At 37.0% G+C, this 60,948-nt stretch overlaps 4 protein-coding genes across 4 annotated transcripts; all 4 read left to right on the forward strand.

Moving 5' to 3' along the window:
- Nucleotides 1–22,296: 22,296 nt before the first annotated feature.
- Nucleotides 22,297–26,346, forward strand: LOC129235914 (uncharacterized protein K02A2.6-like). The gene has a single exon (XM_054869991.1). The coding sequence runs from the start codon at nucleotides 22,297–22,299 to the stop codon at nucleotides 26,344–26,346; it is 4,050 nt and encodes a 1,349-aa protein (XP_054725966.1).
- A 2,676-nt stretch (nucleotides 26,347–29,022) lies between these two features.
- LOC129251172 (uncharacterized) lies at nucleotides 29,023–47,677 on the forward strand. Its single transcript, XM_054890536.1, has 6 exons — nucleotides 29,023–29,712; nucleotides 29,858–30,019; nucleotides 33,357–33,656; nucleotides 33,746–34,099; nucleotides 42,764–42,916; nucleotides 47,095–47,677. The coding sequence occupies exons 1-6, from the start codon at nucleotides 29,310–29,312 to the stop codon at nucleotides 47,469–47,471; spliced, it is 1,749 nt and encodes a 582-aa protein (XP_054746511.1). The 5' UTR covers nucleotides 29,023–29,309; the 3' UTR covers nucleotides 47,472–47,677.
- Nucleotides 47,678–48,173: 496 nt separating this feature from the next.
- LOC129251180 (actin maturation protease) lies at nucleotides 48,174–51,693 on the forward strand. Its single transcript, XM_054890543.1, has 3 exons — nucleotides 48,174–49,039; nucleotides 51,182–51,278; nucleotides 51,339–51,693. The coding sequence occupies exons 1-3, from the start codon at nucleotides 48,471–48,473 to the stop codon at nucleotides 51,567–51,569; spliced, it is 897 nt and encodes a 298-aa protein (XP_054746518.1). The 5' UTR covers nucleotides 48,174–48,470; the 3' UTR covers nucleotides 51,570–51,693.
- Nucleotides 49,079–51,094, forward strand: LOC129251188 (U6 snRNA-associated Sm-like protein LSm3). Its single transcript, XM_054890548.1, has 3 exons — nucleotides 49,079–49,471; nucleotides 49,534–49,641; nucleotides 50,816–51,094. Exons 1-3 carry the CDS (start codon nucleotides 49,451–49,453, stop codon nucleotides 50,990–50,992), a joined length of 306 nt encoding a protein of 101 aa, XP_054746523.1. The 5' UTR covers nucleotides 49,079–49,450; the 3' UTR covers nucleotides 50,993–51,094.
- Nucleotides 51,694–60,948: the final 9,255 nt, after the last annotated feature.

Below are 60,948 nucleotides of genomic sequence, written 5' to 3' on the forward strand. Positions count from 1 at the left end.
TCAGAAAATAAAGTAATCATTTAGACTATTTCTTTCATCCTAATGCATATTTATATATAATTGTATGTAAACGAAGATACATAATAAATTCATTGAAAAGACACATCATAAATGAGCCGAATTTTCATTTGGAAAGCTAATTGCGCGCTCTGCCGTGTAGAGTCTACACAACCACAATGTGGTGAATTTAGTTCAACACACATACAGGTGGTAGCGGGCATGCCAGCAGTAACGGTAACATTAACTACATAGTTATATGACAAATCTTCCGTGTTATACTGTTGAAGCGTAGATGACTGATAGCCAAGTGTGGCTGGCATACCCGAATTTCCAATGGCAGATTTGATGCAGAGAAATCAAATATGGCAATATGCCTTTTTTGTTGCGCGTGCATATATTAGTGTATTTAGTGAGTATGAGTACATATGAATATGGATTTGTGTTGCAAGCAACATCATGATAAATTGTCACATGGGTACTAATTAAATCAACAACAACAACTTTGTGGCGGATGCAGTGAACACATCAAGCCGAATAGTAACCGACTTTAATACAATATTTTGATTTTATTTTTGCTGGTGTGTGTAGCATACTGAAAACGCAATTTTCCATCCCCATTCAGCGTTCATAAGCAGGTGAAAGTGAGCTGTTCTACTCACAAGCTGCAGTAATTTTGGCCTTTTTGTACTACATTACCGCAACGCGGTATGAGCATACATGTACGAGGTGCGGCTGTTTTAAAACGAGACTGACTTATCCAGCGTCAATTTAACATTTAATTTCTTAAAAATTTGCTTTAACACAAAAGGCTCCACAAACCTTTCGAGCTTTTAAATCTCTGTAAGTTATACCAACCCGGCGTCTTTGGCAGCCACTGTAGCCAAATGGGTTGGCTCGTGACTACCATTCGGAATTCAAAGATATGTAGGTTCGAATCTCGGGGAAAACCCAAAATCAAGAAAAATGTACTCCAATAGCAGTCAGCTCTCGGCAGGCAATGGCAAGCGTCCGAGTGTATTTCTGTCATGAAAAAGCTCCTCATAATCAACGGATTCGGCTTAAAAGTGTAGGTCCCTCCATTTGTTGGAAAAACATCAAGGCACACACCACAATTAGGAGAAGGAGCTCAGCTAAACACCCAAATAGGGTGTAAGCACCAATTATACATATATATATTATAAAATTATGAAACGCTCTTCCAGCAGTGTAGAGCGTTTTCTGAAGGAATGAGGTCAAACTGATAGGTCTATATTCCTTTGAGAGTATGGGGTTGTTTTTACCTGTTTCTCTTCAGAATATAGGTACATAGTTAAACCTCAGGCTTCCTGTGATATCGCTTTTAGCTGTGGTACCAACCCATTGCCCATCCTATGGAGCATGAAAAAATTCCGTCTAAACCTGGTGATTTAAATAGTCGTCTATACATCCTTTAAAATGCATACTGACTAGATCTTGTAGTGATTCTTCTCAACTATCAGTCCAGTCTCCGTTGGATTTACGTATTAAGTGTTTTGTTAACTGTTTCCTGAGTCTAGCCGCTTCGTTTTTTCTTTCTATACTGCAACAGAAGTCTTTCCATAACTATGTTCGTCGTAGATCATTATATTCTTCCCAGCAGGATTCGTTATCGGCTACTCGAGCCAGCTTATAGACTTCTATTACGCTGCATCTTTTTTACCCCAGCTCTTTGTTCCACCAAGGTGATAGCCAGCGCGATTTGTAAAGTGACTACGGCCCTTTTCAACTTCCTTTTTAGCCCATGAAAATTGTTTCGCTTCAGCTTGTGTCAGATGGTCAAATGGTCCACCACGACAGCGCCCCATGCCGTGGCAAGGCCACGGTCTGATAAACGCTCTGGTAATGGGATGCCGGGGGTTTAGGAATAACAATAGATATTCGTCGGTATGGTAATCTTCGCATGGGGACTGGATCGCCACCAATTTCGCCGTAAAGCGGACGGATGGCTAGCCAATCCGCATATGGAGCTTCTCGCTTTGTTCGTGTTGAGTTGGCCCCCAAGATATGGGGGTCAAACCATCACTTAAGCGCAAGGAGACCAACATGATAGATATCATCTCCATTGTTACTTGTCAATTGCAGTCATCTGTGAGACCACATGTCAGAACTAGTGATACAAAAAATCAACGTCCATACTTATAGACTAAAAAATCACCTCTGCTTTAGTCATACAAAATTAGATGCGGATATTCCATTCCATGCAAGAGGGGTAACGCTTTCTCTTTAACAGCTTCAACTGTTTAAGTATTGTTCCTTGTTTACAGATTTCTCCTTAGGAAACACATAAAATAGGAGTAAACCAGTCTAAGATGCATTGAATAAAGCTGCGATTAGTAGTGCCGTACCTTAGCGATAACTGTGACCAGCAATCTGCTATTCAGATCAATCATATGGGTACCACTGTAAACAATTATATGTGTCGTGAATCTTAGTTTTTCCGCTGTGAAATACTTTACATTTGGTTTGATATTTGCGATAAAAATTTGAATATTAATAGATGGCGTAACTTGATTATTATTCCATCGATCCACATTTCCAAACATTCATTGGAGAGCTACTGTCGTAAGGCACAAACGTCAGTATAAGTTTTTTATTTGAAGCGTAAACAACAATATTTTTACCACACTTGAAAATGTCGAATTTCGTGCCAAATAATGTGTTTTTGCGGGGAATTTTTTAATATGAAGAAAAAAGCAGCCGAAAGTCATCGTATCTTGGTGGAAGTTTATGGTGAGCATGCTCTAGCTGAGCGAACGTGCCAGAAGTGGTTTGCACGCTTTTAAAGTGGTGATTTTGGCCGCGCCGCCAAAGTTCATGGATACCGAATTGGAGGAATTGCTCGATCAAGATCCGGCTCAAACGCAAGAAGAGGTTGCAAAAACTTTGGGAGTTGATCAATCAACCATTTCCAAACGTTTAAAAGCCATGGGAATGATCCGAAATTCAAATTTCGAAAAAAAACCGCACGAACTTATTCATAGACCTATTATAATATAAGTAAACGACGAAAAATTAATTGTTTTTATCACAAAATGTAAATGTTGTTATTAATTCTATTTCAATATCAGCTGTTTATGGTTACGGCAATACTAATCGACAAGTGCTGTAATATTGTGGCTATCGTTATGGTTACGGCTATGGCGCTATGGCTACAACATCACTAATTGCAGCTTAAAACGGATGGTATAACACTCGGATTTTCAGCTTGGTTAGGAACTGCTTCGCAAAGAGTGGGCATATTGTCTTGGCGAAGAGCTCATGGCTATTAATTTGGACCACCATTACTGCATTTGAAGAAGAAAATTTGACGCTAAACAGCTGGCGGTCACTGACATTTGCTGCATGCTTGCTTCCTATTAATTAGCGTTGGTCTCATTCTGCAATGGCCCCACCTCGTGCCCATAACCATGCTTATATATACAAGGTGGTACAAAATTAATCACCCTATGAGAAGATTTCTAATTTTTGCAAATATCAATCATATTTGACACTTGTGAAGAAGACAGCTCAGTATAAGAAGAGACAAGCAATGGAGTGCGTAAAGATCACTTGACATCATTTTTTTCGTTTTTGGAATTAGTAAAAAAGTTACTCAAAAACCAATATGTTCGATTAATTTTGCGCCACCTTGTATCTACTTACACACATACATACTTGGCTTTATATGCTTCAATTCTACTATGTCTGTTTACTTGTATTTGATGCTGTCGCCTGCATCAGCATCGTAATAAAATGCATGTCATTTGATTTTTGTTTTACGCCCACAATCTGTGATGTATTGTCGGTGTGTCTGCTGTCTATCTGTTTACATATGCGCGGATATACTTACATGAGTAAGCGTTTTGGGGTTTGTGAGCATCCGAGCAATGGCATACCTTTATTGATGCACAACTTAATTAAAGCACATTAATATGTTGCATAATATGAGGCAATTTTGTATTGCATGTTGCAGGCGTAGTAATTACCAGGCTGCTACTTCAAATAATGTAACTCATTAGCTGGCCGCGAAAATTGTATTTTCCAATTTGGTTTATAACCTTAAATGGTTTTCTGTAACTTAAATTTCAGAAGCTCAGTTAAAGGGCAAAAAAGAATGCAAGCGATATTCTCTTGTATAAGTTAGACTGAATACACACATGCATGAAGTTTCATATATCTGCGTTTGAATATATATGTATACACAAATTCATTGAATTCATTAAATGCAAAAGATATTTCATCGAAATTGGAATAATAATATAAATTGCCGTCCAAAAGGATGAGAATCCCAGAGGCTCAAGTTTACAAAATTTCGACGATACAATTACACAGGCACACAAAAAAAAAAGTGTCATGTCCAAGACATTAAACTAGTGTATTCCGATGTATTTTTTCCCGCTAAATCCGAATCCGAAGCCAGAATACTCAAATTGGCTCCCGTTTTTGAGATAATCTCAAAAAACTGAAAAAAAATTAAAAAACTGAAAAAAGAAATAAAATTTTTTTTCAGATCCTACGGTAGTGTATTTCGATGTATTTTTTCCCGCTGAATCCGAATCCGAAGCCAGAATACTCAAATTGGCTCCCGTTTTTTGAGATAATCTCAAAAAACTGAAAAAAAAAATAAATAACTGAAAAAAGAAATAAACATTTTTTTCAGATCCTACGGTAGTGTATTTCGATGTATTTTTCCCCGCTGAGTCCGAACCTGATGCAAAAATTTGCATATTGGCTAAAATTTTTGAGACAATCTCGAAGAACTGCTCAAAAAATCGAAAAAAGAGCAAAACCAAACGTAACAATTTTCTCAATATGGTAATTTATTTTCAAATGTTTTTTCTATGGTATCGAACTCTCTTACATTCAAATGATCGATGCAGAGTTTGTCTTTTGCGTTTCTGCCCTCTTACAGCAATATCCCTCTTTAGCGACCAGCAGTAGTCTGCCGTCATATTTTTATTCCACGTTCCTTGATATCTACGTTCCATTTCCTTAATATCTTGGTGGAATCTTTCTCCTTGCTCCTCGCTGTAATTCCCAAGATTTTCTGGGAAGTAATCTACGTGAGAATCTAAGAAATGTAACTTTAAGTTCATCAAGCAACCTAAGTTTTTGAAGTTCTTGACCAAATTTGCAACAATTTCTTTGTAATTTAAACTCCTATGGTTTCCTAAAAAGTTTTCAACTACATTTTTAAAACTAAGCCACGCATCTCTTTCTTTCTTATTCATTTTTGTTACTAAAATGTTATCCCTTAACATCTTCCTAATTTGTGGTCCATCTAATATTCCTTCCTTTAACTTTGCATCCGAAACTTTAGGAAAGATTTCTTCAATATACTGGAAACATCTTCCTTCTTTATTTAATGCCTTAATAAATTGCTTAACAAGTCCTAACTTTATATGCAGTGGAGGAAGAAGGATTTTAGAAGCATCGACCAAGGGTTTTTGTATAACATTCTTTGTTCCTGGCTTAAGTTTCTTTCTCTTAGGCCACTCTTTTTTTATGTAATGATTTGCCCGATCTCTACTGTCCCACCCGCATAAGAAACACGGCATTTTTGTAAGTCCAGATTGCTGTCCTAGTATAATGGTTATGATTTTTAAGTCCCCACAGATTTGCCACTTATGATCTGAATACTTAATTTTATTTAGTATTATATTTAACTTTCCATATTCTTCTTTAGTAACTCTTGAATATGCTACAGGTACCGAAGCAAATTTGTTTGTGTTATGCAGTAACACGGCCTTTAAACTTTTTGTTGAGGAATCAATAAATAACCTCCAATTCTCGCTTTTAGAACATCCAGGTTTCAGTTCATTCATTAATCCATTTATATCTTGGCAATATACTAAAGAAATGTCTTTTTGAAAGATAAAATATTTTCGAAATTCTTTCTCCCTATTTCGATAGAAAGATGATTTTACTTTATTAGAAGTAAAGTTTTTGCTTTTCAACCATGAAGTTAGCAACTCAGAACCATCTTTGGGTAGACCTAAATCTCTGACCAAATCATTAACCTCTTCTTGATTAGCTGGAAGTAGTTCTTTTTTGATTGGAATATCATACGGCGTATAATCATCATCATCGGTGCTTTCATTTTCGCTTCCTTCTTCAGTATCATCTTCGATTTCTTTCTCATCTGTATCGATTTTGGTACTGTTATTACCTTCAAATCCCGTAATCACATGTTCATCATTAGAACAGCACAGATCCATATTTTCATTACTCTCCTGATCAGATAAGAAAATTGGTTTCGTGACGCTTGAAACTTCTGCATACAAATAATTCGATTTTTTAGAATTGTTGATACCTTTTAAATCCGTCATACAAACATAACAATTTTCTTTATTAAGGGGTTTTCTCCAAATGCAAGGAACCTTAATCGTTTGCTTTGCTTTACCGTTTAACATTCTTTCGCAAAGATTACATATTTTTTTAGGAACCCAGTTAGTATCTTGATTTGTAATGTCTAAATTAAAACAAGTTTTATAAAGTTCCATAACATTTTTATTTACATTTCGCCGACTCTTTGGAATCTCATACTTGCTGCAAATATAACAAAAACTGTTTACGTCCTTATTACAACTGTGATTCAAATCTGATCGCTCAACAGATTCACCTGCTGATTCATGACTTGTCGCATTATTCCCTACAGTAGCTAAGTTTCCCACTACTGTAGAGCTGCAGTCGCTGGATGACGACGCCTGCGGGCCTGCATTTCCACCCTGACCAGCCGCCGATACTGGGCTTCCGAGACCCTGCATCGTAAAACACTTTTCACTTGTGCCTGCCATGACGGCGTCAGCCGTTTACCCAGGGACTCTGCCAGTATGGTTCCGTTGCCCACCGTCACCACGTGCAGGTGCCCTGGTTACAGATACAAGTAAAGAGAGTTTTTATCCCAGAGGCACGAACTTGGCGCTTTTGGATACCTCGAGACAGGGTCGAAAGTCATTCATTTGTTCGACCATATGAAAATGGCGTCGTTGTTTTCCCAAGGAATTTGAGCCAATATGCAAATTTTTGCATCAGGTTCGGACTCAGCGGGAAAAAATACATCGAAATACACTACCGTAGGATCTGAAAAAAAAGTTTATTTCTTTTTTCAGTTTTTTAATTTTTTTTTCAGTTTTTTGAGATTATCTCAAAAACGGGAGCCAATTTGAGTATTCTGGCTTCGGATTCGGATTTAGCGGGAAAAAATACATCGAAATACACTAGTCTAATGTCTTGGACATGACACTTTTTTTTTTTTGTGTGCCTGTGTTATCAATTATCGAATACAATACATACAATTATCAGTACGAATACAAATATTCTGTAATGTTGTTATTTGGTACGCCTTTGAAAACAATTATATCACCGTACGACAAAAAACAACTTTTTTATTAGGTGCGCAACTAAGTTCTCGCTGTTTTTTTTTTTGATGAAAATAAAACTTTATTGGAAATTGGATGGATAGGACGGATGCATTCGATAGGATATAGGTGGGGTAGGATTTCCCGTTTCAGTGTTTCCAGGTAGATTTTAACGGGTTTGGCAACGTAGCAAGGTCGAGCGTTGTCATGCTGTAGAATCACTTTTTCATGCCTCTCCGCGTATTGTGGCCGCTTCTCGCGCAGTGCTCGGCTCAATCCTCAATCAATTGAAGTCGATACCGATCGCAGTGATGGCTTCGCTTGGTTTCAACAGTTCATAGTAAATAACACCAACTTGGTCCCAACAATTACATAACATAACCTTCGCTGCGTGAATATTCGGAAGCATGACCGGCAGTCCCCATGATTTTCTTTTCTATTGATTGCTGTAATGAATCCATTTTTCATCACCCATCACGATACGATGAAGAAAACTCTTCCTTTTTGCCGCTGGAGCAGTTGTTCACAGGCGAATAAACGACTTTCAACATAACTTATAAGGAACCGAAGTCCCTGTTTCTGAATCATTCCCAAAGCATGCAATCGCTTGGAAGTAGATAAGCGGGTAGCTCCTAATACTGAAAAAAGCTCTTCGTGCGCTTGACATGATCCATGAGCAATGCTTCCAATCCAGCGTCTTCGAAGGTTTTTGGCCTCTCTTCACGCGGACGGTCGTCAACATTAAGATCACCGTATTTGAAGCGACGGAAGCAATCTCGGCACGTGGTTTCATTTAAAGCAATATCTCCATAAACTTTTCGTAGTTCTAGATGCGCTCCACCCGCCGTTTTTTTTCGAATGAAAGAGGGAAATCAACACTTCCCGCAAATGACGACTATTCGGCACAAAATCAGACATTTTCACAAAACCAAAACTAAACTAAACTTTGTTTACCATATGCCTAAGCTTGGTTTGTGACGTTTATGTTAGAATCGACTAGCACACACTGCTGGCGGCATTTATTGACAAACAGCGAGAACTTAGTTGCGCACCTAATATTATACACCAAAAATGTCATTTGCACTTAAACCTACAGATTTTATATATTAATGCTGCGTACTCAGTTATTTAGTTTCTCAATACTTAAATTGTTTAAAGAACCTTAATTTTTCAAAGGAGAAACGTAAGCAGAGATATCCAATGCTTTACTTTAGCACTAATAAGGAAGTTGAGGTATGAGTTATTGAATATCCGTAGCATATTAAGCATATATATATTATTATTTTTTAAATGATTGATCGGGAATTTTAAGGATATTTAAGTATAAATTTTTTAAAGTGCATTATTTAAATATATTCGTCCTAGCGAGAAGAAATTAACAATTTTTTTAACAGCTGGATATATTTTCTTTTGTCTGATAACAATACTAATATCATGAAACGTACTTACCTCTTAAAAATTTATTTGAAAATTAGGTCCTTTGAAACTTGAAATCTTTTAAATAATTAAATTAGTGCAAATGTGAAAAACTAAACTAAACATAAACATGGAACACTACACAGCATTACCAAATAAAAATTATAGTTTCACGTGCATATACCTTTTACTGTCGCAGGATCTATAACGTTTTCTCTTAGACCTATATAATTGAGAAAATGCTATCAAGTGCACAAAATTTAAATATAAAATTTCAAAATTAATCAATCTCCACAGTTATTTCATAAAATTCGCTTACCCCAGATATTTAGGATTTTACAAATAGAGGTGTTATTTGGATATTCAAAGAAAAATGATATTTTTTAACATAAATGATCGGATGTTTATTTCATTATGAAGAGGAAGGTATTCCGTTGATAGTGGAAAATAACATCAGGCAAATGACCAACACGACCACATTTACAGGACAATATACTTTTCATGAAATTTTCCATAACCGAATTGCAAAGTGGCTACCCTATGTCCTCGATAGCCTCACAAATTCCATCTTTGAGGTCTTGAATCGACCCTGGACTATTAGAGTAGACCTTCTCTTTCACGTGGACCCAAAGAAAAAAGTCACAAGGTGTTAAATCACAAGATCTCGGTAGCCAATTGTGATCACCTCTTCGAGAGATAACACGGTCCGGAGACTTTTCCCGTAAAAGATCAATGGTTTCGTTGCTTGTGTGCCACGTAGCGCCGTCCTGTTGAAAATGAACGCTGTCCAGATCAATACCAATCAATTCCGGCCATAAAAAATCGTTAATCATCTCTCGATAGCGCAATCCATTCACCTGTAACACCTGTTATTGGAAACCCCTTTAGTATCTTTACACACAAGGTAATTAACAGATCAATTCCATTTTATGCAAGCTGTCGAACATTTTTATTTAAAAACATAATAATCTTCGGATTTCATTTATCTTGTCTACTGACTTTGCTGGCGTGAAAAAAAGTACGCATTGGGCATTTACAATGATTTTAAATCGTTTGCTAAAACTTACGCTTACTACCAAAGCAAAATAATAAGATATCTTCACGAGAATACGAACATTTCTTAGACTATTTTATCGACGTGGCGTCATAAAGTACAATTAAGCTAGCTGCTCTGTAGCTGATCATCAGGAATAACGCCATTCTACCTCTAACTATCAGACTCTTGCTTCTGCTTTACATTTGTTGCACTGTTAACTTCAATCGTAACGTTGAGAAGCATATACGAAACGGCCTTGGCTTCATCTTTTTCAGTCCACAGACTTTTCTTATTCTCACATTCCTGACTTAGTTTTCACCTGAACTAGCGGTTGTGACAATCTGCTACCTGAAACATTCAACAGAAGCGTTTTTCAGGATATTTTCGAAAGCGTATCCTTACCATTAAAACCTTGGACACCCTAGAAATACGCTCCCATAGCATTACCATTAAATTTGTGGTGTAGGTGCAGTTAGAAGGGCTCTTGTTTCTAAGACTGTAGAACGTCTTGCAAAAAAAATCTGTGGTAACAGGTGTGTGGAGCCTATAATTTTTATCACTTTTCTCAATTCCATATTTGCTACTTCAATTCTCAACAATTCTAGATGTTTCAAGAGTGGCTGGCTTCGCATTAGTTGACTCATATGACGAAATGCTTCGACGTACCGGAGTATATGGAGGTTAAAATATGCTCTTGCTAAATGCATAGTTCAAACGGCAGGATATTCAAAACTCAAAAATGATCTGGTAATGACGAGTCACTTATTTCGTTACTGTTTTTTCCTACATTTGTACATATGTTCTTGGCATATTAAGTGTGTGACTGACTTTCGCCCCACCGAATTTCTCATCCAATTTTAAGCGTGCGTCTTAATATTATTCTACAGTCTTATGCCGCCCACGAACTGAAGATAGCTTTTCTGAGAAGCCTTTCAAAGGCAGAAACACTCTTGGACTTTTGCCTACCTAGGGGTGACCACTATTAATCTTTTACTTCAGTGAGTATCGTTCTCGACACTAATGGAATGGCAATGACATGCGCACGACCAGTTCCTCCTCTTCTTGATAGCCGCGATAATCGCTTAAGCGGTTTAGGCCGTGTATAATAAAGCGCGCCAGTCGTATCTTTGTTATGTTAACCGGCGCCAGTTGGCCAAATGAAGCCAGTTAAGCCACCTGATCTTTCCAACGTAGAGGAAGGCTCTCTCTTCCTCTGCTACCACCTGCTGGTGCAGAGTCGAATATTTTCAGAGCCGGAGCGTTTGTGTCCATTCGGACGACATGACTCAGTCAATGATGCCGCTGGATCATTATTCGCTGTGCTCAGTCCATGCCATCGTAAAGCTCATACAGCTCATTGTTCCAACGTCTGCAATACTCGCCGTCACTAACGTGTAAGCGGCAAATAATCTTTATCTCAAATACTCCAAGGGACGCCTCATCGGACGTACGAGCAGCTCGCAAAAATGTATGTATTTTCAAACTTTTCCTCATCCACCAAAGTCCTTAAAGTTCTACATATTTTTTGAAGATCCGCCATCAAAATTCGAAATAGCAAATATATAGCCGTGGTAAGTAATTTCATTTTACACTACATTAGTAAAAATCGGCAAAGAATACAAAAAAGCTATATTAATTCAATAAAAGCTGCGAAATGACATTTTGATAGATTTTTTTTCTCAATAACTGCAAAGAGTTTTCGATGAAAATTAAGTGCAACAGCCATCGACTGAAAAACTATCTAGCTACCGTTATGCAAAAAAATGTATTTTATGAGACACATCACTTACATACAAACCCGAACTGTCCAACGCAAACTTTTCGTCAACTCCGCTTTTCCACGCCAACAGAGGCAACGTTAATGGTGCAAAACGGCAAACTCGTCTTAATTAGATTATTTAACCCTGCACCACCTACGTTGCACTTTGCGTTTCGCAACTCGCTAGATTCGCATGCCCAGCTAGCATCTTTTTGTTGTTAACGCAGCAGTATACCCTTTTCAGCTGTTGCACACACGCACTTCTTTTGCATTGCATTCAGTTACAGCAGAAATCTCCCAACTCATTCCATGACCAACGACAGAACAGTGGCACTTGCAGTTTGACAAAATTTATGAGTTATCTTTGAGCGAAGTGAAATGATAATAAAATAAAATGAAAATGACATTGGCTAACTTTTTTCCAGCCCAGCGTCCTGTCTACTCAGATTTTTTGTACAAAGTCGAAGTTAAAGTTTTTACAGAGTGGAGGAGTCGAAACAAAAACGAAGATGGCGGAAATGTGACAGTAGAAAGTTTGAAGCAGTTTCAACAGCAGCAGTAAAAGAGCATTCATGTAACGGCGGAAATAGTTTGCTATATTCAACATTTTGTTTCGAGCTTAAGTGAATGTCATCAACAAAGTGAGCAATAGCTCAGAGCTAACGAAAAATACAACAGAGCATAGAGCAACATAAAAGCAGCAACAGCAACGCTGAAATTATTATTAAATGACCAACGTCATTATTTTGCGCATTCATATCAACAACAATGTCCGCAGCAATAAGAGCAAAGAAGAAGTTACAGCAAATGCAAAAGTTGGACATATTTGTTTCCTAATGAAATTTTTCACAGCAGCCGATGCAGAAGAAGTAAGCAGAGGACACAATGAGTGCTTGTGAAAGTTACTTCATGGCGAAAATATTATTATATTATATTGCTGAGAATTTAAAAATATTTCATAAAATAAAAAAGGAATTTTAAAATAGTAGCAATGCAACAATGTAGCGAATGCGAGAGTTGTACCGTCAAAACAAATTGTAAAGTGATGGATATAAGAATTTCTTGCCGGTTATATTCGAAAACACTTTCTGGACGTGTGCTAAAACTAACTACATCTCTTTTACTTCCAAAGAAAATCAACTCCACAGGTTAGTATATAAGTAAAGAGTCGGCCGCCGTAGCCGAATGGGTTGGTGCGTGACTACCATTCGGAATTCACAAAGAACGTAGGTTCGAATCTCGGTGAAACACCAAAAAAAATTTTTCTAATAGCGGTCGCCCCTCGGCAAGCAATGGCAAACCTCCGAGTGTATTTCTCCCATGAAAAAATTCCTCATAAAAAACAACCTGCCGTTCGCATTCGGCTTGAATTTCTAGGGCCCTACATTTGTGAAACAATATCAAGACGCACAAGTAGGGTGTACACGCCAATTATATAAAGTCATTTGTTCAGTAAGAGCCGTCAAATGACTAGATCTTCTGTATACGATGGTGACAAGGAGCAGTGCTGCTTACTTTGTCTAAAAGGTTTGATTCCTTATTTTGGTTATGAGCAACTTCCAGAGTGAAGCAAGTTGAGCCGTAAATTAGAGGATGTAGGCGGAAGAGGAAACTCTTGGGGCCCTATTTACTTTTCACCAGGAAGTAGTATGTGCCCGTAAAGACGGCATGTGCAATACAGGCGCTAAAATTGTGTTTGAATATTTGTAGCAATTGAAGAAATGTACTTGGAGAATTTTCGGTTTCAACAGGATGGCACACCCTGACATATAGCTTATGCCATCGGTTCGGAGCAGCGATTTGAAGCCGTTAAATTTTTGTATGGGGTACCGTGAAGGACCGATATTATGTTCATGATCCACATATGCTAGCCAACGAAACAAGACGAGGCTGCCACATAAATAATCCAATATCATATCGAAAGAAAAGTAAATTTTTGTGCATTTTCTTAAATTTTAATTTAATTTCTTAGAAAAAAAACACTGGTACAACCCCTAAATTCCGACTGCCTTCATCCAGCTATAGAAAAAAGAAGTATATCGGTTTTCAGACTCCTACAAATAAAAACTCAAAGGAGATATAGATATAGTGCTCGTTGCTTATAATTTCCTTGTCGTCGCGCAAGCTGTGTCACAAGTTGTTTGTCAGCGCACCCATCATGCTGGAATACCTTAATAAGCAGTGGCCAGTCATATGGCAAAGGAGAGGGCAGATAAATGATAGAGCAGAACTTAGCTTCCCATTAAATTTGTCTTATTGTCCGACAAATGTATCCTGTCGACCTTTTTTTTGCGGGACTATTGGAGGAATTCGTTTTAAGTCAGAGTTTATAAAAAACTTTGATGGAATTTCTTTTTTCGCCAAACCATCTGATACACAATTACCCAATATATGAGTATGGCCACCCTTTGTGAATTACGAGGGGTGCTTTTTATATGTCGGGATTTGGCAACCCTGGTGTTGCAATCTGGCAACTGACAGCTGTATCGCAAAGTTTGACATTTTTTGGCTTTTACGTACTCAGAACGTTTTGAAATACCAGCGCTATTTGTGTTGTTTACAGTAACTTAAAAGATTCATCTCGGTCCAACTTTCGACGTGGATTAACTCAGCAACATTGCATGGATGAATTTAATTCATTTTTTGGCGATGAAGCTCCATCAAGGACCAGTGTTTATCGATGGTATGGTGTATTCAATCGTGGTCGTAGTTCACTCCAACACGAATTTCGTGAAGGTCGTCTAAAATCAGTTGTTGTTCCGAAAATTATTGATGCTGTGCGCGAACTGATATTGCAAGATCGTCATGTGACCTATCGTGAGATTGAGACAATCTTAGGCATTAGTGGGACCAGCATACATTCAATATTGCATAAACATTTGACTGTCAAAAAAATTTGTTCGCGTTGGATCCCACACAATTTGTCAAAAAATACGATCGCGGGGCTTCGAAACACGTCTACGACATCGTGACAGGTGATGAATCATGGATTTAAGCGTATGAGCCCGAAAGTAAACAGCAGTCGACTGTATGGGTGTTTCAAGATGAGCCAAATTCAACAAAAGTGGTTCGCACACGAAGCACTTCCAAGCAAATGGTCGCCTGTTTTTTCGGAAAAACTGGACTTGTCGCAACCGTACCACTAGAACAACGCAGAACAGTGAATTCTGAGTGGTACACAACCATTTGTTTGCCAGTTGTCTTCCAAGAAATTAGGAAAACCAATCGCCAAAGACGCATCACTCTTCACCAGTCAATATGAGCTTTCACACATCGGCTCAAACAACTGCATTTTTGAGCACCCAAAACATCGAATTAATAGATCATCCGCCGTATAGTCCTGACATGGCACCGAGTGACTTCTTTTTATTCCCGTACGTAAAAAACAAACTGAGAGGTCAACGTTTTTCGACACCTGAAGAAGCGGTTGCGGCATTCAGAATGCATGTTTTGGAGGTACCTCATTCAGAGTGGCAAAAGTGCTTCGACGATTGGTTCAAACGCATGCAAAAGTGTATAGATCTTCATGGAGAATATTTTGAAAAACAATAAAGTGATTTTCGATGATTAAAATTTGTTTTTGTTCTCTAATCCCGACATATAAAAGGCACCCCTCGTACTAGGCTGTTTTTATGAAGCTTTGCGACAGTGAAGTCGTCTTACAGCCACCTGACTGTGAAGTAAATAAGCACAGATCGCTGCTGAAAACAGGGAGAATGTACCCCATGAGAATGTATCCGACCTACTAAGTTTTAGTCAAATTTTTGTACTGCCAGTATAAATTAGAGTATAGTCTAACACTTAATCATATTCGTATTTGGTAAGTTAGAAACGGGGCAGTGTGGCCTTTGTCTTTACAACTTGTGGAATACTCGTCTACACTCAACCTATGTACTTCCTATAAGTTAACTACAGGGCGATTAAGCAGTCTCTAAATGCTAAAAGTAAGGTTTTGCAATAAGAGGTATTATTTTGATATTCAAAGAAAAATGAGATTTTTTAATATAAATGATCGGATGTTTATTTCATTATAAAGAGGAAGGTATGCCGTTAATAGTGGAAAATAACATCAGGCAAATGACCACCGCGACCACATTTGCAGGACAATATACTTTTCATGAAATTTTCCACAACCGAATTGCAAAGTGGCTGGTCTACGTCCTCTATAGCCTCACGAATTCCATATTTGAGGTATTGATCCACCCTGGGCTATTGGCGTAAGCCTTCTCTTTCATGTGGATCCAAAGAAATAAGTCACAAGGTGTTAAATCACAAGATCTCGGTGGCCAATTGTGATCACGTCTTCGAGAGATAACACGGTCCGGAAACTTTTCCCGTAAAAGATCAATGGTTTCGTTGCTTGTGTCACACGTAGCGCCGTCTTGTTGGAAAATAACGTTGTCTAGATCATTACTATCCAATCCCGGCCATAAAAATCGTTAATCATCTCTCGATAGCGCAATCCATTCACCTGTAACACCTGTTATTGGAATAGCCTTAGAATGAAAGTTAATTGTTTTCATTTTACTGTCAAGACCTCAATTTAGGCAAGACTTTAAGTGGGATTGTAATAGAGATATGTATGTACATATCCAAAAATATGCAATCCATTTTTCTAAAAAACTGGTTGAAAAAATAGTTGTAGCTAGTGCATGTACTGTGTTGGAGTTGAATAAAATGAGTCTAACAAAAAAAAAACAACGTGCTCCAGTGAAAATGACGTCAAAATTGGTAAAATTGTGGATTGCAGGAAGTTCTTCAGTAAATTTGCTGAAATAGTAAGTAGAACTTATTCTACAGTCCAAGCAAAAATTAAAAATTATGAATCGGTTGGGTTCACTGTTCCGAAGCTGAGCTCGGGACGTCCGTCTAACCATACTGGCAAAGAAAATCGTCCAGGAAAAAAATATTCAAAATAGGCTCCATTCGAAGCATTACGCATATGCCAACGATTAGTCCAGTCATCAAAGCATCTTTTAAACGCGTTTGAAGAGATCTTCTTCAGCTCCTTCAGCGAATTGTCCTTAATGGCCTCTATCGACTCAAAGCGGTGTCCGCGGAGTGGCAATTTAAATTTTCGGAAAAGGAAAAAGTCACAGGGGGATAAATCCGGTGAATACGGTGGTTGTTCGATCATACATATTAGTAAAAGTTTTGGTCAAGAAAGTGTTTACAATATGAGCCTTGTGAGAAATTGAAATTTGAAAAGGCCGAGCCAAGGAGCACCAGGAGATTTGGTGGCTCCTGAAACACTCACGCTAAAAAGCCCATTGTATTTAAAGCTCTGGAAAGGGGTAGATAGTCAAGGAGGAAAGGAGAAAAGTATCAGAGAAAGAGATAGGCAAGAATAGAGACAGAGGTAGAGATAGTTAGCCTTGTGAGAATTTTCCAGATTCTTTGGCAAATCTGTAAATATCCTCCAGCTTCGGAGAATGAATATTACTCATTCTTATGACATCGGAACCCAAAACTCCTAGCCGTTCACTAGCAAAGGCAGGACACTCACAGAGAAAGTGATCAGTGCTATCCGCCTACTCCAAGCATGACAGGCACACTGTGTCCTCAATGATTCCAATAGAGGTCATATGCTGACCCCATGGGTTGTGTCCTGTAATGATACCGACCATCAACCGAACATCTTTCCTTCCAAGTTTTAGTACAGCCTTGTGAGACGGTGCGTTATCATGCTGCAAGTTCCATGAGTTTTCTTTCCACAAATTTGGGCGTTTCCTACGCACATTCTCTCTCAAACGTCGCATAGCTTCAAAATAATATTCTTTATTTACCGTAGAACCATTTGGAACGAAATTCTAAGATTCTGAGTGCACAACAACATGAGTAGCATGACTTTCACTTTTGACCGACTTTGAGTGGTTTTTGGGTTTCGACTCATGTGGATAGCGCCATTCAGTCATATCAGACGTCTATTGACTGGTTTGTATGTCAGACTCATAACCCTACATTTCATCACCTGTTATGATGCGCTGGATAAACGTTGGGTCTGAATTCACTTTATGAAGCATGTCTTCTGCCACTTTCTTCTTTTTGAAAGGAATTCAACTCTCTTGGAACAAGTCGAGCAGCCACGCGTCTCAAGCCCACTGGATGTTGCGAATTGATTCGTGAGACACGCTAAGGTCACGAACTCCCCCGCTCAAACTTGAAGGATGGTTTTCCAGCACCATTTCCTTGATTTTGTCGACGTTTTCATCCGTTGAAGACGTTGATGGGCGACCACACCAGGGCAAATCTTCCACGACTTTTCGGTTCTCTGCAAAAGCCCTATACCACTCGTAGATCCGTGTTTTTGATAAAGCACACTCTCCATAAACTTTCTCTAACATTTAAAACGATTCTGCATACGAAATCCCGTTCAAAACACAAAATTTAAGACAAATTCCTTGTTCGATATTTTTATCCATGTGAAAATCGCAGAACACACCTGCAGTTGACTGCGACACTATAGAGGACAGTTGTATCAACATTTCAGCAAAACAAATGCAGACATATGTGTAACGCGCGCTTTTTAAATGAACAATTCCCGATATTTTTTTGACAAAATATAGTAGTGTGTAGTAGTCTGCAGTTTGCTTAGGGTTAATAACTTATTCGAATAAATAGTTTTTACACTCTTTATGTTTGACCGAGCTCCTCCTCCTATTTGTGGTGTGCGTCTTGATGTTATCCCACTCTTAGTAGGGTCAACAATTTTAAGCCGACTCCGAATGGCAGATTATTTTTATGAGGAGCTTTTTCATGGCAAAAACACACTCGAAGAGCTGCCATTGACTGTCGAGGGGTTGCCGGTGTTAAAAAAACTGTTTCTATCATTGGGTGTTTCGTGTCCGGAGTTTCGAACCTGGACACTACCGACTCTTAGTCACCCATCTATCGATTTGGTTACGGCAGCCGCCGAGATAAATTCATAGTTGTTTTTTTATTTAAATACTCAAGTCTTAGCTGCAAAAGAAGTAATAATCTTCGTTAAAAAATATAAATTTATACACATCTTTTTTTCATCGGTCCATAAAGGAATGCAGTGTATGTTAAGTTTTTTTGACTAGCAAACCTGTGCAAGAAAATCAATTCCTGGTTTACGACTGATTCATTCTTCAGTTCATATGGTACCTTTTTAACCATATTTTAAGAGGACATATTTGGTTTTTTATTTAGTGTGTACTTTTACTTTCTTTGTATAAATATTTCGTCTGATAATATCTCTAGTAAAATTGTGCGAGAAATATTTTTGGGAGGTCACATATCATTTTATTCGGACTTTCCAAGAGAGGGGTCTAAGCAACCCTTTCGCGAGAGAGCTAATAGGTTAAAACGTCCTACAAATGTATTTCCAAAATACACATTCACTACGATATGAATTTTAATTATTTTTTCCACTTATTCCAAAAGCGCTCATGCAAAAAATTGCAAGCTTAATGCAACCATACAAAAATTTAACTGAGATTGCAAAACGATTTAAAGGTTTTACTACATATAATATATGCGTCTAGGTCCTTCATACTGAGTCAAATTCATTCCACCCACAGACAAGTACTCTGAAATTACACTGTGCGACAGTGACCTAGTTCAACTTGTAGGTATAGTAAAACTAAGAAAAATGGTATAGGAGAAATTTCCAATACACCCCCAAAATCTCATTTTAAGGCCATAAAACCGTTTTTCAGTAGGTTGATGTGAAGAATAACTCCTAACTTCGCCAATTTGCATCCGATTTCAAATTTGCTTTTTTAGTTCGAAAGAACAAAAACAAGCCTTTTTGACAGTGTGTTGACATTTTTTCTGAAATGACAACTGACGAGACTGTAGATGGAAGTATTTGGATTTTTTTTATTTTTTCTCTATTTTTTCAACTTTGACATAATTTTTACGATATTATCCGATATTTAGGATTTTTTTTAGTACCCTACTGTTATACTAAATTAAATTTTGCGTCAAATGAGCTACACTTGACTGTAATTGAATTAAAATTAATAGAGTTGTGTGAGTTTTAAGATTTTATTTTTTTTTTTACTAATTTGGTATGTAGGTATATCTTACGCTAGATGGGAATAAGGACTTGTTTTGATGCGTTATTATAGATACGTAATATTTATTGGAGTATATATGTACTGTACTGCATACAACAGAACTGGTTAAAACTTATGAAAATATCTGACATATTATCACACTTTTGTTTTTTTTTCAATAGAAATATGAAAAAGCTCCCAAGTGTACCAAAGTTCACACTGTACATTGATTAACAAAAGCAGTTTGTTATTATAATTTAACCGTATTAAAACGTCAAAGTTTTATTGTTTGTTTCATTGAAATTCAAGAGATATAAATCAAAACGTTGGCAGAAAAGTCGAATTGCTCAATATTCTCCGATGATGTGGCATCATCGGCCTTATCATAAACCAGATGACTGTTATTTTTATAAAACGGACGTAAACGGTCATCATTATAAAGCTCGAAAGCACATAAAGTATACTGATGTTGCAACTGTTAAGAACCCCGTAGTCTTGGACGATATGATTGACTCAACTGCAGGAACTGAAGGAAGTTCAACTCATTGCTGATGATGATCAAACTGATAACAATAAACTTGATGATGAAGAGTACTTTCCGTCTGGTTCTAAGTCTTCAGAACGACACATTGTATCAAATTCAGATTTTCAGGATCTTTCTCGTGATTTACTTCTATCGGGAAGACAATCTGAAACGCTCGCTTCTCGATTTAAACAATGGAATTTAGTCGATGACGACTTCAGATGAATGATGATGATCGAATTTCTTACAGAGAAGTACTCAAAACTGATGAAGAGAATGACAAATGTACCGTACCATACTAAACTCCAAAGGGCCGTTTCCAATGCATTTTTAAGTTTGGAACCAGTTCCGTTGTGTACTGAACCGTACCGCACCGTACCATACCGTACAGTGCTGCACTGCACAATACTCCAATAAATATTATGTGTTTATAATGACACTTGTTATCATTTTCATGCTTCGAAACGCATACCAAATCTCCTAGTAAAAAAAAGAAAAAATCTTAAAACCCACACAATTCTATTAATTTTAATTCAATTACAGTCAAATATAGCTCATTCGACGCAAAATTAAATTTAGTATAACAGTAGGGTACTAAAAAAAATCCTCAATATCGGATAATATCGTAAAAATTATGTCAAAGTTGAAAAAATAGAGAAAAAATAAAAAAAATTCCAAATACTTCCATCTACAGTCTAGTCAGTTGTCATTTCAGAAAAAATGTCAACACACTGTCAAAAAGGCTTGTTTTTGTTCTTTCGAACTAGAAAAGCAAATTCGATATCGGATGGAAATTTGCGAAGTTAGGAGTTATTCTTCACATCAACCTACTGAAAAACGGTTTTATGGCCATAAAATGAGATTTTGGGGGTGTATTGGAAGTTTTTCCTATACCATTTTTCTTAGTTTTTGCTAGGTTGTGCTAGGTCTCCATAAAAGTATATTTAATTTTTTTTTTTGTCACACAGTGTTATTGCACAGTGTAATTAGGGTCATTTCCACTTTAACTCTGTAATGAAAAGGCTCACATGGGTCATATACTTTTTAAAAATTGTTAGAAAGGACTTTGTACATCAAATTGGGTTATATCTTGATCGAAATAAAGGAAAAGTATACTATAATATATGAATTGCAAAAATCTTATCTGATTTGCTTCAAGTAGCATAGTTCATCAACTACCCTGTATATAAAAGTCCCACATATTACAAATTTCATTCACACATGTCTCAGCAAATCAATGCATACGAATCTACAAGTATTTCAGGAAAAATCATATTTTTCTCACAAAACTCAAACTCATTCTTATACAGTTTCACCCTCAACTAGAAAGACTTTGAACTAGCAAGAAATTCGACCAACTTCTGTCCTTAAGCATTGACCAATATCCCAGCTCTGCTCATGCAGTAAAAAAACCATCGGTGACATTGCAATTGAAATAAAATTTTTTACTATAACGAAGTAAAAGTGGCGAACTTCGAGTGTCTAAGCAAAGTGCAAAACTTTCTTTTGGTCCAATACTTGCAACGCCGCTACATATAAATGCATAGTATTGCACATGTATGTATATGTAGAGAAGTGAACGTGATTTATACTCGCTTATTTGTATTTTTGTTTCGTGGAAAATTTTATCTTTTATAAATTATTATTGTTTAAAACAATGGAAAGTTTACGATTGCTTGCTAAAATGTGCTCTCGTGTGTCAACGTGAGCGTGCTGAGCATAAGAGATTCTGTTTTGCTATGCGTTTAGAAGAGATTGATCAAAAGTTAACGAGTGAAAATATAACAAAAGCTATTGTAGCTGCTCAAAGTTTTATAGTTTCAATCGATAAACAGTTACGAGTATTTTGCAAAAAAACAAATGCATGCAATGAAAATCGCTACTTACACGTAAATACATACATACATTTCACAACTTTCAATGACAAGTGTTGTATATGCAAATTAAAATTTACTAACAACAATGAATTGTATTCTCTCAGTGTGAACTAACCTTATTATATGATATATTTGACATAACTTTTGTACATTTGGCAATGCTGAATTATATCTATTAGAAATAAAGAGTCATTAAGTTTATAGCAATCAATGCGTGTATATCTCAACGGCAGCCGAATTGCGTGAGTATACACATACAGCAAACATAACAACTGGCGACGAGGAAAATTTTTAACTTTTACAATGGCTGAAGAATTTTACAAGAAATTGTTGGAGGAGCAACGTGTCTTCACAATGAACGTTCTAAAGGAGCAGAAGGCGTGGATGGACAACTTTGCGAAACGGTCTCCAGGTCAAGATAGCACTCCCGTTCCAGCATTTGTTCAATTCAACAGTCAACACCAGAAATGGGACTCATACTTGGAGCAACTAAAACAACACTTCTCTGCTTACGCGGTAATTGACGCCAACAAGCAGAAATCATTTTTCTTATCTTGGTTGGGCAGTGACGCATACGAAACCCTCAAAAAGCTTGTCGGCGTTGACGAGTTACAGAAGCAAACATTTAATGAGCTTTCTGCAAAACTAACGGAGTTTTATAAGGAAAAGGTTCATGTAGTTGCAGCTCGTTATGAATTTCATAAGGCTGAAATGGGTAATCGTACATATAAAGAATGGATTGCCGAACTACGAAGCATAGCCCGGCAATGTGATTTTGTTTGTAAAAAAGAAAATTGTCTACATGATTTTTCAGACGATATGATTAGGGACAAATTAATTTTGAAGTCACCGCATGATGCAGTTCGTACAGCTGCATTACAAAAACAACAACCAACATTGGCAGAAGTTCAGCTAATCGCTGAGTCATTTGAAACAACAACGAAAACAGTAAGTACAATCAAAGACAGAACGGACACTGCAAATGCAATAGACAGCAACGGAATTTATTCGATGACAACGAAAAACACAGAAAAATTTAGCATGCGTAACAAAAACAAAAAGAACCAAAAATCAAAATACCGTTCATGCACAGGTTGTGGAGTTTCACATAATCGTGATGATTGCAAATTTAGAAGCGCTGTTTGCAGAGGCTGCGGTAAAACAGGCCATATCATAGCTGTGTGTTTATCGAATGAAAAAAAGCAGGAACAAAAGCAGAATAAAGGGAGTAAAAACATCAAAGGTGAGAAAGGTGACAAAATAGATTACATTTCAACGGCATTTTCGGTAGCTAGCGCAGCTAGCAACAAAAGTAAGAAACAGTTTGTTCAAATTGTGGTCAATGGAAAAGAGACTCGGTTTCAAATGGATTCGGGCGCGGAAGTCTCAGTTATAACACTAGACACTTACGAAATGTTAAATAAACCGCCAGTAAAGCAATGCTCGCGTGTACTATATGGGTACGGTCATACGCAAATAGAAACTTTAGGAGAAATCGCTGCCAAAATACAATACGGGTCAGTAGAAAAAATACTGCCTCTTGTTGTTTCTAACGTGCGTGGTTCAAACAATCTATTGGGCGTAGATTTATTTGAACAATTAGGCTTTAAAATTGTGCAAGTTGATAGCGTGACCGCCAAGTCGAACGCAAAATTACATACAATTTTGTCCACCTTCGCGGACGTGTTTACTCCAGCACTTGGTACAATGAAGTCAGTCAAAGCCTCGATCAGACTTAAGGAGAATGCAGTGCCTAAGTTCATTAAAAGTAGGCCAATTCCTTTTGCTCAATTACCAAAATTTAAAGATGAAGCTCAACGGTTATCACAAGCAGGTATTTGGAAACAAATAACTTTCAGCGACTGGGCATCCCCCATCGTCCTAGCAACAAAACCGGACGGATCGATACGCATCTGTGGAGATTTTAAAAAAGGTGTTAACCAGCAGATTGATGTAGATCAATACCCTCTACCCACAAGAGAGTGCCTATTGCATACCATTCGATACGGTAAATATTTTTCTAAAATAGACTTGCGTGATGCATACCTACAAATGGAGCTCGATGAAGATTCCAAAAAAGTGCTGGTGGTCAACACACCGCTCGGTTTATTTCAATACCAGCGATTACCGTATGGGGTAGCAAGCGCGCCAGCCATGTTTCAGAAACATCTCGAGCAACTATTATGTGGAGTCGACGGATGTGCAAATTATATCGATGACATCATTGTGGCCGGTGCGAGTGAACAAGAACATATTGAACGCTTAGCCAAGGTTCTGCATATACTCCAATCCGCGGGCATAAGATGCAAAAAGGAAAAATGCGAGTTCCTAAAAACAAAATTAACTTACTTGGGGCGTGAAATAAGCGCAGATGGCATTCTGCCCGACGAATCTGGTATTCAAGCAGTGAAGAACTTACGACGGCCCAAAACCTTGAAGGAGCTTGAGGCATTTATGGGTAAAATAAACTATTACCACAATTTTATTCCGAATTACTCTCAACTCGCTGCACCCATGAACAAATTGAGGCGAAAGGGGGCGTCATTTCAGTGGAAGTTCGAACAAGAAAACGCGTTCAATTTGCTAAAGCAGCACATCATTAAAGCTACGATGTTGGCTCATTTTCGAGAAGACTTACCTATAGTCGTGGCCACTGATGCATCATCGTATGGGGTGGGAGCCGTGCTTTCACACATCAATCCAGACGGGACTGAGCAGCCGATTGCCTTTGCCTCCAAAACACTCAACCGACACCAAGAGAACTATAGCCAAATCGAAAAGGAGGGCTTGGCGATAATATTCGGAGTTAAAAAATTTCACCAGTTTTTATACGGGCGGAAGTTTACGCTGATCACGGATCACAAACCGTTAGTCAGCATATTTAGTCCCGATAAAAACCTCCCAACAATGGCGGCTCAACGTATCCAGCGATGGGCTATTACGCTCATGGGGTACCAATTTCAAATAAAATACCGAAAAACAACAAATCACGCAAACGCTGACGCGTTATCGAGGTTACCATCGGGTCCAGATGAAGACTTCGACAATGGTGAAATTAACCAAGTTGTCGCTCTTCAAACGCCAATTGATATTGAGGTCATACGGAAAAGCACCAACAGTGACCAAATACTTCAAAGAGTTAAAAAACATATTCAGAAAGGATGGCCGCATAAGTTGAGTCCAAACGACCAGGATCTCCGGCCATATTTCAATCGTAAGTTGTCCTTGATTACTCAAAATGACTTGATTTTATTACAGCGTGATGTCACACGGGTTACTATTCCATACTCATTACGTGATCAAGTTTTGCGTCGGCTTCATGATGGACATTGGGGTGTGGTAAAAATGAAACAACTAGCACGACAACATTGTTGGTGGGATGGCATCGATAATGATATAGCGAGAATAGCAGCTGGATGCGAAAACTGCAAACTAGCGGGTCCAAGTGATCGGCGGGAATATTCAAACTGGCCTGAACCACAAGCACCTTGGCAGAGGGTTCACATTGATTTTGCTGGTCCGGTATTTGGTTCTATGTGGCTTCTGTGCATAGACGCGTTCTCGCAATTTCCATTTGTTTACAAACTAGCAAATACAACGACGGAATCAACGATTTTCGCATTAACTACCCTTTTTGCTAGTGAGGGTTTGCCAGAAACTATAGTAAGTGACAATGGCCCACAACTTACGGCCGATGCGTTCAAAACATTCTGTCACCAAAATGCTATTAAGCACATCACGATTGCACCGTTTCACCCACCTTCTAATGGACTGGCTGAAAGATTTGTGCGTACTTTTAAAACAGCTGTAAAAAAGAACATAGATGACGGCTTGCAAGTAAACGAATCGGTTCTTAAATTTCTTTCATCCTATCGCACTATGCCAAACGCAAAAGGCATATCACCAGCACATCTTTTACATGGTCGTCCTGCACGTACTCTCTTTTCGCAAATGTTTTCAGTGGAAAATGACAGAACTGACTTTAAACAAACTTCAATCAAATTTTCACCTAACGAAAGTGTCTACATTCGCAACTACGGCCGCGGAGAAAAATGGTTAAAAGGGGTCGTGGACAGACATCTTGGGAAAGTCATGTACGTAGTAAGAACTAGTATGGGCTACTTTAAACGACATCAAAATCAAATGAAATTTCGCCTTGTGAACGACGCAAAACCAGTTGAAGACAGCAGAGGAAAAACTGATTCAGTTACCAATATATTGCTACCTGATACTATGGTGGATACTGCTAATGAGCATTCTCAGGAACAACCAAGAAGTCCACTAGAAGTGCGTCGAAGTGGCCGTATTCGTAGATCGGTACACCGCTACCAAGCTGAAGATTTTCGCAATTAAAGCGGAGGATGATGTTGTATATGCAAATTAAAATTTACTAACAACAATGAATTGTATTCTCTCAGTGTGAACTAACCTTATTATATGATATATTTGACATAACTTTTGTACATTTGGCAATGCTGAATTATATCTATTAGAAATAAAGAGTCATTAAGTTTATAGCAATCAATGCGTGTATATCTCAACGGCAGCCGAATTGCGTGAGTATACACATACAGCAAACATAACAACAAGTCACAAAGTCAAATAGATTTGCAAAATATTTTATTTAACCACAGTTGATATTTATTTCAAATTCTGCAAAAGTTATTGCAGAATTGGGAGAAGACAACACTCGCCAGATTTTTAAATTATATTGGGTAATAAATTTATGAATAAATATTTTGATATTTTTATGTGTTGAGATGTCTCAGATTTACTGGAATTATCGGTTTTGCAAACCGATAGATATACATAATTAAATCTTAGTAGTATAATTACTTAATTACTTTTTTTTTGTAATGAATATGTGATTGATAATTAGTTTTAGGGATATGCAACACTATGAAAAGAGTCAAGCTATATTAACTAATAAACTTGAAGGATTCGTAGCAATTTTTTGTTTGTTTTTCAATTTAGCTATTGCTAACCAATTTTGTGAATTACGCTTATATTTAGTAGTGAAAATGGCCTCTTTGATTCCCCAAGCGTTAGCCAGTGGCGAATAGATGAAGTAACTGGTATAAATAAACGTACGTTGGTAGCACTGGAAAAGAGCTGCTAAAACTATATTTGTTTGGAAGCACTTAATGAGTATTACAAAGTAAGACCGCGTTTATACAGGGATTCAACTCGTTACTTCTAATGCTAGTGCTCCATCAATACCCTTTGTGTTCTCGTTCTTCTCAATTTTGTTGCTGACTGCAAACTAAAAACTAACAATCGCAAGGTTTATAAACTCGACGGAAACATCAAAAGAGGCTGCGCAAATTTGAAGCAACGATATTTTCTCCAGATGAACCCGGTCTAATCAAACTTGCTTAATACCAGCAAAAAGAGATTTGGCGGGATTAAAAATAGTAAGTTATACCAGTTTTATGATGGATAACCATACTCGTTATCGGTGAATCTTTTTCGATAACTTTGTTGTTGTTTTGCAACTTTCTCGTCAAGCGAGCAGAGCACAAACTTGGCGAATAGAGAAGTGACGAATCAAAGGCGCCTAATATCAAAAGGGCTTTGAAGATTTTCTTTAATAATTTTTAGAAACTTAGTTATAGAATTTCCCACTATTAAAAGTAATGTGATATTAGAAATCTACGAAACACATATACAAACGTAAAAACTTGAATTCACACAAAGGCAAGCAATTGAAAACGCAGATAACGAGAACTTTCCTGTATGATGAGCGTTCAGAATTTTAAGCATCCTAGATAAAGGCATCGGTAGTAGCCGAATGGGTTGGTGCGTGAGTACCACTCGACATTCGGAGAATGTAGTTCGAAACTTCGTGAAACACCAATATGAAGAAAACGTTTTTCTAATAGCGGTCTCCACTCGCCTGGCAATGCCAATCCTCCGGGTGTATTTCTGCCATGAAGAAGCTCCCCAGTAAAAAAATTACCTGTTGTTCGGAGTCGGCTTAAAACTGCATGTCCCTCCATTTGGGAAACAACATCAAAATGCACACCACAAATAGGAGGGGTGGCTCGACCGAACACCCAAAAAGGGTTTAAGCGCCAATTATATATATAGAGATAAAGGCTTTAGGTAAAAAAAAAACACCCACTAGAATGCTGAAGTTAGTAAAAAAGAGTTTGCACAAGTAATTCTACAAGGACTTATCAAAGACATAACAGAAATCTTAACTATATTACGAATCAATGCAAATATGTTCATGAAATCCATGTGATTGCGACAAACGCAAGGCGTGAGCCTAGTGTCTACAAAAAAATCCAGCCAATTCAAACTAGGCTAAAACTTAATGGGCTAGTAAATCGGTTTCTCAAAAATTATTACTATTGCAATAATCAACATAACAGGTAAATGTCATTGACTTCTGCAAGCTTAAAAACACTTGCAAAACTTTAAATCATTCATATATTTTTTTGGTTTTTGTTTGCAAATCACATAAAGATAAAATTTCTTGAATGAATGACTTTCTGAAGATGCATTAAAACATCAAAAGAATATTCTGCAACGATAAATAAATTCCACTTCCCAGGGGCCGTTAACTATGACAGCTAGCCAGTCAGTGGTTCAAAAATGCTAAAGAATCACGTAGCCAGCGACAACATCGCCGCCGAGAACCGTAGTGATAAAAAGCTGCAATGCGCGACAACGCCATGCCACCACCAGAATGCGAAATGGCACATTTGTGCGCAACAGACAAGAAAATATGGAATCAACACAATTATCGCCGCAACACCTGACTCAGGTAAATATATGTAACACTAAGTAGCATTTGGTAGTGCAATAGACCACATATTTGTGTACATCTGCGGCGTGATTGCAAGCGAGCGACCGAATGGTGGAAAGGGCAAGAGAACAGCACAAGTTTCTAAATTAATGACAGCGAGCAATGCGCTCCCGTATTCTTTAAAATTGTGAGAATATAACAAACTTTACGCACAACTGGTAGAATCTGAAGGCAAGCTGAAGTCTCACAATCACAGCACGTGAAATTTTGATATGAAAAGTTCAAACGCGAGTTGCAAGACGTGCGATACAGTTTACTAACCCGCTGCGGCTACAGTGAATTCTGCCGAGTGCATATAAAACCATTATGGTCACAGCATCTGACGATTAGTCAAGACTCAACTAAGAGCCATTGCGCCATAAACGTGTAACTCCGAACTAGAGCATCCCAACCACTGCAGTCCGTTGAATTTAGATTTGTCGTCACGCTTAGAACGCCGTTGCGTCGTTTCTTTAGCGTTGCGTTGCCGCTTCAGCTTTGCAGCATAGCACCCGGAGGAGAGATGTTGAGGTCACACTGCTTATGGCACGTGTCCACTAACCTACACATCGCCTACGCCGCAATTTACTTTTGGCTACTGTTGACTCAACTGGTGAGCGTGGACGCGACCAGTAACAGCAATAGTAGCGACAGTGCCGTCAGCACACTTTCACCACCACGTGCACATCCCGACCTCGGCCAGCGCCCACAATTGTTGGTGGCACCACCACCGCCATTACTTCCACCACCACCGCCGCTGATGGACAAAACATTGACACACTGTGGCAGCGAGGACAACACTAACTGGTGGCGTCCCGTGTGTACCACAGCCAACAGTGTCGACTATGTGCTCTTTGCTAGCGAATGTTTGCTGAGGGAAACCAACCGTGAGAGTCACTACTTGGACACAGGGGAAGCAAAGCCCGGTGAGTACCATTCGCCCACCAGCGCGCAATGAACTTTATGTGGCACTGTGTCACACGATAAATGCACTAGTTTCCGAAATTGTTTGCATTGTTGTTTTTAATTTGGGTTTTTTTTTTCTTCTTTTTTAATGTTTTATATGAAAAGTTTTTAGGAAAATTGCTATGGGATTCTGTCGACCGAATTGTAGTGTTGTAATTTGCGAGCGCAACGAACAACCGATTTGTGCACGGAATTTACAAAGTAACGAGGTACGCAGATTTCGCGAACGTTGTGAGCTGGCACGGGATGTATGCCTTAACGACATGGGTAAGTGCTTATATATTTATTATACATTTGCTTTAAGCAATTTGAAATTGGAAATACATATGTACCACCAAGTGTATACACGTACATATCTGTGGACTTTTTGTCAGGACAGCTTAAATCGGCAAACCATTTAATTGGCGGAATCTGATCATACTTTTTAACTATGCACATTTAACCTTTTAGAGTCCATCTTACTAAAAGATGAATTCAAATAGAAGCCGATCAGATAAAAGCGATAGGTCAAAAATTTTGGATAAAACAATCAGTGGTGATATTAATATCATTGTGGTCATTATGTATATATGTAATAGCGCACCATTCAAAAGCCGCCTCAACTTTGCCAGTGGAGCATCAAGCGACCGGTACAATTTTCGACGACTTGATCCAATATGTGCGGCGTTAATGAAGTAAAAGCTTCACAAATTTTTGCCGCAAACTCTTCAAGAGTGATTGGCTTTTTGTTGCCGTTTTGTTGGAAACACAAATCGAATATGACGATGTCGTCGATTGCTGCCACAGAAAGACGATTACCAATACTTTCTAACGAGATACATCGGCAATAACGCTGTCTTCTTCTTCATCATTTCAAAAGAAGTAAGGTCGATGGTGCCGCTGTATCATAATCTTCACCAAAGAGTCAATCTTTGTGGATACATTGATGCTTAGTCTATGTTAACTTGTTTAGATTAGCCCAGTAAAGATAATTCGCTTGTTGGCATAGTCACTAATCCAAAAAAGGCTATCTGTGAACTTCATTTTTTCGAGCAACGAAGACGCCTACAACTAATTGCACCGTTTGAGGATTTATGCTCTAGTATATATCAATGCCAAAGTTTATGGATTTTTTTATAAGTAAAGGGCATATCATATCATTCACTTAATTGAAAATTTTTTCTCATACAAGAAGACAATATTCGACAATTGGTAGCGTTCATGTAATCTGTCGTTTTGGAAATTTTGAGCTCGCTTTCGAGTATTCAAAGCACCAGAGCACCTTCCACTCTAACGTGGTATTTTCGTATGAATTGGTTGGTGGAATTATGGTGCTATAAAAAGCTTTTCGATTACTGAAATGGTACCGGAGGTTTTCCACATCTTGACATATAACAATTAAGTTAGGTTAGGTTTGGCAGCCGCATTGCACATAGCGACAGCGATGCCACTTAGACCACGAAATGGGTCCGTTGTAAGCCGTCCTATTGAACCATCCTGAGCTTTTGACAAAGCATAAAAGATTGTTGATACCTAAAGTATATAGATTTTCTATATTTATGAGGAAGTAGGATCTTAAATATCGGTTCCTGCTTCTGGCTAGAGCCGGACATATGCAAAAAAGGTGTTGAATTGTTTCCAACTCCTCCTCATTCCTGCAGCTACGACAGAAATCATGCGTGTAAACGCCTAATCTCCTTGCACGATTTTCTATGAGACAATGTCCTGTGAGGGCCGCTACTAAAGTCTTAATTTGAAGTCTACTCAATTTTATATTATAATATGCTTGGACAGACGTAGATTTAACCTCGACCATGTTTGCCTAGCAATTTCACAGGTGTTAACGCTAATCCATCTTTGATTTGTAGAACTGATTAGTGCTCCTTAATGAGAAGCTTACAAGTTGTGAGAAGTATCTTCATAAAATTACTTACGTCTGGCGTACCGGTACCTTTTGTTACAAGTTGGTCAGCGCTGGTCAGGCCCCTGGTATATCTCTGTGGCCTGGAAGCCAGCATAAGATAATACGATATTGTTTGGCCATCTTATTAAGAGATCGACAACAACGTAATACACTCCGTGATGTTGTTTGTAATGCATCCAGGGTCCGTAGGGCAGCTTGGCTGCCTGATAGAATGCAGATATCTGTTGATGATATTCTGTTAATCTCTAACCATTTTAAGGCTTCATGCATATCACTTATTTCTGCTTGAAAAACACTTAACGGGTGTGTTGCGTGATGGATCTTCTTCAAGCCATTACAGTCTAGATGAGATTTTCATTAAGAAATTCCTTTGGAAGCAGAGAATGGGAGGGTGATAATCCCCATCACAGAGGGTTGAATGTCCATGTGTAGCAGTCTTCCATTGTGAGCACGCTGTGAGCCCAAGTCAATTTTCTATTTATGTTTAGTCCCAAGTACTTCGTTTCTTCCGAAATCACAAGACCTTCTCTCTTGAGCATAATTGGACTTAGCTGAGGAATTCTGTGTTTCCTGGTGAACAATATGAGTTGTGTTTTGCCTGGGTTGACTCCTAGACCACGCTTTTCTCCCCACCTAGAAAGTATATCTAGAGCATTTTGTATTAGGTCTCTTAATGTAGATACACATTTACCAGAGACAGCAGTAACAACATCATCGGCGTGATTTATCACCATACAACCCACCGATTCCAGTATTAACAGAAGTTTATTTACAACTGCGTTTCATAAAAACGGTGTGAGGATTCCACCTTGTGGTATACCTCTACTCACCAATTTTCTGAGTACCGATTCCCCCCGATTCGCTTCAATCATTCTGCTATTTAGCATTTTGTCAATAAAGCCTACCAAACCCGGTTCTACCCCAAGATCAGTGAGTGCTGCACTGATTGCCTCTCCTTCAACATTGTTAAAGGCTCCTTCAATATCAAGAAAAGCAGCTAAAGTAAATTCTTGTTTATACAATGAACTCTCTGTCGTGTAAATAAAGTTATGTACCTGTAAGCAAGTTGTGACGTAGAGATTGGATTTTTATCTATAGTTAGGCTTAAGTGAAATTCCATCAACCTCCCCAAAGTTTTCAGTAGGAAAGAAGAAAGAGATATCGGCCTTAAGTCTTTTGGGTGGGTACGTGAGTTTCTACTAGCTTTTGGAATGAAAACAATTTTAACTTGTCTCCTCTTAAGAGGTATATGACCGTGAAGAAAGCAATCTCTGAAGATTGCTAGTAGCCAGTGTGTTAAATATCCAGAGACTTTCTGCAGTTCCACTGGATAAATACCATATGGACCCGATGATTTAAGGTTTGAAACTTTCAATCGCCCATAAGAGTCGGTTCTCAGGAGATATAGTGCCTATTCTGACTTCACGGCAGTGTACTGTATATCCCATGTCATGCCCAGTAATGTCTGAGCAGCCTGGAAAATGAGTGTTAAGTAAAAGTTCTAAAGACTCTTTACTGGTTGTAGTGAATGTACCATCACTTTTCTGTAGTAGTTCCCAATTTTGAGAACTTCCCGCTAATATTTTATGAAGTCTGGAGATCTGAAGATTTTTCTATATCCCTACATACTCACATATTTAAATATGTTTGTATAACAACTCTTGAAATGTTTCTAAAAAGTAATTACCTTTTAATTCACAGACTGGCAGCCAATTGCAGACAAAGCATGTGGCGTAAAACCTGATAAGTCACTTGGCGTTTCAGAGATCACCAAAGCCACATCACTTTTCGCCTCAACAACAATTGCACCACCCACCACACCAAAAGCTGCAGCACTAAGCGTGCAAGCAAAGAAATTATTCAATTACCAAACAAAGCATCTGCGCAAAGCTATACCTTGCGCGAAGGTATTTAGTCCCGTTTGTGCTGAGCTCTTTGGTGTCAAAGCGACTTTCATCAACGAATGTCTCGTGAATGCAGAGAACGTAAATTTTGGCAAAAGTAAATAGAAAATGAATACAACATTGTATGCTGTAGCATCTTTCATGCCAGCCGCAAAAGCGATTTAATCCCATCCAATTTTTTTACAGATTGGCAAATTTTCTCTAAAGGCGTCTGTGAAGAGGATTACGCCAGCTCTAGAGCTAATAAGCACGTAATTAATAGGCGCAGTACGGTTGGCAGTGTGACTGTTACGTATCAGCTGAATGCACCCGAGACGAATGCAAACGGTAACGTCGCATGCACATCAAATACCACATATGACGACGGAACGTCAGCAAATACCGCATATCGATACACACGCATTCTGCCGGCGGTTAATGATCATGTGACCTTTTGCAAATTTGGCGCTGGTCCCGTATGTGGCAGTTCAGCGAAAAATACGATGCATTGTTTTGACAATATCTGCGAGTTGTTGCTACGAAATATCATATTAAAAGAATGTGAGTAGTTATGATCATTTACAACTTACACAGATTAAAATTATGCTAAAAATTAAAAAATTCCGATTAATGTGATACACGATCCACACTTAATAGCATGCCATATCATGAATTTCTACTACACTGAAAAAAATCGCATTCGTATTATAGCAGTACCAAGCTTCTGAGATTATTTTCCATCAATGAAACGCTCTACATAAAGTTACACAGTAACCGCCGAGCGATAGGCTGCATTTCCAAAGCAGAGACCACTTTATCTTGAAGAACTCACTTTCTTTGAAATATTTTTCTTGATTACTTATCTCAGACCGAACTGACGAGGTTTTATTAACCGAAATGCCGTGCACAAGTGCTTTTAGATATATATGCTGAGTAATATTGAATACATGATAGATCACGTTTGTCCAGTTCAATTCATATCGCCCTTTTTATGGTAGGTATATAAAAAATATAAAATCTAAATTCGAATTTTAACTTTCGGAATGAAACAAACTCAAAGACAATGAGAGTAATATAACATTATATAGACGGACGGAAACTTAGTCTTAACATATAAAAAGTGTGTGAGGTCTCTGTATGATTATATATATAAAGGGTGATTTTTTAAGAGCTATAGGAAATTTTTTCAAAACAACACAAGTAAAATTCAGGAAAATGCATGAAATTTTTATTTAAATCGATAAAATTTAATCCATATAATTTAATGTTTAAAGATTATTTCATGCAAATGTTGACCGCGACTGCGCTTCAAATGGTTCATCCGCTTAGTCCAATTTTGGCAAACTCTTTCCAATGTTTCGGCCGGTATCTCACAATTAAATGCTTTAATGTTGTCTTCCAAAGCGTTAATTGAAGCAGGCTTGTCTGAATAGACATGAGCTCTAACATAGCCCCACAAAAAATAATCTAAAGGCGTTATATCGCACGATCTGGGGGGCCAATTGACAGGTCCTGAACGTGAAATAAAATGTTCACCGAACTCGCCTCTCAACAAGTCCATTGTTACGCGTGCTGTGTGGCATGTGACACCGTCTTGCTGAAACTACATGTCATGCAAGTCAAGCTCTTGCATTTTGGGCAAAAGAAAGTTGGATATCATTTCACGGTAGCGCTCACCGTTCACAGTTACGTTACGATTCGCAGCATCTTTGAAGAAGTACGGTCCAATGATACCTCCAGCCCATAAACCGCACCAAATTGTGACCTTTTCTGAATACATTGGTAGCTCTTGCAATTCTTCTGGCTGATCTTCACTCCAAAATCGATAATTCTGCTTATTTACGTACCCATTGATCCAAAAATGAGCTTCGTCGCTGAACACAATATTTCGATAAAAAAGTGGATCTTAAACTTTCTTAACATAACACGCATTTTTATAATAAAACTAGCAAACCCGGCCCGCTTCCCTGGGCACACTAAAATAGAATAGATATGGTTTAGAACAGAAAAGATATGGTTTTCATATTATTCATTTCTTTATTCTTTATTCAAGCGCTTTGGCATAAACAATATTTTTAGTTTTTCTATTTGTTTTTGAGTAAATATATAATGTTGTTGGCTTCCCAACACGTGAACAGCCAACGTATAGTTGACCATGGGTGAATACTGGTTCTTCTAAATTCATCCCGCATATTTCTAAAGTTTGCCCTTGTGATTTGTTGATAGTTCGAAATAGTTCAAATGGCAATTCAGGTGGAATCATTGGAATTCTTGGTATTAGAACGTCTTCATTCTTGAATTTGCCAATTAAAATAGTTGCTTGGATAACATTATTCATCAATGGTTTGACTACTTCATTTTGTTCTTGACGTTCTTCTGATGTCGCATTATTCCGGGTATTTCTCATGCGCTTATTATTATTTGTCGAACGACCAATATGATTACGTGATTGTCTTGGCATTTGTACTGTAATAAACATGATTGTAATTATGGTATTCTGAGATTTTAAAACATGTTTTTTTTTTCAATTTTGTGGATTATATTTTCGATGCATACGATGTATGTGTTTAAAAGCCCAAGCCCACATGGTCAGCATTATTTTATTTTGCTGTGATTTTCTTAAATCATCTTTTTTCTTTTGAAAATTGTTGACAATTTGCATGATAATACTATTAATTTTTTCATCAAAGTTACGCATTTTTCGTGCTCTTCTTTTGCATCCTTTAACAATTTCTTTTGTTTTTTTCATTTTTTTTTACCATTTTTTTCACTTATGGTGTATCGCATATGAACCGAAAAAATAAATCCACAAAACATAATTTTATTTGAACATTCGGATTTCACATTAAATTCTCAAATTTCGTAAGAAATTATTCACTGTTCCAAAATCCACTCCAAAAAAATTCAAAAAAAATGTTTACACTTTGCACTTACGTCTTCTCCTTATGGCGTCCAAATCAGAAAGAAATATTGACACATTGTAACTCACACTGTCAATTTGACAGTTCAGTTCCGCCCCAAGCGTTAAAAAAGTAAACGACATTATGGCTGGTTCAAAAGAACGCTGTACGCGTTGCCGGTGTTCTGAATTACAACCAAACTTAACGAAACCCATTTTCAATACTTACTTAACAATGTGTGTAAGTTTGGTTTAATTCGGTGCAAAGACACGGCGGGTCCACGTTTTGGCATATATTTCGAGACCCTAGTCATCAATAGGTATGAAAATTACCCCGTATTAAAGCACTTATCAACAGCTTTCATTTGATACCCATATTGTAAAAACACATCCTAGGGTTACCCGAGTCTACGTTTTGGCCTATTTCTCAAGTCCCTGGTATTCGATTCTTAAAATTTTAAAACACAAACCTTCTCCACATGTGTCTCTTCAATGTGGCAAAGTTTGGTTAAGCGTTGTTCATTTGTAAGACGATTCATGGTTAAATTATAGACCAAACTGAACATTTTTGACAGTGAAACAAAACACTAAACGTGCGTCAGCTGTTTAAACCAACTGTTTAAAAAGATAATAGCTAAAAAGTCGCCCTTTATAATTTGCGCTTACATCCTTTTTGGGTGTTTGGCCGAGCTTTGATGTTGTTCCACAAATGGAAGAACCTACAGTTTCGAGACTCCGAACGGCAGATATTTTTTATGAGGAGCTTTTTCATGGCAGAAATACACGTCGGAGGTTTGCCGTTGCCTGCTGAGGGGCGACCGCTATTAGAACAAAATTTTTCTTCATTTTGGTGTTTCACCGAGATTCGAACCTACGTTCTCTCCGAATTCCGAATGGTAGTCACGCATCAACCCATTCGGCTACGACGGCCGCCGTATGATTACAATAATATTTATGTCAGATCTAATTGAGGTGGGGAGTAACACATGTAGCAAGTTTAGACGAAAATTACTAAGTCGTTATCGCTCATTTTTTCAAAATTTTACTTACGCAATATTTCACTTTCTGGGTTCACTATTTCTATCAAAAGTGAGTTATATTGCTTTATTTAAAACCGAGATACCACGTTTTCATTCTTTTGTTTTTTTTTTTAAATTACTTTTATATGTTAGATAAACTCGCTCATTGACCGATTTCGTCTATTTCTTGCCGTACCAAAATTTGCCAATTGCTTCTAGAGCGACGTTGATAAATTTGTTTGACTACATTTCTTCAATTTCTATTCTAACGCTTCTTCTCATTTGACAATCAGTGTTGTTAACAACATTTAGAGACAAATAAAATGCCTGTTGCTGCCGAAATTTCACGGTTATGTATTCGAGTCGAAGGCACCACATATGTGAATGAATGTGCGTCCCAATCTAGAGGTTATGGTCGCACCCACTGTCTATGAATGAATTCTATTAAAACCCTATTTCGCTTGAATAAGCATTAATTCTATAATATATTATATATTTAATAAACAATAAAAATCTAAATTTAATATTTGCTTTCACAACAAGGGTATCTGTTTATATGCGGCAATACTTTCATTGCGGGACTACGATACGTTTTACACGTCATGCCAGTCAAATTCATTGCCGCAACATACGCAGCGGACCCATTGTCAAAGCTTAATGCCACTTATATAACGATATAGTGAAGAATTTCTTTGCTAGACAGACTTTTTCAATTGAATTTTCATGCGATGGAAGACCCACGTAAAAAATATCTCTGCGAAAACTATTTCGCTTTCGATGAATTTGACAAATCTGATAACTGATATGATAACTGAATTCTAATGAAGAAAGCCAGCTTATGCGCTCGGCTATAAAAATTTTGAATTTGTATGTCTCATTTCACGCCCTCTAATCGATACTACTCCATATTTAAGGTAGGCTTTAAAAAAATTAGGAGGGAACCACTTCCCATAGGCTAGAAATTTTCAATAAACTATAGCTCTAAAAAACCGTAAAATATAGATGTTTGGTTCGAAGGTATTACTAAATAAATTTGAACAAAGGGGTGTGTGGCGCACAATTAAATTAATGTAAGTTTCTAACGTCATCCACTATATTTGGGAGAAAAATATTACGGATTGATCCGAGTGTCACCCTATACCCGTTAATGCTAACCCACTAATTTTTGTTAGTTTCCCAAAGTAAGGTCCTACACCATGATAAATAGTTGATGAAAATATGATCTCTAGTTTTTTTCACCCCGGGATGGTTAAGACTACGGCAAGAACAATTGCGGTCCAGTATTCCATGTTCCGTGAAAGCGGCGGCTATGCACATTATTGTTTTGATGATGATTACAAATCGTAGAGCACAAACTCTATCAAACCGAGTCGGCGAAATTATAAGTTCCTTTACTTTAAATTAGCTAGGCTTAAACAATTTTGAGATATCTGACCATTGGGGAAACTTAGTTGCGCAAGAATCCTTTCTGCTTCTGAAATATCGAGTGCCAAACCCATAAGCGCTGGGCAGTTCCAGCACCCAGAAGCACTACCATGAATACCACTGCATAACTCTGTCAACATATTTGCTTTCTGGGAACCCCAGTATCGCTCTTTAGTAGTACGAATGTACTGTTAAAATATTTTCCTTGCTACTTACTTAAAGCAACTGGATTTCGAACAAAGTTTTTTAAATAGCTACAGATGAAATTTTATTACATTCAAATCACTAAAAATTCAGCATTACTTTCTCCATATGCATGTGAATGACTCCGACAGCCAAGTGGCGATTGGGGCCCTGAACTCAGTTATGGTACAGCCGAAACTCGAAACTAATCGGAGAATTCCCTTTCGACCACTTCCGAATACCATGAAATTAAGCCCTATGGGTATTCGGTTACAAGATCATTGCAGGTAACTGCTGCGCATATGAGCTAGTCAGAGAGGGGCGTGGTTGTTTCCCTGAGAAATGAGAAGATTGGGCATTCTTTAGCTATATGTGGTATGCTCCTGGTAAGAAGACCAAAAAGGTCGCGAGTCACCAAGCAACCGCCACCCCCTTGTGTGTGAATTATGAACGATGACTGTGCTGCGTTTGCGTCAACCGCTTTGTGCTGCTGATGAAATTCATCAGCGCCAACTATATCAGCAGACGTAGCAAAGAAGTAAGAAGGATTTCGCGACCTTACAAGTTTGTGTTCTTGCCCAACGCTAGCTGAGTTGGCGCGAAGCCCATCTTTCCAGGAGCAGACCGCAGGTAGTCAGGGGGGTCCCAATTCTCACCCTTCGCAGGAAAATCACCTCACATTTCCCTTGTCTGGCCAGCTCATCCGCCTCACAGTTTCTCGCAATGTCGCTGTGACCGGGAACCCAGATGAGGCTTATTATGTAAAAGAATTCGGACGCAGTCGAAAGTGAGGTCAAGCATTCCCTGACCAGTTTCGAATACGCCGTCACTGGCACGAGGGCCTTAATTGGCGCTTTGCTGTCAGAGTAAATATTTACTTGCTTGACTGTTAGTACGCATGTGAGTAGCCAATCAGCTGCCTCCTTGATTGCGGCTACCTCTGCGGCACACTGCAGTGTCCGGTAACCTGAATTTGAGTCTGATGGGGAGCTCCTCGCAAAAAATCCTCCACCAACCTTTCCTTCAAACTCCGATCCATCCGTGAACAAGTTCACCAGGGCCTGTCCCCAAGGGGAATCCCCCGTCCACTCTTCCCTTGATGGAATATGAGTGGAGAAAGTTCCGATTGGACTAAGCGAGGGTATACATTGATCCGTTGACAGGGGGATGAACTCAAAGTTTCTAAAGATGCTTCAGTGTCCATAAGTGAGGTTGAGCCTATAGCCCGAACCCCTCAGTCTGATTGCGGCACGTGCAGCGGCAATTCTGTCTGCGATGTTTAAGGGTACCACATTTAACATTGCGTTGAGGGCCAGAGTAGGAGTCGTTCGAAGCGCCCCACCGATTCCAATGAGTGCCGAACTCTCTCCAGCTTCTTAACCAATGTCGTCCTCTTTAGAGAGTTCCACCAGACTATGACTCCATATAACAAGATCAGCTTTACAATAGTATTATATAGCCAAAAAACGATATAAGTCATATACAAATTCTTTCTTACAAATTCCATTAATCGAGTTGCGTTTTGCGTTTATTTTTGCCTAAATATTATTACTGAAAGCCTTAAGAACGCGATTAACAGTCTATCGGAAAGCATTAACATAAATATTTCTAATACTTTGGACAGTACATTATGCTGCAAAAGAAGTACAATAACTTAATCCGCGGTTATCTTCAGCTCAAATTACTAAACTCCAATGCTGCTATAGTTATACGTCAGCCAAAAATTATCTATTCCCCGTTTCCAAATCAAAGGAGACCAAGATCTTTACAGTTATAGTACGGAATTCAATTGTTTATTTATTTCACGGCATCCTAGTAGGAAAAGTAGGACGAGATGTGTCCAAAAAATAATATGACTTTGTGTTTATTTATTCAGTTTTTTTTTATTTATTCAACAATATCTATTTTGTGTCCTTCAAAGCAGCCCCTCTCAAATATAATACATCTGTGCTAACGCTTTTCCAATCCCCGACCACCATTGACCAAAAAGCGTTTGGGTATGGCCTGAACTCTTCCGACAATGCGGACCAACATAACAAACAAAAAAGATCGAAAACAGCCTTAACCAAAAATAGCCTTACTTCTTTAACATACCTAGTATGTTATAGCAATATACTTCTGCTCAAATATGAACGAGACGGTATCAATAAAACGGTCCGCGGATGACATATGGCAAAAATAAATTTTTTGTTTTTTGGTAGGACTGTTATAAGCTTACATGCAAATTTCAGCGTGATATGTCACATAGTTTGTTTTCTCTCCTACTGTAAACAAGTCAAGCTCGAGCGTGTTCTTCGAATTTAACGATGGAAATTCAAAGAATTTGTTTGAAATTTTGTTATTCCAACAAAATTTCGGCTTCAGACGCCTTAAAAATGTTGCAGACAACCTATGGGGGCTCTGCTCTATCGCGTGCACGTGTTTTCCAGTGGTACAAATCGTTCAAAGAGGGCCGTACATCGGTTGAAAACTTGCCTCATGAACGTCGTCCAGGAACATCAGTAAACGACGAAAACATCGGAAAAGTAAAGGAAATTGTGCTTGAAAATCGCACAAATCGCAAAATCGGTTAACGCTGAATATTATTTAGACGTTTTAAAGCGTTTGCGCGAGAACATTCGTCTTGAAAGGAAGGAATTGTGGGACAACAAGTCATGGTTCTTGCATCACGATAATGCACCAGCTCATACATCACGTCTTGTTCGCGATTATTTGAACAAAAATAATGTTAATATCGTTCCGCAAGCACCGTATTCGCCTGATATGGCTCCATGTGACTTTTTCCTGTTTCCCAAGCTCAAGTTGCCGCTCCGTGGAAAACATTTTGAGACAATTGAAGTCATAAAAGAGAATTCGAAGAACACACTCGAGCTTGACTTGTTTACAGTAGCACAAAAAACAAGCTATGTGACATATCACGCTGAAATTTGCCATGTAAGCTTATAACAATCCTGCCAAAAAACAAAAAATTTATTTTTGCCATATGTCATCCGCGGACCGTTTTATTGATAACGTCTCCTTCATATTTGAGCAGAAGGTACATATGTCCGTAAGTACTTTAGAGTACGTGAAAAAAAGGACATGGAGTAAATGTATGTCAGGAAAAGGAATGTAGCGCAACGCCGAAAAGTTGGACTTGGGGATATAAAAAACGGGGAGGGACTTTCAAAAAACGCGCCTAAATATTGTTTTAAAATAAAACATGTAAAAATTTAGATTCCTTCAGGTTTCACTACTTTTTCCAAAATACGACTCTTATCAATTATATATGAAAAATGGCATCATCCACCATGGTCATGTCTACAGGTAAAATCCGCCAAACAGTCGATTCATCGACAGAACCAGTTTCTTAAAATTTTTTCGCGAACACTAAAATATCACGAATTTTGCGATTTGTTGTTCTTATAGATCGACAATTTTCATAATAAGTTTCAATAATTTTAACACCTATCTGTCGTATAAAATTGTACATCTGTCTACTTGGCATAAAAAACAGATATTCACTACTGACATTTGGGCGTCACTTTTGAAAAACTCTTTACATATGTAGAATTTCAGTGTATATTGGGTATTCTGTATAAGCAATTTTATTTCTTCATTAGAAAAATTTATTCAAACTAAATATTAGTTCTTACATGTTATATATATTTTTATTATATTAATTAAGTATATATTTTTTGTTTTTGCATCCAATAATAGCTTGGAGTGTTGTTAACGAGGGCAAATGCAAGAAATGCATTCTTAATTGTGACACCAATTATGACCCCATTTGTATCTCACGCAATGGACGCAACTACACTGTAATAAACCAATGCCATCTGGATTATGATATTTGCCGGAAGAAGTACACAAGTGAGTACATTCACACGGTTACATATGCATAATCACTCCCATTCTTACATACATATGTACATACATATTTTAATTATATTTACCATTTTCAATTTAGAAAAAGAGGGAAATATAGGAATATTGAAGGTAGATAGGCATAAAAATTAACAAGTTTTCTTGTCTCCTGCCTCTTTTTTCTGATCTATTGATTATAAACTGTTATAGGTGAAGTAAAATTATGAGTGGAATATTTTGTTGCGCTTGAAAACTGTCGTTGATTGGCATTGAAAGCAGCAACAAATCGGGATTAATCAACTGACTTTGAATGTCAACTCTCTTAGGAGTGCGAACAGTATTCAAAGCTTCTAAATATTTCCTATGCCCTTGAAAATACTTCTTAGTGGCAAAGTCGTGGATACCTCTCTTTCGTCTGACACCACCAGTGAATATTATATAGAACGCTCCGGTAGCAAGATTTTTGCACATCAACCTGATCTTTCTCAGTAAGGATGATAGATTAAACGGTTTGGCCACCCGAAGCAAAATTATGTAAGTAACCTTGACTGTTAAGTCATAGGGGACTCATTAGCAGAATTATGGCCGCTTTTTTAATATACCTATGATCAGAAAGTACCAGGAATGTTTAAATAGAACAAAAGAGAGTTAAGTTTCAAGCAAATTTATTTTATCTCCATCAAAATATGACCAGTTTGAAGCAACACACAACAGTCCTCCATACACCCCTGGTAGGCCGACGAAAAGATGGCCTTCAGCTCCTACGTCGCATTCTCTTTATATGAACTGAAATATCCTTCCACGAAGTGCCAACTTCAACTTGGAAAACAAAAAGAAGTCGCACGGGGCCATATCAGATGAATACGGTGCTTGCTGGATGGTATTTACTTGGTGTTTGCTCAAAAAATCCAGCACAATTTGGGCTCGGTGCGATGGCGCGTTAACATCATGCAAAATCCAAGAATTATTTCTCCACATTTCCGGCAGTTTGCGACGAGCAGCATATCTCAAACGTTTTAAAACGGATAAATAACACTGTGCGACAGTTATTTTATACTTTTATGGAGACCTAGTTCAACTTGTAGGTATAGTAAAACTAAGAAAAATGGTATAGGAGAAATTTCCAATAAAAAAATTCCAAATACTTCCGTCTACAGTCTCGTCAGTTGTCATTTCAGAAAAAATGTCAACACACTGTCAAAAAAGGCTTGTTTTTGTTCTTTCGAACTAAAAAAGCAAATTCGAAATCGGATGGAAATTGGCGAAGTTAGGAGTTATTCTTCACATCAACCTACTGAAAAACGGTTTTATGGCCATAAAATGAGATTTTGGGGGTGTATGGGAAATTTCTCCTATACCATTTTTTTTAGTTTTTCTATAGCCACAAGTTGTGCTAGGTCTCCATAAAAGTATATTTAATTTTTTTTTTTTTTGTCACACAGTGTAATGTTATTTATTGACTGTCTGGCCCAATGGAAGGCACGCATGGTGCACTACGGCTTGGTAATCGAAGAAAACAACATTCCCGGTACTTTTTGATCATAGGGTATATACTTAGGGTCTCATTACGCATGCTTCGCACAACTTCGCATAAATTTTAAACTGTTAAATTAGCAGTCTGTTGAATTCAGATTTTGATGAAGGTAAGTTAAGTTAGTTAAGGGCATTTCAATATAGTGATACCAATAGTAATATTTTTACAGATTACCATGAAAAATATATTATTATATATACTTTATTACATCAAATAATATTAGAAAATTGTGAATATTTTATAATATTTTTTTACTAATTTCTAATATATATGTGATTGGGTGTGAAGCATAATCAGCCTTATGTTTTCTGGAGTTGTGCGAAGTTCTAAGAAGTTATAAAAAGTGCTTAGAAGTTGTGTGAAGTATGCATAATCAGACCTTTACGATCTTCCAATTAGTCATTGCAATGAGCTTCGAACTGAAACTAACCGATTGATAGTAGAGCGCACTACGGCTACGGCTACGGCATGCAAATTCTAATTAATCTCTTCTACGCATAAGTACTCGTACGAGTAAGTCAATGTCGCCTTAAAGTGGGTACAGCTCATTGTCAGTGTACATACATATAGTATGTATATCTTACTAAGAGATTTCGGGAAATAAAAAAATAGACTTATATGTTCTTCTTCTTTATTGGTGCTTTTAGAGGACTAATCAATTTTGACCGAAATTAACAAAGCGTTTCAGTCTTATTTTGCTATCACCAGCACAGCAGGCGTTTCCGTTTCCCTGCTGACATCTAAATACTAGAAACTATGTACTTACATATACAAGTTAAAGTAACAGAGGCGCAGAATTAAAGCTGTTGTCCAAATTCTGCTTTGGCACTCAATTTTGTGCTTAAACTTAATTTTGTATTGATCGTACGTTTGCGTTATGATCATAGCATTACAATAAGAATTCAGCAACAACATACCTATGTCCCCGCTTAGCGGCACCTTCGAACACGTGTTTATCGACACAGTTAATTTGCCAACAATAACTTCAGTTGCTGATCGAAACGTCCCGCATTACAAAAAGAAAATAGCTTCGGTATGCCTTTGCATTTCCCCAAAATAACGCCTCTTGTTATCCCGCTACAAGCAACGGAATGCGTTTGCACATTCATACCTATCAGAGGTCTCCCAAACATCGCTGTGAGCTTTTAATAAATAAAAAAAGTAATACGAAATAAAAAGTGTTTTGTATTAATTTACATACATACATACATACATATCATATAGGGTCGAATAAACCCATATCTTCATATATGATAACTCATTGCATGCACTGTCAATTCTCATGGCATGCGGAACAATTGTCATAGATTAATCGCATTTTATTAAAAAAAAAAGTTCTGTACAAAGTGCTTTTCGCATTTTCGAGCAATATACAAAATTGCATTATTTATATTTATTTATGTATATCGCTTTTATGCGCTAAAAATGTTAAATAGGCTAAAGAGACTAGAAAAAATGCATATTTCATTTTTAAATCCCTCTTTTAATTTTATAATGTTAGCTCTGCAATTATTTCGTATGAATGAAAATTTTGACCATATTTTCACCTAAGTGATAGTTCATTGTATGCAGTAAACCTCATACCATAAGCTTTACGATTTATCACTGCGATGAGTGGCCACAATTACATTCATATGTATATCGTGTGAGATGATTTGCATTCGATCAGCAGCCGCATCTCAAGACAGGGGGTAAATAAAATTTTGATTCATCAGCACAGAGTGACACTGCGGCTCAAAATATGTTTTATATTCCAGTAAAGGGTGTTTTACCGAAAACTCGAATACCTCCCTAAAGAAGCAAGCACTTTTTGCCCTCAACCTAATAAATTTTTTAACCCAAATGAAAGATTTACGTTGTGGCCTTCAATGGCGTAGTAAATTTACGAAATGAACGTTTTTGACCTCTTTTTTCCAGTCTATTCCAAAATATGTCTCTAAACGCAGACTGTGATGTTAAAGGTTTAATTTTGATACAATTTTTGTGAGATATTATTAATTCTGCATTCATATTACAGAGAAAAGCGTGTGCACACAGACGTTTTGGCCTGTTATTGCTTATTATAAAATATAGTATCGAATTTCGCATGCATATTCCTACCATAATTTTTTGAAACCTCAGTAAACGTCGCTTACGGATTTCCTCTAACTGTTTAATATTAGCAACCAATTGCGCAATTATATTAAATATTCTTTCTCCTTGTCTTTTCTTCATATCGTTAATAATAATTAAACCACCGAAATATTCCGCCAATATAATTTCATTATTCATTTTCATTTCAAATGTGTTGACAGCTGATTGTAAATTTTGCAGGTAATCTGCCATATGTGAACGGTTAGATAAATTTTGTGGATTTATTGGTAATTAATGCTTATGTGAACGTACTTTTAGTACTCATCAACTGGGATGAATAATTCAACTTGGCGATGTTTTACTCCCTTTCGTAGCCTCTTTGATTTTTCTTATTTAGGATCTTTATTACGTCGAGAACTTCAACTAGCCCATGGTTCTTCCTGTTGAAGTCTTTAAAAATATATGCCTTTTTTTACTTATTCATCTTACATATGACACAATTTTTACTATAAGCTTTTATAACTCGTAAGTACACTCGCTAAAAATTATCTTTATTTTACGATTGAATTGTTTGCAGCTGCCGAAATCCTCGGAAGAGGCGAATGCGATACTATTTTAAAAAATATAAATGGTAGCAAACTCCATTACAGTACCAGATACACAACACCTCCTTCGACTACAAACGCAGAATATTTCCCCAGACATGCTAGGAAAACTGTTGGCTCATCGGCGCGACGGAGAAAACCCCGGAAACACTCAAAGTTAGCGGATGAAAAGCTACGTAGGCCGCTTAGAAAAAACGTGTTACAACAGGAATCTACTACGCCAACATTCAATGAAGATTCTACTGACAGTAGCACAAAAAAATCGTTCGATGTTACAACATCGCATGTAATGAATTTGTGGCGCAGCTCAAAGAAAAGTAGTGTAAGAAGTGTTGAAACACACGAGTGAAATTTTAATAATTATTATTAGTATTACCAAAAATCTTTTTTAAAATTTTGTAAAATATATTGTCTGTTGCAGAAGCATAAACATTAGCCAGAAAAGGTTGGGGAATGCTGCTGTAGTGACAGTGCAAGACGTAAAACATATTTGGTATTTTTGTACAGTAGATTTAAGAAAAATATTATACATAAATAAATTTTTGTTATAACATATTTTTGTATGTGCATTAATTCGTACTTTTAACTTTTTATTATTCTAGGTACAGAATGAAATTAAATACAGTCATTTCCAAAATTTCAAAGTTAATTGACACAAAACCCTTTACCTTTTGGACCGAATTGACGCTTACGATCCATTGTTGAAGCACAGCGAAGTCACCTAATTGGGAAACGGGCGCTAACAAAAAATTAGTCACATACAGCCGAAAAGATTCATGGTCAAATCGCTATACACCGCCCTAAATAACCGTCAAGCCTAATTTAACGGTCAAGAAAGTTTTGCAGTGTGTTTGGTGGGATTGCAAGGGAATCATACACAATGTTTCCATTGGTATAAATCATACCAAGCCTCAAGCAATGATCAGTGTTTAAGTTAACGTAGTTTAATTCAACTGGTTTATTCATTAACATTAAGTTATTTAGTTCCTACTTTTTCAACACATTAACCTATTCAACTAATAGATGGCGCTCATATATTTTCAAGATTTCTTTTCTCATGAAATTCGTAAATATTTACAAAATTCCCACACAAACAATTCATTCAAAATCGTTTTGTATTCAACTTTTGCTTGCGTGTTGGGTCTGGCACGAATATAGACCGTGGGAAAAGTGTGCTATCAGCAGTGCTCGAACGATCGTGTGTACTTATGTTGAAGGTGTGGTAAAAATGTGGTAGCGCTAAAAATATACTCCTCCCGTTTAATGAACTATTGTGAGCGTACGCGATTGTGATAAACCCCAACACTTCTATTATATAATAACCAGAAAACTCAAGTAACATCAATAAATGTCGCACACATTGTCTGCCAATCCACCACCGCCCGCACTTCATCAACCATCAACCACAGCCAAAAACTATCTACCTACGCCCACAGCACAGCCATTATCAACATGTACGTGGGCACTGGACTACCCGGAATTGCAGAAGGCCTGTTTTTTGGCTCGCGTATGTGAGGAAAGGCAACCCCGATACTGTCAGCTCCGCAATATTGCCGTTATCTTGCAAGAAGGGCCCACCTGTGGCCTTACTGCGTTGAGCATGTTGCTGGATGGCACACCTAGTGCACGCGAACTTTTGCAGACAGCAAGGGAGCTTCGTTACACCAACAACGGCGAAATGTTTAGTGCACAAAATTTATTTCAGCTTATATGTGATACTCTAAAATCAGCAAATGATACTACAGCCGAAGTGATAAATGCAATAAAAGCAACGGAGTACGCTATGTCGTCGGCGGAAACGAATGCCAAGAAATGCAAGAATGCGTCGGCGGCAGTGGAATGCGAATTGCATCAAGGCCCACTTGACTGTGCCAAGGTCAGAGCAGCATTGCAGTCGGGCGCTTGTATTTTTGTGCCGTATCCTTTGCATAATTATTTATAGTAATTGAAAGTTAGTTAAGAAATTACTGTTAAGAACATTACCTGCGTCCTTTTTTGCATTCAATGTGGTTAAAAGATTAGGGTAAATTATATAAAGCAGCCAATTTCTATAAAAAATAGAATTAATGGGCATTTGGAATTTTTTTGTTTTTTCGTCTTTATAAATAGAAAGGTTTTTTCTTTGGCAAAATGCAACAATTCGTCACTTTGCGAAACAGCTGATTTTGCGTTTGCTTTTGACAACTACTGTGACATTTCCTAAATATCTGAAATACGTTTGCGCTTTTATCGAGTTAGCTTGGTTTTTTAGGCAATCGGTTCTCAAATAGTTGTTAATCGCTTTTAATTAAATTATTTGCATTTGAAAAGGGAGGGAAATTGTGTAAAATGGCAACTGAAGAAGAGCAAGTATGAATTTTTGTAATGTTCATTATTTCTCACTAACTAACCTCAAATTTATTGACGACTAGATACAAGTGCTGCCGGTGAAGGAGCCGCTGGATCTAATTAGGCTGAGTTTGGACGAAAAAGTATATGTAAAGATGCGTAATGAGCGAGAACTACGAGGACGTCTGCATGTAAGTTTAATAAAGACAAGTTATTGCGGTGAATAAATGTAAATAATATATGAACTGAGACAGTAGAACTCTTTAATACGCGTTCAGTAATTATTTCTTAAAATCGGGCGTAAAACGTAACAATAACTAAAATAAACCAAATAGAAATAAAATCTGCATAGTGCGTAAATTATTCTCCAAGAATTTGTTTTTGCTCAACGCACGAAAACTGAAATCCGTCTGAAAAGGGAGATTATTCCTAAAAGTACTTTTCTTGACAAAAATCTTCACAGATGCTTGTATTTATATGCTAGAGGGCACGACTTTGAGCTTAACGGATAGAAAAAAAAAACTTTTGCAATTCAGAATTCTTGGGTGGACTCCCAAAAACTCTTGAATGGCACTGCACGATTTTTATAGCTTACTAAGCTCCAGCCCTATGAATTACACAGAGCTAAATTCTAGCACCTATTGCGGTTTGGGTACACCATAGCGGTAAAGGCCCTATTTATACAAAATAAACCCTAACATACTCCACATATTTCTTCGTCTTAATTGGCGCGATAACCGCTTACGGGATTTTGTCTGAGTTTAACAAAGCGCGCCAGTCGTTTCTTTCTCGTGCTAACCGGCACCAGATAGACACACTAAGTGAAGCCAAGTCCTTCTCCACCTGATCTTCCCAACGCAGAGGAGGCCTTCCTCTTTCTCTGCTACCACCAGCTAGCACCGCATCGCATAATTTCAAATCCGAAGCGCTTGTATCCATTCGGTCGATATGACCTGGCCAGCGGAGCCGCTGGATCTTTATTCGCTGCGCTATGTCTATGTCGTCGTAAAGCTCATACAGCTCGTCGTTCCACCGCCTGCGATATTCGCCGTTGCCAACGTGCAAAGGTACAAAAATCTTCCACAGAATCTTTCTCTCAAACAATCTAAGCGTCGCTTCATCGGATGTTGTCATCGTCCACGCTTCTGCGCCATACGTTAGGACGGGCATGATGAGAGCCTTGTAGAGTGTTAGTTTTGATGGGAGCTATGGGCACTCCACATATTTTCTGCATGCAAAAATCCCTGTTGGCACCAAACAGGTATATGTCTAGGTTCAGCATTAGAGCAATTGGAATTAATATCAAATAAATATAAATTACGCATATCCCATTTACACCGTTTACTTTTTGAATTGGGTTTTCAGGCCTTCGATCAGCATTTGAATATGGTACTAGGCGATGCAGAAGAAACAGTCACCACCGTGGAAATAGATGAAGAAACCTATGAAGAAGTTTATAAAACAACAAAACGAACGATTCCAATGTTGTTTGTGCGAGGTGATGGCGTCATTTTGGTATCGCCACCTATGAGAGTCGGCTGAAGAAGCATCAATACAATATTTTTAGGCAGTATATTTAAAGTATAGAAATTTAAAGCTGGAATTTATCAAAATAAAAATATGCATACAAATATAAAATACAAATTTTTGTTTACTTTACTCATGTTTATAACTATAAACCAAGAAATGACATTTTCCTTAACATATCCTAATATGCTGTTTCATAAATAGTTATGATCCTGACTATAACCACTCACCTTGCCTGAAATATGGGCATAAAGCACATTGGGCGCTTATTATTGGCTTCCTCATAAGCGATAAAAACGAGGTTTGTTTAAAATAATCTATATTAATAAAACTATCCCAATAAAATTTATCTTTCTTTCAGTTTTTTGTGCTGGCTCGTCATGGGAAAGCGAAAAATCTTGCCGTTTGGTCATTAGATGCTCTAAGCGACAGTAATGCTAATCTAATAGAGTTCGAACAACCCAAAGGTTATCCTGATTGTGATTTTCTGCTACCACCTGGTGGTATCGGTGGCGATTTAGGTTTAAGGGAACGTGCCATAATTGTTAACAAGCTGCCGCAAGAAAATATATATACGTATATTTCAAAATGAAGCATTATAAAAATTGAGCCATATTTTCGGGAACATGTGTAAGCCTCTATCATTTAGATACATTTTATATAAATTCGTTATATTGTAAAGAAAATAATGAAAATAAAACATTGAATTTATTATATCAAGTCTAAAAGCCTGAACAAATGTTTAATATACGCTTGTCATAGCATTTAAAAAACGATTGGTTAGTTTTATTTTATTGGAACTCTGAAATATTGATATATGTATTTATTTTATTGTTGTCGATAAACTCACTTAGTAACTATTACAATTTTTTAGCTTTCCATTAGCTCTTTAGTTAAGATAGCTATACTAATTTCATAACTATTAACTTTAATTATTTCCAAGTTCTTGATTTATTAGCACGTCTCTACATATAAGAATAAAAACATTCAGTTAAATAATTACACATACATGTGTGTATATGTAGTACGCTTTGTTACAATTAATTCCCACAAAATTCAGTCAATCACAATGTTATTAACGTTTACATATTAATGTATGTACTATATAAATACCTTTTTAAAAGCAACTCTGAAACATTTTTGTGTATATGTATGTATGTAGTTTTGAAAAATATTTAATTTAGATGGGTATTTGTACATTATATAGAATTATTTTTGCCTTCTGGCAACGACCCTTTCACTATAAGTTATACATGTAATACTAATGATATATTTCAGAATGCGTCTTCCTCACATTTCATCAAACCGACTCATTTGCATTTGCATTTTATACTCCTATTCATTAAATACTGAATACTGCATTCTCTGCACTGTTTTAAAATTATTTTCAGCTCTTAACCAAGCCTTGTAGGTATCTATAAAGATTTCAGCTATGGAAACAATGCAAATTATTATTGAAATGAGCACCTAATACAGACTTTATATTGGTTAAACGTGCACATAAAAATATATTTTATAATACAAAATTGGAAACTTAGCATCAAAAAATAATAACGGTATAAAAGGTATAATTTTAGCTGACACAACTTATTGCAGAAATTTAATATAATTAGACTTATTTTAAATTGTTGTGGGCTGAAATTTAAATTAAATGAACTAATAACCCGTGGAATGCTTTTGAACTTTCTGGTTCTTGTATCCTTCATACTGTAGGCGCAATTTTAGAAACAGTTATTTAAGAATAGTTAACCTAAGACAGAAAATCGCAAAACTTCTATTTGATCACTCGTACTGAATCGGTCAACATTGCGCAATTCTAAAGAAAAAATGTATCTTAAATTAAATTTTTACATTAATTCAAGCGAAATTTCAATGGCGCCCACAAAGATTTATCTCAAAATTATAGCTATCTCTAACACCTTCTGGTGCAATACATTTATATATCCATTGAGGGTATTAAAAGTTTCGATGGCAATACATCATAAAATGAAGGTGGACTTAAGCCAAGCGGGAGTTAAACACTGAGCAACGAATTACTTCTCTGTAATATTGGTCGCACAACAGTACGCTATGGATTTAACAGGGGTGTACAGGGTTTGATTGAAAAGTGATGAGCCTTCCCGCGCGGAGCGTCTGCCAAGCGATCAACCGAATCGGCTGGTGGGGGAAAATGATCGTTGGACCTTCCCCTTCCACTAGAAACCGGTCCCAGTTCGCTGGCAACAGCGGTGCAGTCAACATCGCTCCGCGCGTAAAAGCTGTTTTAAAAGTGTGTTAGGATTTTGCAGTGGCGAAAATGCCGCCGTGATCACCGTAAAACATTCAATCATTTCCAACAAATAGGAGGAATCTGTGACTCCATTGATGAGGTTATAAGCAAATGATAGGCATAGTTCCAACGAACGACGCCGAAGAGACTTAAGATGTAAAAACATAAGACGGGATGTATTGGATCTTCAAAATTTAAAGAACGAGTTTGAAAATTTCTTGAATTTATGGCAAGCTGGGCCCCAGATCTTCAGTATATTTGAGATGTAGTCGAATAAGTTAGGGAAAAGGGACTCATATTTTTCATCATTTAAAAAGCTTAAAATGATCGCACCGACCTGTAAAACTATTTTTTTTTGTTTACCTTTGTTTTAATATACAGTAGCGGACACTGTGTGGCGGCCAATTAGAGTTCAAGTTTGACGGCATCTAGTAGGCCTAAATTTTTTTTTCGACTTAGTCCACAAACCTTTTTCTAGAATTATTTGAGTGCATGATTGGTAAGTGGTGATAAAAGTGTAAAAATGCCGAACCATAAAAAATGAGCGAATGTGAAAATAGGTTGACCTGGCTGGCTGAAAGCCATCACATAGATCTATTGGTCACTTGTGCTACCAGATGGAGCTTGTCCCTTACGTTTCTTTGTGGTGCGCTTCTTGTAATAAGCCTGCGCCTTTTGCGAATCTAAGTAAGCTCTGAAGCTCTAATCCCGAGAGACATTCTAACCTCTCATATTTTAGAGCTCCTAAACATTTCATTCGGGTTCTAGCTGATGCAGGACAAGAACATAGAGGGTGCTCTAGAGTTTTTGTCTCTTCTAGTTTATTGCAAAATCTGCAGCTATTATTGTTTGTGATTCCATTTTCAATAACAAATTGTGGTCTGTTAGTAGGCCGGGTCGATTTGTGGGGAGGCAAAAAGATCGCCCATTGCTCTGTGAAAATCATATTCTAGGGATCAAAATAAGAAACTTTGCCGAAGGAACTATACCTCTAAAACGAATTCTGATGTCCCCTAATTTGAGTCGAACTTTTTAGTTTCTTTTCTATAACTCACTTAAATTAATTTTTTCATTTACATATGTTCTGACTAAATAAATTTCTTAAGAGAAAAAATAGATATTATTATAAATAAATAATAAATATTATTATAAATAAATAAAAATAAAGAAAAAACATAGCCATTTAGCTGATTTTTTCATATAAAGGCCAAAAAGTGTGATATTTTGAAATGGGGGACATCAGAATTCGTTTTAGAGGTATGGTTCCTTCGGCAAAGTTTCTTATTTTGATCCCTAGAATACGATTTTCACAGAGCAATGAGCGATTTTTAAATCGACCCGCCCTACCTGTCAGTATATCTACGATAGCTTTGTTTTCCTTTCTAGACAGGGCTAGTACGAATCTGGTGTATTTGTCTGCATTCTGTGTACACATGATTTTTGCCCTCTGTCTGCAGCTAGTTTCTCTATGGCTTCCCTGGTACTAAGAACGTTTTCAGATGAAATTGCATATGAATTTCTTGCCCTTATTGCCGCTTGACTGACAACGTACATATTATATATATTTATGCTGGGGTTGCTAGATGTCTTTGTTAGTGCTATTTCTGCAGCCTTTCCTACCGCAAAGACTTCTACTTGGAAAATACTGCAATGGTCAGAGAGCTTAATTGATCGCCTGATGTCCAGCTCTACACAATACTCTGCACCTACTCCACCCATCATTTTTGAGCCGTGAGCTAAGCGTATTGGGGCTAGGTTTCCTCCTCTAGTACCTCTTTGTCATAATGCTAAAACTTTAATTTAACGTCACCACTAAAAACCCTCTAAGATCCTGAACTTTTCTCAGACCAATTTCAATTTCTAGGCAGTAAAAATATTACTTGAAAAATACTCTAATTGAAGGATATTAAAAGCTTTAATACCTTGATTAATAAATAAAATACAATTTCGAAGTATGAGAGAAAAAGTATTTAATAAAATGCCAAAAAAGGATGCTCAACACTCAAAACTATGTCTTAAAAATGAAAATTGTGGCACTTTTTTTTGCATATGCAAAACCATGCATTGAACGTGAAATATGTCGAAATATGTTGTAACAAATGAAGTTTATATATTACCTTCGTCTTGACTCAAAACGCCGATATTATACGTGTGTCAAGACGTTGATATAAAGACATTTGAATTTTTTTGCCTTGCCCAATTATGAAAAAATTTACACTGAAACAAAAAACAACGCATGTTGAATACTAATATTAAATTTACCAGGCTAGCATAAAAGTGGAGGTGGGCGCCATTACAACGTCGACTACTACAGCAGCATTGGCCACATGGTAATGTTTTATGCTATTACAACAACAGCTAACATAGCAATCAAGTGTGCAAGTAGGCGGTAAGCGCTTAAGAAATGACGAAAAGTGCAAGTGGTTACTCACGAGTGAGTTAGGTATGCAATTCTTTTCACGCTTCTTGCGAAGGAAATAAAAATGATCAATTCCATGGTGCTGGTAACAAATCTCCGCTGACTATTTATGTGCATAATTAGGGTACCGTTATTTTTTATTTAAAATTTTCGCCATAGTTTGCAGAAGGGAATACTATTGGCAAAGAACCGCTCGAAAATAATGAAAGCAATTTGCAAAACCGCGAAAATGTAGTACAACGACTTCGATATAAACCCAAAATAATACAGGGTGGGCCAAATAAGACCTACTAATGCACAAATACCTTTTTAATTTTTTTACATATTTTTTTTTTTTTTTTTGCAGTTTATAATTGAATTGTTGCAAATTTATTATGGAACCCTACAGTACAACACAACGCGTTAAAATTATCGAGTTTTTCTATTCTTACACAATTAGCCACACAAATTGATTTTTTAAATAATGTTTTGATGTCGGATGAAGCACATTTCCATTTAAATGGTTATGTCAACAAACAAAACTGTAGATTGTGGGGCTCTGAAAATCCAAGGGCAACACACCAACATCAGTTACACCCATATAAATGTACTGTTTGGTGCGGTGATATGGCCACTAGAGTTATCGGTCCATATTTCTTCGAAAATGAGAATGAAACGCCGGAATCGATTTCATGAGCTTCTTACAGAACATTGATTGAAAACTTTTTGCGGCCAATGGCGGAATAGTATCCTAATTTGTGGTTTCAACAAGATGGAGCAACTGCGCATACTGCTAGGCAGTAGTCTTTAGTCATTAGTAGGTCTTATTTGGCCCACGCTGTACAAATAATTTGTTCCTCCCTGCAGCCGTTGGAAAAATTATAGCGCATTCTTCAACAAAAACTAAATAATTCCAAACTTTGTGCAAAGTTTAAAAAACTTAGCATCAAAATATTCGACTTTTTATTCGGAATCTTTAGCGAATTTCAAGGTATGCAGTTGTAAAACCCATTCAATTTTAATAAAATAAAGTGTAAGCTTGAAGTGGCATTTATTCTTAACAATTTTTTTCTTTTGCATACGATGTTGAGAATTCGTCTTCGTATGAAAAAGACAATTCCTCTTCGTATGAAAAGATCAACATATCAGCGATAAAAACAAAACTGTCAAAAATCAACGAGAATTTCGAAGCACTCGAAACTTGTACATTGTTATACTAAATTGAAAGCCGATGGGACACTGAACCGAGTGGCAGATGGACGGCGAAACTTATTCCGTCAATTGACAAATGGAGCCAAAGGAACGTCGGGGAAGTGAACTGCTTCTTAACTCATCTCCCCTTGGGACACGGATACTTCCGGAGATACCTATACCGCATGGGCAAAGTAACCGATTCCAAGTGCATATACTGCGAAGCGCTGAGCGCTTACGCTGAACACACATTTATTAGTTGTAACAGATGGCTCGCGGAATGAAATGCTCTGAGGGAGCAGATTGACGACATCGCGTCGAGTAATATAATCAACGCGAGGACAGCTGGAACGTACTACGGAAAAAAAAGATTGACCCCGATACAGTGCAACAAAACGAAACCGCACAGATAGAGACACAAGTAGACGAGCCTATACCATGAAAGCCTATACCATGGCTACAAATATGGTAGATCCAGACGTGAGTAAATGAAATTGGTCATTTATGAATGCCGTTCTGGGACCTCCCGAAGCAATATAGAAAGCAGTTCCGGGAAGGGTTTCTCCCCAGAAGGAGAGGAGGGATCGTTTTGAACCCTATCTCACCCACAAAAAAAAAATACTAAATTTAATGGGTTATAAAACTGCATATCCAGGATTTTTCTAAAAATTCTGAGAAAAAAGTGGAACATTTTGATGATTTTTTTTTAATTTGTTAAAGTTTGTACAAAGTTTGCAGCTTGGGTTTTGAACAAATGTTAAATTATCGCGTGAAACCAAAGTATCTAAATACAAATATAAACAATCATATTCAAATTTCAACTTTTTCCTTGAGACCCGTTTTGCCGTTATGTCCTGTATAAGCTTTCAAAAAGAAATGTAAACAAATAAAATGGCCTCTAGTTATGAGGATAAACAAAAACCGAATTCAATAAAACAAATTCATCACTTAAAACGTTTTGCTTTATTTTCCAAAGGATGCTTGGCATTCTTTTTATGTACATATGTACAGAAATTAATGCTTAGGAGTGAAGATGTGACCAAAGGATTTGGCGCCATTTGAATATAAGCGCTCAGGTACTCTATTCAAGTAAACCACTGGTCGTATGCGGAACTAGTTAGGTTCCTTGTGGCGGTGAACATTGGAACATCGATTCTTTGGAGCAAAGATGTGATAATTTGGACTCGCCTTTCAATTATTTGCACAATTGCACATACCCGTTTACATGAATAGCTTTTTTACTAAATAAAAAAAATATTATTAAATGATGAACATCTTTATTTTGTGCTTTATGCGCTCCATTGCTTGTCTGTTTGTATCCTGCAGCTGTTCACAAGTGTCAAATACAATTGACCTGCGACGCCAATTTCAAAACTTAAAAATCTTTCTAAGGGGCGATTGATTTTGGGCCTCCTTGTATAAACATGCCTTTATCGGAATTTTAAACGCATTTGCGGGTTAGAACTAAATTTGTATAAAAATAAAAGAATTCAATTTGTATAAAAATGTGTTTGATTTCAAATTTATTTGAGTGAAAAAAAAAACAAAACCTTACAAATATTGGAAATGGGCGTGTGAGACTAAATGGCTTGCAAACGTCAAAAATGCCAAATTTGCCGCTCAGCGATACTAACATGCCTAAAGACAAGGCGAATCTATTAAAGGTGGTATCAGTAAATCAGCTGATTTGCTTTTTTCTTTCGCCGTGTCCATGTGGTTGTCAGCCCAGAATGAAACAAGGCAGATACATTTTTTGTTTTCTACTTTGCCAATACTTTTCTTTGACAATCAAACGTACCAAACATTGTTGTTGCTCTAGTGCTACCACCTTTAATGAATGCACCTTGTCTTAAACTAAGCCAAAAGTAGACGAAATAAATGAAAAATCGAAATCAAAGACAGAACACAATAAAATTATATTTTTAAGTATTATTTCAAGTCTTTTCTTTTGTTTTTCTTTATTTATTTGATTTTTTTGTTTTTTTTTTCAGTTATTGTATTTTTATTAAAAATGCTTATCTACTAGGTTTCTTTTTCATTTGCTGTTTCACTCAACTTCATCACTTTTTCGTATATTGCATTATATTCATTAATCGTACTCGTACTTTGCTCACAGACGATATACATACATACTTATGTTTGCATTTTGACTGTCTTCCAATTGGATCAGCATTTGTTCATACACCGTACATGTACGTATGTATGCATATTTTATTAATTAAGAAGGAAGTGTTTAATATTTTATGTTATAGTTGTAGATATACAAGTACATTATATATGTACGGTGGTATATAATATATATGTATGTATGTATTTCATAATTATAATTTTAAATATACATAAGTATAAATTTTTAAAGACATACAACTTATGGAACAAGAGTAACTGCCATATGAGTACACATATGTACATATGTGAGCTTGTACATACATATGTATGTATGCTTTAAATATTTTGTATATGAAGACAAACCAATTATCTCACTGGCAATAATTTTTGGTTCAACTAATTTAGCGCACAACAAATAAAAATACTCTGTCAGTGATCTAAACGAACTGAAGCATCGATATTGAAAATCTCTAAATGTCGAATTTTCCAAACTTCCAGCAGAAATGATGCTAACAGCAGTTGCAATATGCGATAATAAATTGAATCTCATTACACTCGATATACATACATATGTTAACTATTTTCTTCTTTTTTTGTTTGTTTTGTATATGTATATGTATGTGCACAACTCTATAACACTACATCTGTACATACATATGCTACGTTACGTTACGATCGCTAGTGTTAATTTAACATTCGCACAATATAATTTTAACTTTAAATCACAACAATTAGAGTTTTATTACGATTTCGAAATGTTAATTTTAATGGTGTATTCAAAAGTTGCTGATGGATAAATATCTGGCCAGCGCCAACACCAATGGAGTTGGAGTTACTACGATTTCAGTTCGTCGCATACATTGAATAATTGAAAGCTACACTACTCGTATTATCTGGTTATCTGGAGTATTTAGAGCGAATTGAAAAATTGAAAGTAACAGTCGAGTTTAGTTGCCGCGCGCAGCCTTTTGTTTTACTTGGCTCGATTTTTCTAAGCAATTCTTTTAGTGCCTTTTATTTAGTATTTGTTTATTTATTTATTAACGTATTTGTTTGTTGTATTGTAGTTTATTCTTTATTACCGTTAGCATTTTGTTTTCTATCAATTCTATTCTGGCTCATAAAACTGTTGAGTGAACTGGGCATCAATGGAATAATACTTTTGGGTTAGATAATCTCAAAAATCAAAACAAAAAAAAAATGGTTTAAGGTACTTGACCACCTTGGAAAGCTAAAAAGTACAACATATTCAATAATTTTTTTTTTCATGTTCTGTATAATATATTAAAATAAATTTTTTTTTTTATATAATTTTTATTTATAGCTTATATAATACAAAAAAAATTGATTTATTAAAATTTCTTTTTTTAACATATATCCAGGAGGCGCCAAAGTCGAGGCCTGAAGAAAATCATGTCTTGCGGCGGACAGTTAATCTTAGAAATGGTAATTCTAAAACAAAAGAGAGAAACAAAATTTTCAAAAGGAAGGTTCCTTGCGTGAGAATTTACCACAAACTGACAAAAAAAAAAATAATAAAAAAATGGCGGATGTTTGAAAAAAAGTTAAGAAAACACCCCTGTTTTTCACAATGTTATGCTTAAAAAGCAATACTTTATTAACTTTTTTTTTGCAAAATGTGGTAAATTGGCATACAAAACATCTTAACAAATAAAACAAGACCAAAATCATTAAAATCGGCTAAGCAGTTTCGGAGATAAAGTGTCCGCCATTCGAAAAAAAGTAATTTCTGGAAAAACGCGTTTAAAGTTAAAACTTGCTATTTTCTTTCCGCTGAGTCAGCAAGTAATGAGTGCAGGATGCGCCTGCACATTTTCACTGATTTCACTTTGTTAGAATTCGAATTTAAAAAAACAGTTTCAGGTGATGATTTTTAAAAGTATAAGGATTGAAAAAATGTAAAAAAAAAAAATTTAATTTTTTGAAACTTATAAGGTGGTCAAGTACCTTAAGGGTTTACAGAACGACATATGTATGTGCGTA

The sequence above is a fragment of the Anastrepha obliqua genome, chromosome 1, assembly GCF_027943255.1.
Source record: "Anastrepha obliqua isolate idAnaObli1 chromosome 1, idAnaObli1_1.0, whole genome shotgun sequence".
NCBI lineage: Eukaryota > Metazoa > Arthropoda > Insecta > Diptera > Tephritidae > Anastrepha > Anastrepha obliqua.

Bases quoted from the DNA above. Each gene is read 5' to 3' on its own strand.
- LOC129251180 (XM_054890543.1), top strand. From the start codon at position 48,471: ATGTCGCACACATTGTCTGCCAATCCACCACCGCCCGCACTTCATCAA. The intron at 49,040-51,181 runs GTATCCTTTGCA...TTTCATAAATAG, and splicing joins GGCGCTTGTATTTTTGTGCC to TTATGATCCTGACTATAACC. The intron at 51,279-51,338 runs GTTTGTTTAAAA...TCTTTCTTTCAG, and splicing joins TCATAAGCGATAAAAACGAG to TTTTTTGTGCTGGCTCGTCA.
- LOC129251188 (XM_054890548.1), top strand. From the start codon at position 49,451: ATGGCAACTGAAGAAGAGCAA. The intron at 49,472-49,533 runs GTATGAATTTTT...ATTGACGACTAG, and splicing joins TGGCAACTGAAGAAGAGCAA to ATACAAGTGCTGCCGGTGAA. The intron at 49,642-50,815 runs GTAAGTTTAATA...TTGGGTTTTCAG, and splicing joins AACTACGAGGACGTCTGCAT to GCCTTCGATCAGCATTTGAA.
- LOC129251172 (XM_054890536.1), top strand. From the start codon at position 29,310: ATGTTGAGGTCACACTGCTTATGGCACGTGTCCACTAACCTACACATC. The intron at 30,020-33,356 runs GTAAGTGCTTAT...TTTAATTCACAG, and splicing joins TGTATGCCTTAACGACATGG to ACTGGCAGCCAATTGCAGAC. The intron at 42,917-47,094 runs GTGAGTACATTC...AATTGTTTGCAG, and splicing joins TTGCCGGAAGAAGTACACAA to CTGCCGAAATCCTCGGAAGA.
- LOC129235914 (XM_054869991.1), top strand. From the start codon at position 22,297: ATGGCTGAAGAATTTTACAAGAAATTGTTGGAGGAGCAACGTGTCTTC.